General features: G+C 40.5%; 1 protein-coding gene, 3 non-coding genes and 1 pseudogene across 4 annotated transcripts; 3 read left to right on the forward strand and 2 right to left on the reverse strand.

Annotated features, from left to right (window-relative positions):
• The first annotated feature begins 9,562 nt into the window (after positions 1 to 9,562).
• Trnas-aga (transfer RNA serine (anticodon AGA)) lies at positions 9,563 to 9,644 on the forward strand. Its single transcript has one exon. It is a non-coding gene; the product is annotated as a tRNA-Ser (tRNA).
• A 2,182-nt stretch (positions 9,645 to 11,826) lies between these two features.
• On the forward strand, positions 11,827 to 11,908 carry Trnas-aga (transfer RNA serine (anticodon AGA)). Its single transcript has one exon. It is a non-coding gene; the product is annotated as a tRNA-Ser (tRNA).
• Positions 11,909 to 16,531: 4,623 nt separating this feature from the next.
• LOC120422781 (uncharacterized) lies at positions 16,532 to 21,794 on the reverse strand (annotated as a pseudogene).
• Positions 21,795 to 22,598: 804 nt separating this feature from the next.
• On the forward strand, positions 22,599 to 22,680 carry Trnas-cga (transfer RNA serine (anticodon CGA)). Its single transcript has one exon. It is a non-coding gene; the product is annotated as a tRNA-Ser (tRNA).
• A 7,383-nt stretch (positions 22,681 to 30,063) lies between these two features.
• Positions 30,064 to 41,061, reverse strand: LOC120422793 (transcription factor Atoh8). Its single transcript, XM_039586333.2, has 2 exons — positions 40,510 to 41,061; positions 30,064 to 31,930 (listed from the first exon to the last, which is right to left on the reverse strand). The coding sequence occupies exons 1-2, from the start codon at positions 40,574 to 40,576 to the stop codon at positions 30,957 to 30,959; spliced, it is 1,041 nt and encodes a 346-aa protein (XP_039442267.1). The 5' UTR covers positions 40,577 to 41,061; the 3' UTR covers positions 30,064 to 30,956.
• Between the last annotated feature and the right edge of the window lie 31,028 nt (positions 41,062 to 72,089).

Genomic DNA, 72,089 nt, shown 5'->3' on the forward strand with positions numbered 1-72,089 from the left:
ATTAGAACTTTATAGAATTTCTCAAAAACTGATCTTTCCCCCTTAGCTGTTTCACATACGAAAGAAAAAAATAACAAAAACGTAGCAGATTAACAAAAATTTTAGATTTTTCTCAGCGTTTCTTTTAAAAACCCCAAGAGATTCGCAAATTTTTTAATGGTTTCACATAAAGCGCAAAACAAAACAAAAACGCTTTCGATAACTTTTTCGGCTGGCGGACGACAAAAACGGTGCCCTGATAAATTATGTATTGGTTTCCGCTGATCGATATAGCGAGAGATCGTTATCGCGTATCGCTTGTTTGGACTGCTTTTTTGAGATTTATATTTTAAGGGGTTACATACATGTAGAAAATCACAAAATTTTATATTACAGAATATTTGATAAATTCACTCAAAAGATGATTATTAATCACTCCTGAAAGTTTCATGAAGATATTTCATGATTAAACTGAGTTAGAGACGATTTAAGCTCAAAATTTTGCCATGCGCAAAGCGGGCTGTCAAACTTTGTTGGCGTTTTTCTATAAACCCCGAGTTGATTTACGGGTGCCACGATAACTCGAGATGGGATGGACCAAATTGGTTGAAATTTGAAGTGAAGACTCTCAAGATGTATCCCATGTGCATGACGAAGCCCAATTTTTAAAATTTGCTTTTTAAAAAAATACAAAAATCAAAAACTAACGGTTAAAAACACAAAAATATTTTTATCTTTTTTTTTAAAAAAAACTTTTTAAAAATCGGGCTTCGTCATGCACACGGAATCGGTTTAACGAGTCTTCACCAAAATTTTGAGCCGATTTGGTCAAGACAGTGTTGAGATATCGTGGCACCCGTTTTTTGAAACTGCTAACTTGAAATTGCTATATCTCGGCAATCATGCAACCAAATATCTTCAAATTTGTTTAGAAAGTAGGTGAAAATGTATATTTTAATGCCATGAAAAAAGAATTTTTTAAAAGTTGAAATGTGTGCTCATACTAACATCTGATTGTTTTGCCGATATACATGTATGTAACCCCTTAAGCAGCCGATTTGAGCCGACTTGAATCGCGTATTTCGATTTGATTTGAACTGCAATCAGAGGAGGGCCAATCTTGGCGCTGACTGATCAGTGACGATTGACCACGATCGATGGATGGATGGCTGGGTCGACTTCTGGATTCTTTTGAAATTTTCCGCTTAACTTTTACTAACCGTGTTAAGGCATCGTGGGGTTTTCCAAGTCCCTGGTTGTAATGTTCATTTTTTTTTTTGAGATCAGGTTGGGTCAGTTTGTAGAAGATTTAAATTTGCATGTAAATTTTAATTGTATCTAAAACTTAGGTTAAAAAAATATCATTTTCAATACTTATATCTAACTACTACTCTGACAGTTTGTATTGCCCAAACATGTCCAGTCCATATCCGGTAGATTTTGTATGCTTAGTCTTTGAGTTGGAATGTGCTTGCAATACCAATAGATCAGAATTAGGGAAATAAATCAACCAGACCCCACTCAAACGAGGAAACTTTGTTCTGAATGCGCGATCAGCAGCACTTCAAGTTAGCCTAAGTTATGCTAATTCCCTTAATAATTGCGATTAGGACACCGTCCCCGAATACAGCTTAACCATGTTTTCAACGCGTTTCCCCACAGCCAGTATCGGCCCCATTATCGGCAGCTTAAAGTCTCCATCCATTTTCATCCAATAACAATTATATTCGGATTTGGCCGCCGCTCGTTGATTCATTGCTCCGTCTGTCTGTCGCAGGATTGGATTAGCCTTGATCAGCTGGAATGATCTTCGGCGGCGAACAACAGCGCAGGAATCAATTTTCGATTTGAATAACTCAAAAGAGTGTCGCCACCTTCCAACAGAAAAAAAAGCAGCCGCCTCATAAAGATGTTAATGTCCGTGTGCGTCCTCCTCTGTTTCGCAGAATTGAATTCCTCCCGCGTACAGGCAAAAACGTGCTCATCTGGCGCATAATTCCCGGCCGGTGACTAACGATCGCCTCAAATCCCCTGATCTACGACGCGTACAGCTGGTCATTTTGGAGACCGGACCCCACACGGATTGTCGCCGCGACCGCCCGGAAGGAGCACATTTATCACGGGATTTGAGCTCGTATCGATCGGTTAATAAGGTTTTGGGTTTTGGGCTGTTTTGGACGATTCGATCAACGTTTGGAACACGGTTTGGCTGACGGTGGCTGTCGAATCTGATGAATTCCAAAGTGGAAATCAATTTGCCAAGCGTAAATTGGTGTCGTTTCTGTTATCAATATTCAATAGCTTCTGAATTGATGATTTGGTGTTGAAATCGTCGATGGCTAATTTGATTCGCGTGTACGAGAGAAGCGCGCTGGCGTTTGAGGCGTGTGACTGCAAGGATCAAATTTTCTAGGAACTATGAGGTCCGGTAATATAACCTCGGTTCTGAAATTATCGCTATTTAACCATATTTTTTGTGGGAAAATGAGGAATATCTAAAACCAATTCAAAATCAATTTTCTTGCGTTGTTAATTTCGATTGATGTGATTTTGTTGCTCATACCAAAGCCGATGTTTATTTAGTACACAAATTTTAAACGAATGTCGCTGTATTTTTTCGATTTTAAATGGAATATTTTCATAATTTCTTATATTTATTGTTAATGAATAAGAACCACTCAGAACATTTGTAGAATATTTCGGCTGGTTTTGACTGATGTTTTAGAACTATAATTATAATATACAGAATCAGATGCCTCAACCTAATTTACTGAAAATAAGTACATTTCCCTCTATAAATATATTATCACTTGTAGCACCAACGGGGTAAAAACTTACGCGAAGCACCATGGGGGTCAAAAAAGTTGGAAATGCAACTTCACCGGCTTTTTCAACCCTTGGAAAAAAAAGTTGGAAATACCTCTTTCATTGTAACTTGAGGTTTGTCCATAAATTAACACTTCGACTGTCGACCTCTTGTTTATACTTTTTGAAAGCACCTTTTCAAGTTTTAATTGAATGGATTTTGCTGCAAGCATTCAGGCGCCCCCTCCCCCCTTCCCCCTAAAGTGATCACGTGGTTTATGGATGACCCCCATGAATCACTGAGATGATCCAAAATAGCTTTTTATTTGAAAATGGCAGTTATTTTTCAATCTGAAGGTTAAAAACAAGTTTGTGTTTTATTACAGTCTTTAAATGCTCTAGAATAACTTTCTCTAAGAATTCACCCTGAAATGCTTTGTTCACAAATCAGTTTGTAATGGCTTGTTTTGGTATTTTGAAACATTATCTCTTATCCGAAAATTGCTAAATAATATTGACGTAGACTACGTCTTTGTCGAAGGTACTGGGGTGCCATTTAAAAAAACCCGGGCCGAAGGCCCTGGATTACTGCGTCATCCGTCAAACGCTTATATCTTCCTTCCCTCTAATCGAATCGACACGATTTATGTTCCATTCGATTCGAAAATTATTCAGCAATTTGCTATAAAACTTTCATTGTTGGCAAAATAGTTTAACTATTGAAACAATTGAATGTTTTAAAATATTTTCAAAACGCAGAGATTTTGCAAGCAAAATGAGCGCTTCCCACTCACGGACGGGAAGGTCAAGTACCTATTTTGAGGGGAAAATCATCCGAGCAACGCGACCGAGTGTCGGTCGCGAAAAAGGAGGGGAAGTAGCGGGCCGAAATCATATATAAGAACGCGCGCCAGAGCCCATTCTATCATTCACGTCTCAGACGTCGGACCGGCAGCAACAGCAGAAAAGCTCAGCCCAGAGCAGCAGCAGCAGGAGAGAGACCAGAGCAGCAGCAGCAGGAGAGAGAGGGACCAGAACTGCAAAAGAAGCGCGCATCGCCTTCTCGTCGTCGTCAGCCAGTTGCCTCTCGATGGCCGGAACGTTTGGATCGTCCCACCCGGGACGAGGCAGCAACAAGATGAGGCGCGCGCCTGCTGCTTTCTCGCCGAAAAGTTGCCTCTCGTGGGTCAAGCCGTGGTTGTGAAACTTCCCAATTCTAGTTGTTAAACTTCCCAACTCTTCGGAGTTGCCTCACTCCCCGTCCCTCGTCCCACCCGGGACGAGGCATCAACAAGATGAGGCGCGCGCCTGCTGCCTTCCGCCGAAAAGCCTCTCGTGGGTCAAGCCGTGGTTGTGAAACAATCAGGACATCCAACTAGCTCGTCGCATTCGCGGCGAGCGCTTCTGAAAGAGTTACGTCGTATCCAATTCCAAACTGTTGAAAGAGTTGCCCTCATCCCTCGTCCCACCCGGGACGAGGCAGCGAGCTGCAATAATTTCAATTTAAATTTCAGGAACAAATTTTGGTCTTCGGGGGCGACATAATGCACAGCTTTCTGAGGCTCTCGTTTACCTTCAAAATCAATAATTATGTATTGATTCATGCCTAGAAATGCTAAAAGTTTATTAATCTTTTTAATCCTATTGAAAATTTCAAAGAATTTCATTTTTTCGAAAGTGTCGAAAGTTAAACAATTTGCTACCCGATTTGATTCTCACCAAACGCACACATCTAAACTTTACGTAGTCTACGCCATTCCGGTTATGTCTGTGACATAACTACTTTGACTTTTTTGGTACCTGAACAAAGTTTCTTCAATTGTCATATCTGACAACAAAACCTTCCATTTGTGGGCAATCAGTGGCTTGTATCTGTGGTCTTACTGAGCCCAAATGCCAAATATGAGCTTGATTGTATCTAACAGGAGCTGGCGTTTTGCATTTAAATTTAAAGGAATTAAACCAGTAAAAAGAGTTTTTTTGTTCAAAAATGTAAATTATTGAGGCACTATTGCCACTAAAGCGCTTATTTTCCACATTAATGGCGTGTAGGCCAGATCTTTGCGCATGTCTTTCAAAATTTTGCATTTTTTTAAGTGTCCCCAGCAAAAAGGCTTCGCACCAAAATTTGGAACATGCCAGTGATGTTAAAAAAACGTGTTATTGGTCTTAAATTGCTTTTAAAAAAAGTCTTTTTATGGGTTAAATCTCATTTTAAATTCAAATGCAAAGCGACGGCTCCTGTTTAGTCTAATAACGCTCAGATTCGCGATTTGGGCTCAGTACATTTACCGAAGCCCCTGAATGACCTAGAAAAAGTTAGTTTTGTAACGTCCGAATGTTTAATCTAGACCCGATTTTTCTAAGTCTTAATTATCTGAAGTTTCGTTAATCCGCAGATCGCATAAGAGATTTTTTGGTGTCATAATTGAGATAAACAAATTTACCTTATACGACTTGCGGATCTCGAGATATCACATTTGAAAAAATAAAGGTGATTCACAAAATTTACGAAAAATGCAAAGCTTTAAGATGGTGACAAAAATCCGACGATTTGGATTAAAATAGAAATATTTTGGTATTTTTGTTGGTATAAACAAACCCACTTTTTTACTATCATTCCTCAAAGTTGATTGATTGAATCTATATTCACCAATTTACTATGCAATCAGGTGCATCAGGATACTAAGTAAATAAAACACAACATATTAAAAACAAAAAAAGTTCAAGATGGTATGTCAGAGACATAACCGAAAGACATAGGACCAAACAATTTGAATGAGTTTTTGGATTGCTAGGGAAATCTGGAATAAGATTATTTTATTTTGTTTCATAGATTTGTCGGCAAAATTGTCATAAATGTTCCCCCAAGGTGAACCTTCCATGAGGGCACCGGCAACTCCAGGTTGTGGCCACTACGGTCGAAATGTCAATTTTCATGTTCAGTCCCCCCAGGCCCCGTGGGAACCTGCTTTGAGATCACTGGCCACTCCAGGTTGTGGCCACTACTGTCGAAATGGCCATTATTATGTTCAGCATCAAAAACCATGAATTTTGATACCCATATCGCCAAAACTCGTATGGTTCTGTAAAAGGCCCTCCGGGCCCGGGGGAACCTGCTTTGAGATCACCGGCCACTCCAGGTTGTGGCCACTTCTGTCGAAATGGCCATTATTATGTTCAGTATCAAAAACCATGAATTTTGATACCCATATCGCCACAACTCGTATGGTTCTATAAAAGTTCCCCCGGACCCCGGGGGAACCTGCTTTGAGATCACCGGCCACTCTAGGTTGTGCCCACTACTGTCGAAATGTCAATTTTCATGTACAGTATCAAAAACCATGAATTTCGATACCCATATTGCAACAACTCGTATGGTTCTGTAAATGTCCCCCCAGGCCCCGTGGGAACCTGCTTTGAGATCACCGGCCACTCCAGGTTGTGGCCACTACTGTCGAAATGGCCATTATTATGTTCAGTATCAAAAACCATGAATTTTGAAACCCAAATTGCCACAACTCGTATGGTTCTGTAAAAGGCCCTCCGGGCCCCGGGGGAACCTGCTTTGAGGGCACCGGCCACTCCAGGTTTTGGCCAACACTGTCGAAATGGCCATTAGCATGTTCAGTATCAAAAACCATGAATTTTGATACCTATACTGCCACAACACGTATGGTTCTGTAAAAGGCCCTCCGGGTTCCGGGGGAACCTGCTTCGAGGGCACCGGCCACCACTGTCGAAATGGCAATTTTTCATGAGAACCGCCGCATCATAGCGACTTCCACCGGTCCGCTTCGCTCGAATTTCCTCCTTCTGCTGCTGGTGGTTCTTCCTTCTGGTTGCTGGTCCTCTTCTTCTATTGGCTGCTGCTGCTGCTGCTCCTCGCCGGCCCGACGTGCACAGTTCGAGTGCTCGTTAAAATTGCTTTTCTATTTCTATTGGAAGCAAAAATCGTATTTTTGCTATTTCTAAAATCACTCATAAAATCCTTATTTTATTATGGATTTTGATCATCTTGACTTCATTCGACGCGTATCAACAAAAACTATAAGTTCTGATATGTTTTAGCATGATTGAAACATGAATTCTCTTATCTTCATACGTTTGAATCGTTTGTGCAAGAGGCTTACCATAGAAACAAGTCGAAACTTGAAGATTTTGAAAACGGATCCTATCCAGACTGCTTCAGTTAGTATGGAAGGTCATCCAAGAACTTCTTGGAGTAAAGACCGGTGGGTCTACCGCCGTAACAAGCAAGAGGTCAGTGATTTTTTACCACTGATCATACCCGCATAGCTTCAGTGAGTATGGTAGACTGAGCAACTCTTTACGAAATCGGGCGATTTCGACCATTTTTATTTTTTGTATTTTTTTATTTGACTTAAACTTTGTGGGGGCCTTCCCTATGACCAAATCAACTATTTTGTGTCATTGGTTCACCCATACAAGTCTCCATACAATTTTGGCTGCTGTCCATACAAAAATGGTATGTATATATTCAAACAGCTGTAACTTTGGAGTGAATTTTCTGATCAATTTGGTGTCTTCGGCAAAGTTGTAGGTATTGTTGAGGACTTTTGAGAAAAAAATAGGTACACGGGAAAAAAATTGCACATGTTTTAATCAACTTTTTTTTCACTAAAACTCAATTTCCCAAAAATTAATATTTTTTGATTTTCGAGAAATTTTGATATGTTTTAGGGGACAAAAATCCGCAACTTTTGAGCCATAGAGAAACATGGTCAAAAAATCTGCCGCCGGGTTATGATTTTTTGAAAAAAAAACAGTGATCTTTGAAAAAAGCAAGTTTGACATTATTTTTTAATGCAAAATTGAATTTGCAATCGAAAAGTCCTTTACATATTTTTTGATAAAGGGCTCCGTTTTCAAAATATAGCCACCGAAAGTTTGATTTTAGCGAAATATTTGCAGTTTTTCGATTTTTAAAAATAGTGACCATAAGCGGTCATTTCTAAAAATATTTTTTTTAAAAGTTCAGAAAATTTGCTATAAATTGTCTAAGAGACATTGAAGATTGGACCTCGGGTTTCTGAGATAGAGCCACCACCATTTTCTAATGACGATATCTCAGCAACTAATGGTCCGATTATCAATGTTAATACATGAAACATTCGTGAAATTTTCCGATCTTTTCGAAAAAAATATTTGAAATTTTTTAAATCAAGACTAACATTTTAAAAGGGCCAAACATTGAATATTACGCCCATTTAAAATGCTAGTCTTGATTTAAAAATTCGTGGGCAATGATCCGTGGGCAATACCGGTCGACATCTTGCTAGTTACGGTAGTAGACCCACAGATCTTAACTACAGGGAGTCCTAGGATGACCCTTGACATTTCAAAAGTAGTCTACCATACTCACTGAAGCTATGAGGTTATGATCAGTGGTAAAAAATCACTGACCTCTTGCTTGTTACGGCGGTAGACCCACCGATCTTAACTCCAAGGAGTTCTTGGAAGACCCAGAACATCTCAATAAGTTGTTACAACAATGCACTGTAGCCTTCCATACTAACTGAAGCATTCTGGATAGGATCCGTTTTCAAAATCTTCAAGTTTCGACTTGTTTCAATGGTAAGCCCCTTGCACAAACGATTCAAACGTATGAAGATAAGAGAATTCATGTTTCAATCATGCTAAAACATATCAGAACTTATAGATTTTGTTGATACGCGTCGAATGAAGTCAAGATGATCGAAATCCATAATAAAATAAGGATTTTAAGAGTGATTTTAGAAATAGCAAAAATACGATTTTTTGTACATTTTAACCCAAAATACTCAAACTTCAACAACTTGTAACTTTTGAAGCCCGGGGTTTAGAGAATTCGTCCAGAAGATTTTTTTCATGTCTCGGCGAGATCTTTCGAATAAAGTTTCTCCCGTTCGTGTACATCCTTGGACCAAATCCGCCCATTCCTTTAAAGGAATTAAACCCGTAAAAAGAGTTTTTTGTTCAAAAATGTAAATTAATGAGGCACTTTTGCCACTAAAGCACTTATTTTCCACATTAATGGCGCATAGACCAGATCTTTGCGCATGTCTGGGTGTTATATAATAGGCTTTCAAAATTTTCCATTTTTTTAAGTGTCCCCAGCAAAAAGGCATCGCACCAAAGATTTGGAACATGCCAGTGATGTTAAAAAAAAACGTTTAATTTGTCTTAAATTGCCTTTATAAAAAGTCTTTTTATGGGTTAAATCTCATTTTAAATTCAAATGCAAAGCGTCGGCTCCTGTTATGTCTAATAAAGCTCAGATTTGCGATTTGGGCTCAGTACACTTACCGAAGCCCCTGAATGACCTAGAAAAAGTTAGGTTTGTTACGTCCTTGACCCGATTATTCGAAGTCTTAATCATCTGAAGTTTCGTTTATTCGCAGATCACCTAAGAGATTTTCTGGTGTCATAATTGAGATAAACAAATTATACCTAGATCGACCTATACGACTTGCGGTTCTCGCGATATCCCATTTCGAAAAATAAAGGTGATTCACAAAAATTACGAAAAATGCAAAGCTTTAAGATGGTGCCAAAAAGCCGACGATTTGGATTAAAATAGATATATGTTGGGCATTCTTGTTGGAATAAACAAACCCACTTTTTTATTATCATTCCTCAAAGTTGATTGATTGAAACAATTCACCAATTTACCATGAAATCAGGTGCATCAGGATACTAAGTAAATAAAATGCAACAGATTAAAAACAAAAAAAACGAAAAATAATTTTCCATTTAGTTATCTTGTCACACAAGTGCAGTCGTGGCCGAGCGGTTAAGGCGTCTGACTAGAAATCAGATTCCCTCTGGGAGCGTAGGTTCGAATCCTACCGACTGCGGTTTTTCTTTTAATTGTTTTTATTTTTAATAAATCAATGTTTATACTGTTCTATCAGACCAAGTGCAATCTTCCAATAATTACCCATTCCAGCTGATTCACGACCTGGAGAACCCCCCAAAGCTAGAGAGCCTGGAGCTTATTAGAGAACGGCCATCTCAAAACAAAAGTACCAATTGAAGCACGAGAACTGTCAAACAGAGGTACCAATCGAGCAGAAGAAATTTTAAGTTGGCGTTCAATCGATGGGAAGTATTGTAATTTGGGTGATTTATATTTTATTCGAAAAAGTGCAAAACACAAATTGAAAACAAAACAATTTAAATTTTCTTTTTCAATTTTAATTTTGTTTTGATTAAATTTTAAACTCATTACACTCAAACCCCGATGGTTTGACACCAACTGCTTTTTAGTTTGACACCCCTTTTACACGAAGTTTACACACACTACCAATCGTTTGCTTTTATAGTGTGCGTGTGCGCCGTGTAAAAAGTTTTTAGTTTGACTTTGACCAACCAACGGGGTACAAACTAAAAAAGTGTCAAACGAAAAATTGACCAACGACCGGGGGTTGCAGCATCTCATTTTTGATTTACACCAACCATAAACTATGTTTAAACTCAGTTTGTTTTGGTTCAATTGACTGATCAAAAGAGAATCTGTAAAGAGTCACGCAGGTGCTTTGACAATTGCAGTGCTGCAAGCTATTTTGACTGATGTGCATGTAATGGTGCCAGTTTTAGTATTTTAAGATGTCCGTTCTCTAATAAGCTCCAGGCTCTCTACCCAAAGCTGGTTCCAAACAAAACCAATCACCATATTAATCAATGTTAGTTTTTTGCTAACGCCTCCATTGGGTGTTTGTGAACAATTTATGGCATAAATTACAAATTTCTCAGCGACAAATTAGATGTGAATAATTGCCGCCCATTGCGCAGCGAAACCGCTTTTGCGCCGTTTGACACTTTGAGGAAGGCAAACAGATGCGCTTCGGCCCCACCGACTGGCTGAACCTCGTGAGATGAACACAACTGTTGATATGTGCTTAGTGTAGTTTGCCGCAGCATCCAGAGTTTAGTAAACGGACTTGTAATGAGGGGTGCACTTGAATGCCTCGATAATAACAATCCGTAAATAATTGCACTTTGGTAGGACTTAGTTGAATAGTGTGGCAAAAAATTATGGATTCGTCGCAAAAAAAGTCATCACAAATTTTCTCCTGTACACTATAAAAGATTTACAAAAAATAGATAATTTATTATCTTCAGTTAAACTAACTTTAACCACCGACTGTCTGTGCTTCTACCTGAACCTCGCACAAAGTTGGACCAAACTAGTGGTGCACGCTGTGTGCAACATTTGCATTAGATAGGTGCTCGCTCATCATCCCGTGCCCGTTTGGCGTCTCGTTTTGCGCCAACAGGTGAGAACGGTAAACATGTCACCAACGACGACGGCGACCGACGCCAACGACGTCCGACCGTTGCATGCTGTTAGTTGGACAAAATGAGATATTTATTTACCCTGAGCCTTCCGTCACTGGCACCAGGGTGTGATGTTTTCATCAGTCATTGTTTTAATTTACGCCGCAACTGATCACATTCTCCCCTCTCTGGTGGCAAACATATGGTCTAATTGCTAGCAAATAGCACTTTGGTGCGCAGTCAACGTGACTGACCGGTGACCACCGTGCAAAAATCGGGCGGACAATCGAGGTCTGGTCATGGTCTGGTCCGGTTCTGGCTAGTTTTCAAGTGATCTCTGCTTGCCGCTTATATATCACACTTACTTACTCTGTGCTACACTTAAGCTGAGTCCCAACTGTTTTGTGTTTTGTGCCAAACGTTCTATTTTCGTCTTTGCCTGTTGTTACTGTTACGAATTGCAATCTATTTTTTGAAAATAAAAATGAGTTGAGCAACACATCTGCTCGTGCCCTTGTCATGTGAAGCTAATGGTGCAGTTAATCGGTATAATACGTTTAATTCAAACAGGTTATTTTTAACAATCACACATGTTCACGTGCTGCCATAATCGAAACTACGAGGTCATGGGAGCATGAGCAATTGCCTCGAAACCTTATCAAGATATGTTGTTGATTTTCATTTGCGATTTTAGAAAAGATGGGGTCATTGGTTTGGCTATAAATAACCTTATTGCCTTCATGTAATCAGTAAACAAGAGCAGTCGTGGCCGAGCGGTTAAGGCGTCTGACTAGAAATCAGATTCCCTCTGGGAGCGTAGGTTCGAATCCTACCGACTGCGGATACGTAAATCTTTTTTTGCAAATAGATGGTTTGCAAATTCAGTTTTTTTAGTTCGTTTTGGGGAACTAAACAACTCCCCACGGTTTTGAAACGATCGGTTTAGACCCCACATTACGGATCTGGCCTACAGACTAGAGATGTTGAAAATATTCGCATTAGTGGCCAAAGTGCCCCAAAAATCGATTTTTTAATCGTTTTATTTTGGGTACAATTAGTACAATTTAAAATTCAAATTCAAAGCGCCGGCTCCTAATATGTCCAATCAAGCTCATATTTGGGGTACTGAGCCCACGCCTACCCAAACAAGCCCCTGAATGCCCGCCAAAATAGTCATTTTTGTTACAGTCCAAGTAATTGCTATACAGCATTGTGACGTAAAGGCCCTAGGACTTCTTTACCCGCAGTGTGACGTTATCGCTTTCTGATTTATTTTAAATTTTGTTAGAGTTTGAAGATTCAAGAACTCATTAATTAGAAAAATATTTTACTTAAGGATGTTTTTTATATTGATATATTTTAAATGAATTTTGCAAAACTCAAAAGTAAAGCAACGTATAAGTTTATCAAATTCTTTAGTTATTATTACATTCCATAAAAAAAACATATTATTTAGATAACAGCTAAACTATTTTAAAATATGCCCAAAAAATAAAATAAAAACCAATATAAAAAAATGTTTCGTATGATTTAATTTTTTGTTGCTATCAAATTTTTAAAACATTTATTTTGTTTCTTAGGAGTAAAAACTAATGTTTCGAAAATTTGTGTGTAAATTGTGTTCGTTCATTATTCATCAGTAGGGTTAGTGAATTTTCACGATTTCGCGGACAGCGTGAAAATCGTGAAATTTGAAGATTTTTGTGAAATCCCGTGAAATTTATCAATTTTCTCAAATCAATTCATTAAAATAACAAAATAACAAATATTTCATTCATAAAGCTTTAAAGTAAATTTTATTAGATTTCAATTGAAAAGCGAATGAAGCGTAATAATTGTTAGCAAAACAAACATTACCATGAAATTGATACAACATTTACTGAGAAGTGAATTCTGCGAATACTTAAATGATGTTAACAAAAATCAGTCAAAGAAGGTCTTTCAACCAAAACTTGTTAAAATTGACTAAACAAGTATATTGTGATTTTTTTTAAAGATTGCACAGATTTTTTAAGTTGTATTGATTTATTTTTAGAAATCAATTAAAAGCAAACATTCATTTAAAAGTAACATTCAGTGAAAATAGTCGCCTTTCCCTTTTCTTCCGGTCAATGATATAACCGGAGGAGCAAAAAAAAAATAGATTGAAAAATTTAATTCCATCAGAGAAGAGGAAGAAAAATATTGAGAAAATAGATTGCTTTTTTCTTGATACTATAAACAATAGTTTATCAGTTTTTCTTTGAAAACTAACTTAATTTAACTTTTTTTTCATTCGCCATTATAACAATTTAACTATTATTTAATTTGAATTTTGAAAGATATAATTTTAAAAGATGTTGAAAGATTCAAGCTTGGTTTATTCAAGATTAAAAAAATGTTTTTTTTTCTTCAATGTCACATTTTAAGAACATTTCAGATTTTTTCTGGGCCTGTTTAATTTTCACGATATTTGATTATTTGGGTGGATGGTTTACGGGGATGGTAATTTTTTTTGTTTTCTGATTTTGAATAAAATTTTGAAGATTTCGTTACAGATTAAATTATTTTTGCCTATTGATTTTTAATTTAGATTTTTACTTTTACTGGGCAATATGTCGCAACAAGTCATTTTAATTGTAAAATTGTTTTGTTAAATTTGGTTTTGATATGAAATTCAATAAAATGTTAAATGTTAAATTAGTAGCAAATCAGTGAAAACTCTTTAGCTATAGTAGTCGAACATTAAAAAAGCAGGTCAATAAATGACAATACGCATGCCCTATTTTTTTTTTTCTTCAAAATATTTATAGAGCCCATCCATAAACCAAGTGGATTTTCTTTAATTGATCTAATTAATTTTTTGTGTCACGTGGAAATTTAGTTAAGGTTTTTTTAGTTAATTGAAAAATAATATGTTATAAAGCATGAAAAGTACTTTCTGTAGGTTTAACATGAAATTTTCATAGTTATTTTAATATTTTTCACGTTCCGCGAAATTTCCGTGAAATTTGGTGTTTTGAAATTAAGGTCCCCGTGAAATTTGCAATTTTTGAGCGTGAAAAATCACTAAGCCTATTCATCAGACTTCAAGTAAGCACGTTGCAAATATTTTTCAAAGTTTAGTCGTCTTCCCCCCCCCCCCCCCCCCCTCCTTCGAAATTGGTTTGAAAAATCAGGGGAAAAATTATTTTTTTTTTTCATAAATTTGGAAAATTTCAATGGAAATAGAAGTCTTATCAACTCAAAACAATCTAATACGCCTTTTTCTGCATTGATAATCATTAGGGTGAGGAAAACGCAATGATTTTGAAGGGTGAATCGATGATTCTGGAGACACCGGACGTCGATCCAATGCACACCTTGGGGACAGAATGGACAACCCTAATTCCTTCTGGAATGTGTTCATTGGACAATCCCCTACACACCTGTCTTTATTCCGAGTGATTCCATGTTGTCCCCAGACCTGTAGGAACGATTCATCGAAAAGCACAAAAATCCCATAGTAATTTCCACGTAAACTTGAAACTTGAAATGGACTGATATTTGGCATGAGAGTCCCTATGGGTATCCTCTACACGGGGAACCTCGGTTTGCCTGATTCTGAGAACTTTTGGTATTGGATGAAACACCCTAATAATCATATTTAGCTTATTTGGGCTTGTTAAAAAATATTTTGAACTTTTATGAAATTACAATGTTCCACACCGCAAAAACTTTTTTCTCTCACAAAAATACAATTTTCGTCAATACATACTTAGACATTTTTGAAACTTATTATTGCAAAACAAATGGACAGGTGTATAATGCATTTGAAACTTTTTGCATTCAAATGTTGAAACCGTGACCTGTAATTTAATATATATTTTAGTCAGAGTCGAGGGACATAAACTTCAAAAAAATATTCGCAACGGCCTAACTGAAAATGCAAAAAAAAATATTGAAATTTCAAGCCAAGGTTTTAACATTTCGATGAAAAAAGTGTTTTAAAATGAATTTTACACGCGTCCAGTTATTTTCCAATCCTCAGTTTCAAAATATCGAGTACTGACAGATTTTTTTTTCGTGAAAAAAAACTTTTTGGGACTGTACATTGGTATATCATAAAAATTCAAAATATTTTTAAAGGATTTTAAACATGCTTAATCTGTTTATAAACGCTGCTGATTAAACTTCTATTTTCATTGAAAATTTAAGTTTTTTGGAAAAAAATTTTTTTTGCGCCCTGCTTTTTCGGGCCAAATATTTTTTTCGAAGAGATTGGAAAATTTCACGAATGTTTCATGTTTTAACATTGAAAATCGGACCATTAGTTGCTGAGATAACGTCATGATTCGAATTCCCGGACGCTTCGAAACCCGGACACTTCAACTTGTTTTATCAATTATTTGGATATAAGTTCGCATTATGAATGTCAAAGCTGTGTTATTTAATGAATTCTAACATCAACTTTCAATTAAAGTTTGTTTGAGCGCTGTAGTTAATGCCAAAACAATAAAATAAAATAAAATTATAAGTTTACTAAAAATGCGAAACATTTCAACTGAAATATTTCATAGGCGTCCGAAGCACCGGGAAGGCAAAGCAGAAATTTATGGTTTCGGTTTCCTTAAATTCTAGCAAATTTTTATATAAGCTATCGATTGTTTTGATGTTAACAGCTTATTTGAGACCTAAAGAATGCAATTCACTAACATTTCAGTCCAAATTTTTGCGATTCATAAGCAAAATCGAGTGTCCGGAATTCGAAGCAAAAGTGTCCGGATTTTGAATCAGCTTTTCACAGTGTCCGGGATTCGAAGCACAACAAATCATTTTAATTTTCAAATTCTGATGAAAAATTGTTAGAAAAGACATATTTTGCATTCTTTCTCTTAAAACTGACTGTTTATACTAAATCCTGATGATATTTCTACATTTCCAACTTATTACATGACTTTTTGCCAGCTATAACAAAAATAATATGGTACTAAGTGTCCGGATTTCGAATCATGACGTTATCGACATTAGAAAATAGTGGGTTCACAGAGTAAGACAGAGTCACTACTGCCATTTGATTTTTGGTTCCACTTTGTGGTACATCGCAGGTAAATACATCGCACGCCTGCTACCAGCAAACCTTATGAAACCAAAAAATAAAATGACATTTCTTCAAACTGCTCGCTCTGTGTTACTCTGTGGTGGGTTGTTTTGGTGAGACTCAGAGAACTTAAATTTTCGTGTTTCTTTTTCTTAAAGCAACCCGAGGTCCAATCTTCAATGTCTCCTAGACAATTTTATAGCAAATTTTCTGAACTTTTCAAAAAAAATATACTTAGAAATGGTCACTCATGGTCACTATTTTAAAAAATCGAAAAATTGCAAATATTTCGCTAAAATCAAACTTTCGGTGGCTATATCTTGAAAATGGAGCCCTTTATGAAAAAATCTGTTAAGTAGTTTTCAATTGCAAATTCAATTTGTATTAAAAAATAATGCCAAATCCCGCATAAACGAGAACCTTAAAAAAACTTTGTGTTAAATGGTTTTCTCACCATTTCAGAGATCGTAACCACTATTTGAAAAATGGTAGGAAAACCTTAAAAATACCATATCGGAAATGGTACCCTACCATTTTTCATAAAGTTCGACCATCTGAATTGAGGGTGGTTAGCAACGGTAACCTTAAAAATCCCCGAACAACGTTTCGTCAAATTACCATTTGTGTAATGGTAAAAATAAAGTTAATTTTCGCGTAAAAGCGACCTTTTTCCACCGGTTTTTACTGTTTCAGAAATGGTTTTTGAATGGTATTTTAAGGTTTTTCTTAAAAATTTTAACCTTGCGTCTACTATTTTAGAAAGGGTTTGTAAATGGTTTTTTAGGGTTTATCTTGCTATTTTTACCTAGAGCTACTATTTTGGAAATAGTTTTCATATGGTTATTTAAAGTTTATCCTGTATTTTTTCCCAGTTTCACTATTTGAGAAATAGTTTTCAAATGGTAAATTAAAGTTTATCATACAAATTTACTATATTTTGAGAAATAGTTTTGAAATGGTTTTTAAAAGTTTTTCTTACATTTTTTACCTACCTATTTTTTACAGAATTGTTCACTTTTTGACGGATGGTTCACAACAATACTTTTTGAACTTTAGCGGCGATGTCGATTCTGTTTAGTTGTTCATACTGCCAAAATCGTCCAAACCTGAAAAAGTAAGAAGAAAAAAATCACAAAGTATCAAGTTGAATATAATATTCAAATATCATATGTACTTATCTGATTATTCAGATTGATTGATGCCAATCGTTTGTTCGCTTGGTCGCATCCTCGGCGGAACAATATTGTCTCCAGCACCAGCTGTTCCGTTTTTATCAAGTTCTCCACGGCACTGAAATGATAAACAAGAAAAATATAAACAAAGTATTTGGTAAATCAAATGATTTGTTTGAAAATTATACCTGTGCACAAAACGTAAACAACAACCAGCCGCACAAACGTTTCTCATCAGACTGTTTTTGCCTGCGCAGTGCGCTTGCCTGCGAAAGAGCAGGTAACGGAGCGTAGCGAGAGAAGAGAAAAGAGAGAGCGCGCAAGGCAAAGTTAATTATGCGTTGAATCCAAAATGTTGTTAACTACTAAATTGATTTAGAAGTACAAATATTGCCTAAAGAATTGGAATTAATAAACAACAATTTAAGACATGAGATTCTGCAATCTGCATTCAAAGGAAGGCGAGCCCTTGCGTTTGTGAAAATTGCGCTTCCTTTGATGGTTGGCGTAAATTATGCGAAACCAAGTATAACGGAGGTTCTGAAACTCAATTTCGTCGGGGTAAACGCCCTTTTTGTATAAAATATCACACTACACCTCCACACCACCGATTCCGTTGATGCTAGAGAATGGAACCGTAATTCCGCTGGTCAATCTAACCGATCTGATACAGTGCAGTCAGCAGCTCGAAGAAGGGTTGCCTTTGCGAAGATCGTCTTTCGATGGTAGAGAGCGGTCCAAACTAATTTACTAACTTCCGCTCATTACACTCGGAACATTCATAGCTGGGTAAGCTGAGAGTCGAAATTCCAACCAATCAGTCTAAAAACACCGTTTTGTTCAAGCCATAATGTTTAGGAAATCTTTAAACATTGTGGAGCAAATCTGTCGAAGACAATTGAAAAACTTCCAGCGCCCACTCCATTCTGTTTCGGCCCCAAAGCGCTCCAAATTTTCCTGAGGATCCGCCATCCTCATTTCGTGCAAGCTCCACAGCAGCCTAAAAGCCCAGCGCTGCCATAGTGATACAATCACTTGCGAAAACACCGCTGTTCGGTCCGATCGTCCAGTCTCCAACGTTGTGCTTACTTGCAGGGACGTCCGGGACAAGAAAACGAACGAATCTACGACGGCGGACGAGGACACCACTGGGAGGACGGTACAATAAAATAAAACACGGCGACTTTCTTGGTCCCCAAGAGACGACCAGCCTCAACGGGTGTCAAAACGCAACAGATCTGTATTCACAATAATTACAATCAAAACGTAAACAAATCCAGTCCAGAGTTGTCCACGACCCAACACCACTGTAATTTATATTTAGCATTTACCGCCGGATCCTGCGACTTGATCTCGCCGGCTTCATTTTATCCACCTCGTTCTCTTCACTTCGGCGACAGGAAGTCCTTCTGGAACATTCATCATCTTTACCTTTGTAGTCTTCCACTTGGATGATTTCGTACCGATCGAGGCAGAAAAAGTCCTCATGTCGGTGAACTGCAGCAAAACACGTCGCGAAACGTCTAGATTGAACATCAGTCCACCTTGGTACTCGTCAACGGCGCTCACACAATCCAGTCAGATTTCCAGCCGGTTCTGCGGAATGACATTTGTACATGAACCGGATAGTGACCGTGTGTACGTCATTGGCGGCGGTCAACTCGTCCAACAATCGCTGCGCACCGCCATAATCCTTCTTGTTGACATTGTCAATCTCCTGCTCCTTCAAGTCCATTATGTTCAACCAAAGCAAAGAAATCTTCATCTGCAGACTCTTGTCCGGGTTCTTTTCCAAGTACTCATCCACCAACGATCGCGACGTGTTGGAAACGACCGCTCGCGAGAGTTCCAAAATACCGTTGATCAAATCCACACAGAATCGGAACCGCTCCTCGACGTCACCCACCAACCGCTCAAAGATGGCCACAATCGTCTTCACGTTGCCCTCGCCAAGTTTGACAACATTTCCGCCAGCACCTTCTTCAAGTTCTTCCGACCGACCTCGTCACCCAGATCGTACGACGCCACAATCTCTAGCAGCACCTGTATCATCGACTGGAAGTACATCTTCTGTAACTTGTCCGTCGTCATCGACGGATCGTACGCCAGCTGCCGGATGTAGTTGCACAGCGTCGGCGTGTCCGCAAAGCTGCAACAGAGCAACGTTATTATAACAATTTAGATAAATTCCCTGAAAAACTCACGTCTTGATGTAGTTGCAAAACGCTGTCAGATCCACCATGTACGCGTCCAGCTCGTACGACTCGGTGTGCTGGAGGATCTTGAGCAGCGCCTGCCAGCAGATTGCCGTCTCGATGGTGAGGTTCTTCAGCGGGATCGTTTTGTCCTCCTCGCGCAGCCCGAGCATCGTGGTGGCGTCATTGATGCCGTATTTACTGCGAGAAAATTGCTTACTTAAACAAAACCTACCTTTTACAAATGTTTTGAGATACTCACGTAAAGATCTCCCCCAGCACAAGCTTGGCCGTCTTCGCGAATCGTTCCATCTCCTTCTCGTCCGCGTCGATTTTGAGCACCTTCACGAACGCCACAGTTGCAACCCAGCGACGTTTTGACCGCTTGGCGGAAAATCGGCGACACGTCCGACTCTATTAGAAAACAACATCTCAATCTGAACCAGCAAATTCTCTAACGCCGATTCCTTCTTCTCGTAGAACTGCCGGACAACACAAAGCAACGTCGAAAGGATCGCAAAGACGTACCGATCACGCACAACAGCTGAAGCAACGAATTCGTTGAGATGTCCTAAGAATTGACCAAATCAGCCAGAAATCGAAGCGCGTACCGGGTCGCCTCCTCCTCCGTCCTCCAGATTCTCCTCTTCGCGCTCGTCAGCCCCACAAACATCGAGTAGATCGAACACTTTTCCGGCTCCTTTATCGGAAAAAACCGCAAAATCTTGTTCCGGAAGTTGCCCAAATCCGACTACAGCACTGCTATTTTTGCCCACCCTCAAGATCAACGCTTCCATCTCCTGGTTCTCGAGCACCCGGCGACGTTTACGGGATTGTTCTGGAACGAAATCAACAAAAACAAAAACTTTGTATCTGGCACCACACTCACCGAAAACTCTCGCCGTAACGAGGGTCAACTTACCTCGCGTGGCGACGATTCATGGCTCCTTTTCGAGAGAGGCACTTCCCGGACGCGAAACAACCAAATGCACGACGGAACGAACCGGATTCAAACGAAAATACGCGCACCAGCAAAAGAAATCTTTCCGCAACTCGACGGATTTGTTTTGTTTTGATCGCCTGCTGCGATTTGACCGTCTTCAAAGTAATCAATTTTGGGTAGTGTACACACAAATAGCGCACGGCACTTATCTAGATAAGATGGGTGAGAATGAAACCCAGTCAAGAATATGCTGATTCTGATTCTGCCAGAATCCTGCTAGAATTCTAATACAATATCCAGCTCTTTTAAATTTTGCCAAAATTCTTCTAGAACACCGTGACTGAGCAGAAGAAGGAATATTAAAATGACATCTAGAAGTTCTAGAACTGTCAAGGATGGAAGGGAAGAAAAAGATAAGGGAAAAGAAAAGTGGATTAAATTTTTGTTTACCGCATTTAAGTTTACGCGCTGCGTAAGTTTGTTTTTTTTTTAAATCCGCTCAACCTGAACGTTTGATCAAAGTGTCGTCGTGTTTGTTTTGCCCGGTTTGTCCGGCATTTGCCTTCCCAGCAGTGATAAATTCACCAGTCCCGGCCTGGCTGTTATTGCCACCGATCCCGCACTCGCAGTGTCACCCATCAGCTTGCCATCATCGACATGTAGGTCCAGTCCGATGGCTTACCCGACGTGCGGTGCAATTATCGACTCCAACAAATGCTGCAGATGCGGATCTTAATCCGTAAGGATCTGGGCCTGAGCTGCTTGGTGGATTCGAAACGGGCGACCCATCGCACATTTCCATAGCGTTTAACAGTAGTTCTACGACCTTAATGAAGATTACAAATTTTGCCAAACCTGATAATTTTCTTAAATTTCGGTTTGGATGGAAATGCTTTTGCAAATCTGGAGCAACATTTGAAAGGGGCGGTACGACATTGCTCTTACGGATTGTTGTAAATCATTTGAACTTTAACATAACTTTATGTTTTAAGGTAACCATTTCAGCAAACTTCCGCAAATAGTTTTTAAAGTTATGAAGAAATTTTTGAATCATTACAAACTTTTTAATAACCTTAATAATTATGGTGACCATTTGACAAATAGTCATCAAGGTCCGCAATTTGAACCATTTGAACTTTAAAATTACCTTATGATTTAGGGTAACCATTTGAGAAAACATCCGCAAATAGTTATTTAAAGTTATCAAGAAAATTGTTGACCATTATGAACATTAAAATAACTCTATTACGTATGGTAACCATTCAACAAATAGTTGTCGAGGTCCGCCAAATAACATTATTACAAATGGTGACTATATCTCGTAAGGTTATTTTAAGTTCCTCATCACAATCGATATAGTTTTCGTTTATCCGGGATTTGTTTTTGCATGAAACTTCGATTTTTTCCAAAAATCACTTTTTTTTCAAAAAATCATAACTCGGTGGCAGATTTTTTGACCATGTTTCTCTATGGCTCAAAAGTTGCGGATTTTTGTCCCCTAAAACATGCCAAAACATCTCGAAAATCAAAAAATATGTATTTTGGGAAATTGAGTTTTAGTGAAAAAATAGTTGGTTAAATAATCTGCTATTTTTTTCCGTGTACCTATTTTTTCTCAATTGTCCTCAACAATACCTACAACTTTGTCGAAGACACCAAATGGATCAGAAAATTCACTCAAAAGTTACAGCTGTTTGAATATTTACATACCATTTTTGTATGAACAGCAGCCAAAATTGTATGGAGACTTGTATGGGTGAACTAATTTGGTGAATTTGGTCATAGGGAAGGCCCCCACAAAGTTTGAGCCAAATCAAAAACTACAAATAAAATCCATTTCCGGTTTTGGTAGAGAATTGCTCATGTGCCCTATTTCAAACAATTTTGGGGTAAACGATCCAAAAAGTGGGTACCCCAGGCTGGTACCATAACAATAACGCTGCGTTTGTATTGGTTTGATAGTTCGTGGAAACCCGTGGTCTTGCCTCTGGTACTTACCTGCTGCTTATTAATACATTGATTGCTCAGCTTGAAAAAAATGTATTTTAAACCAGTTTTTAAACCACAATTAAATCGATTGTTCTACATCACACGCTTTCAATGTGTAATGAAAAAACATCAAATATACGATGTCAGTGAAAAAATACTATCAAAATTGTCGTGCAGTCGTGGCCGAGTGGTTAAGGCGTCTGACTCGAAATCAGATTCCCTCTGGGAGCGTAGGTTCGAATCCTACCGGCTGCGATATTATTTTTGATTGTTTTTGTAGAGTGTATGGGGAAATAATGTGTGTATTATAATATAAATTAGTTTTCATAAAAATTGTGTCTGTGGTAAATCATCCTATTATGTACAGTCTACTCAAGGTCGCCCAGTTGGCGCCAAGAAAAATAAAACGAAATCATAAGGGATTATTAATGCACCAAAAGAAGTAGCTGCTCCGAACAGGGCAGGTTTCAACAACAAAGCCATTATCATAATGATAATCAGCTTCACAGATGTGTCATCACCGTCCAACCCGGCCTGGATCACGCTCCATCACTCGTCCAAGTCGAATGGCTTCGCCCCGGGCAAGGTCCCTCGGTTTGGCATGTCATTAATTAATATATATTATACGATATCGAACCGTTTCGATTGGACAAGACAGAAGCATTTTTATTCATTTGGCTGGTTTTAATTTTTTTATTTAAATAATTAGTCCATCGGATTTAGTGTGTTCACGACGCCACCGCCAACGCCAACTTCGATCCCGTGCAGACGCTGACAAAAACAAGTTCGAGTGTCTGAGTCGAGGTAAATGACTTTATTCCAAGAAAATTGTCCATGCCATTTTGGCAGGCGACATATTTTGCACTGGTGGCCAATGTAAAATGACAAATGTTGATGCTTGTCCGAAGAAAATGTGCTGGTCGAACAAGCAAACCATTTCAATAACCAATCGAATTTATATAATTTAGAAAAAAAAAAGTTCCGGTGTTGACAGACAATTTTGGCAAATAAAATAAACGTCTAGGCAAACTAGTTGGACCATCCAAATATCGCAAGATCAAGGAATTTGGTAAATTAATCTTGAAATCCGAGTCCGGGATGAGCCAAGTGTCATCGAGATCATCTTTCAAGCCCGCGTGTGTGCACCCTCAAATTCGTCCATAAATTAGAGACGACATCTCGACCGTTGCATTGACCTGTCGCCAATTTCGGTCGAGTTATTCAGCAGCAGGGTGGCGCGCGTGGTTCTGGCAAATTATTCCATGAGCAATGCGAATTAGTGCACTGCTGTGACGTTAGCCATTTGTCTTTTTTGGCGGGACAATTTGTAAAAGTTAAAGCTCGTGACGATCGTAATGATTAGCACGTGCCGCATGCACTTGTGTGGTCTGTTACGCAAGCCAACATTATTTTTTCTTTTTGTTTGCATAGGTATATATTTGCAACTTTAAATTATTTTACTGGGAAACTTAATAAATGCCAGACCTCTTTATTAGTTTTCTAAAGTTTTCAAAACAAACATATTTAAGATGTATTTTTGTTGAAGGCGTTTCAATTTATTTGTTTCTCTGTTAAGAAAACGGTTTGATGAACTTTTAAAAGTTGACCAATTCAAAAAATTTGATAAACTAATCTCGAAATTTACCTATTTTAAGCTTGTTTCGTGTCAACTGACTCAGAGGTGCTTTGTAAGTACGACATAGTACGGTGTGTCGGATTGGAGGTTTAACTTTTTTTTCGGAGACACACTTTTCTAGTCTGTCGAAAAATTCTCAGCTCAAACGGTCAGCGGTGAACCGCAGCTGTTTGGTTTGCAACGTTGATTGACAAGTGTCGGCTGGCTGGCGCAGTTAAAAATATTTGCTGAGTAAACAAGCGACGGGGTGTTTTTGTTCGTAAACTACACCTCTGATGAGCTGTTGGTTTGTTATTAGCTCTTAAATAGTGCTACCATTCGTCATGGGGTTGCAATACGAGATGTGATTAATTTGAAATGCAGTTGTTCATGAATCAACATGAAATTTGTAAGATTGACCAAGATTGGTAACAAAATATGTTGTTTTGATACATTTTAACATAGAGAAAATTTTCATGATGTTGGCAGGTTTTATCCTATTGCCATCCAATTGCCATTTAATGTGCTAATCTGCCAACATTAACTGTTCGATAGAGTTACATGCCTTTCCCCTACACCAGTAAAATTAACTGACAACCTTCACCGTCTTCCCTACGTCACTTGGCGGAGGAACAGGTGTTCATAGATAACACCTAATTCCCCATATCAGAAGAGAGACCAAAGCCGCAGCATATCATTGCTATTCCAGTGCAAACAAACTTGGCTTACACAGCGCCAGAGCTGATGGTCACCGTCCACAGGTAAGTACACAAGCACTCGCATCCGTAGAACTCAATGTAAACACTCGTGTGGCGTTTTCTGTGTCCCATCTGGGCCCACTTGTGATGATGATGATGAGCGGCGGCTTGTTGTCGTTATCACAAACGTGCAAGCGCCCATTGACTCAAGCCCGATACTGCACCGACACTCAATCGAAAAGGGCTTATCGCAAAGGTTGATCGATATCGGTTACACCTGCTCAGGTGGCGAAATGGAATGGTGGAAGATAGTTTTTTGGTGGTTAAAAACATGTAAGAAACAAGGCGAAAAAAATGCAAGTTTAAATGTTTAGGTTAAATTGTTCCATTGATCGATGCCTCTGTGCTCTCTTGTACTTAGCTTGCTGGTTTTCCTATCTAGTTAGCATAAGAGAGCATAGACGCATCGTGATTGTAACATATTGATTAATGATTCATGGAGTTTTGATCCGTTTGACAAGTCGGTTTCAGTCACGGAATTCCAGGGGGATGCTAAAAACCGTCATTTTGGGGGTTGAGATTGATATTGCTCGGAAACTGCGCACAATAAAAACAAAAATATTTGTTTAGTTTATATTTTATTATTTTTATAATATAAATTTTTATTTACTATAGTAAGAGTCAAATTAACGTTTTATGTGATAAAAGTATGTAGATGTCGCTCCCCGGTGGAATTCCGACAGGATTCTACAAAGCTGTATTTTCAGTATTCTGAAAGGAATGTTAGTAACATTCTAGCAGAACAATTTTCATATATTAAAAGTCTTCAATTCGTGCAATCGCTGCAGATAGAAGAAATAGAGGTTACAAATTCCGGATTTGAAGATCACTCATCAATTTGATTATTTTAGTCACTCTCAATCCCCTGTTACATATTTTCACGTTGTTTATTTTAATAACAATTTGAAACGAAACTTTATTTAAAGCTCCATTGGTTTTTTTTAAGACGTACATTGACATCACGCCATGGCTGAAGGAGTTTTTAATTGCAAATCAATGTGACTAAAAAAATTCTTCATGGAAAGGGCGCTTGCGGGGTCCTTTTCAATCATCCGTGACCTAATAGTAGTTTATGCAACAAGTTGCAAAAAGAGGATTTTTTCAGCACGTACAGTCGTACAAATACGAAGAGTGCTGAAAAAATCAAGTTTTGCAACGAGTTCCATACAACATTTTTTGCAATTCCAAAAAACACACACTGAGTGAAATTTTATGTCAAATTTTCATGTCATGTCATTCAAAATGTTGAAAAGTGTTACTTTTCGAAACAAGTGCTGAAAAGTTCAACTTTTCAGCACCCATTTGAGTGCCGAAAAGTAGAACTTTCCAGCATTTTTTGAAAAGTGTTGCTATTCGATTCTGTTATTTTTGGTACAGAAATGTAGGCTATTTCGTCGTTCAAGAATGACAGGAAAAGTAAATAGTTTCACGACGGAATTGCAAAAAAAAAATTACCTGGGATTTTTTGGTTTATTTCAATTTTAAAATTTTCTGTACATTTAAAACAGGCCTGCCCAACGTCCGGCCCGTGAAGCCATTTCATCCGGCCCGCGACGGCTTTTCAAAACAGATCCATGACTGGCCCTTAAGGCTGTTCATGAAATATTGAATACATAAGTTCAGTGTCCAAATTAAAAAAATAGGTTTGAGATCACAAATTAGTTATAAACATGAAGTTTAATTTTTGCTTCAGAAATAAAATGTTGCTTATTCTGTATTTTGAAAACTTTTTTTCAAATTCAAACATTCCGCATGTTTAAATTTAATTCTTATCATTTGTATATTGATACTTTCAGAATCAAGACAACAAATGTTAAAATGTGAAATATCTATATAAAAAAAACTTGGATTGTCGTCTAAAAATGTACAGAAAGACACTTAAAATTTTAATCAGTTTTTAATAATTTTACTTGAGAAAATAGATTAAAATTGTGTATTTTTTAAGATAAATGAGTGTGCAAGCAATTATGTTTGTACTCAAAAAAAATTTTTAGTGGTATAATTTCGTTTGAAAAAAGGTTAAAATAGCATTAACACCACAAACATTTAAAAAAACCCAAATCATGAAAGCAACAATACATTTACACTTAATAAACTGAAAAATTAAAAAAATAATGAATCAAAAAGTATTCAATATATATTTCTCTACACTGTTTAAATTTTTGTGTTTTATGAGTAACTTTATAATATTTTGTAAAATATTTGAGTAAAAGTTCACAACAACGCAAAAGCGTTTTTTATATAAAGAAGCTTTGAAAACAAATTTTGTGTCAATAAATTTTATCATGCCTCGTTGATTGATATTTTTTGTATTTTTGTGTAAGGGAAATTATATTTTCAGAAACTTGCAACGACCAATTCAATTTGAATGATTATAAAAAGTTAATGATATCTGGGCTATTAATTTATTTTTAAACAAATAAAAATAATTCAACACCAATTTCTGAAAGTTATTTTGTATTTTTAAAATCAAAATCAAAATAAATTAATCATAATTGCAACACTATTTATCATTTTGCTTACTAAAAAATAATAATGAAAATAATTGCATGAGAAAAAATTGTTTACTTTTTCAACTACAGTGGACTCTCTGGCTGTCGATCTTCTCGGTATCAACATTGCTCCAGCTGTCAATAAATTTTCAGTCCCATCAAATAGATTGTTTTTATTTTTCGTTCTATAATTTGATAACTTCAGCGCTCGACTGTCCCTTCAATATCGACAACAAGAGAATCCACTGTATTATCAAACATTACTTCCGGCCCGACACAGATTCAGAAAAATTAAATCTGGCCCGCAGATCTAAAAGGTTGGGCACCCCTGATTTAAAAGGAGGTGCGTGATTCTCGAATCTTCACCTAAAACTAAGCTTTTTGTATTATTGTGCGCCTCCATCAAAACATATGAAAAACCATAAAATTAGATAAAAAACAAAAATCCACAGGTATTTTTTTCTAGGTCACGGATATTTTGCTGCAACCTTCCATCGGATGAGGAAGTAAAATGTCGGTCCCGGCCTTGGTTGTTAGGCCGTTAAGTCATTCCAGGTGTAGGAGTTGTCTCCATTCCATAAGCACAAACAACACACCAAACCAAGCCTACTCCGGTGGAATCACTGGCGGCGGTTGGACTCGCAATCCGAAGGTCGTCAGTTCAAACACTGGGGTGGAAGGTTCCTTGGAGTAGAAAGAGGTTTGGGTGCTCTCCCCATTCAAGCCTTCGGACTCCTAGGTTCGAGCAGAAACTTGCAATAGAGACCACAAAAGACCCGGGGTCGTTAATGCGGATGGTTTGGTTTTTTGACAAAGAACTTTGTCCTAAGGTTTCTATACGTGGTGTCAATCCAAAATTTTCGCGAAGCGAAAACGTTACGTGACGAATTCCCCTCTCGGCAAATTTCCCCTCTTTTTGGTGCACGCTGGTTGGATGAACGAGCGTTTCCCAATCAGTCGATCGAGAGACGTGAGATTGATGTATCTAAAATCTCCCCCACTCCACCTCATAATTTTCGGATCGTCGACGAGCCAACAAAACTCGGCTCGGTCGGTCCCGAAAATTCATTCTATTGCTGGACGACGACGAGGACACATCAGAAGCAGATGGCCTGGTGGCCCGGTAGCAGACGGCCTGGAGGTCCGGGAACAGATGGCTTGGAGGCAAGGACCAGCTAAGACATGCCGGTCGCGTGAGTCGATCATTGGAACTGGCCACCACCTGGAGTGGCCGGAGGCCCCACGGATGTTCCGATGGGGGGACATTTTCCGGACCGTAAGAGTTGTGGCAATATGGGTATCAAACTTTATGGTTTTTGATACCGGACATGAAATTTGACATTTTGGCAGTAGTGGCCACAATCCGGAGTGGCCGGAGGCCCCGCGGATGTTCCGATGGGGGGACATTTGCCGGACCGTAAGAGTTGGGGCAATATGGGTATCAAACTTTAGGGATTTTGATACTGGACATGAAATTTGACATTTTGGCAATAGTGGCCACCACCTGGAGTGTCCGGAGGCCCCGCGGATGTTCCGATGGGTGGACATTTGCCGGACCGTAAGAGTTGGGGCAATATGGGTATCAAACTTTATGGTTTTTGATACCGGACATTAAATTTGACATTTTGGCAGTAATGGCCACAATCCGGAGTGGCCGGAGACCCCGCGGATGTTCCGATGGGGGGACATTTGCCGAACCGTAAGAGTTGGGGGAATATGGGTATCAAACTTTAAGGATTTTGATACTGGACATGAAATTTGACATTTCGGCAGTAGTGGCCACAATCCGGAGTGGCCGGAGGCCCCGCGGATGTTCCGATGGGGGGACATTTGCTGGACCGTAAGAGTTGGTGTAATATGGGTATCAAACCTAATGGTTTTTGATACCGGACATGAAATTTGACATTTTGGCAGTAGTGGCCACAATCCGAAGTGGCCGGAGGCCCCGGGGATGTTCCAATGAGGGGACATTTGCCGGACCGTAAGAGTTGGGGCAATATGGGTATCAAACTTAATGATTTTTGATACTGGACATAAAAAGTTGCATTTGGCCATTATCTGAAATTAAGCAGTTAAAATATGCTAATGCTAAGCAGTTAAAATATATTGCTTATTAGGCAGGAAGTAATAAATAGACTACTGCGATGCACATTTTTTCGTGCCACTGTGAAAATCTGTTTCTGGAAATTTAGAATAACTATCTCGTAATCATTAAGAGCCCTGTAAAGGGTAGTTTTTAATGTCTGCTGTTCAAATTTCCTTTACTGCCGCCGATTGCTTGCAACAGCCTTGCAAAAACATTCCCGCATCTTGGTAACTTTCGAGTGGTGAAGGATAGTAAATTTATTTCATTTCGATATCTATTTCAGCTCCACTTGCAATTTCCGTCCCCTTAGTTCGATAGGACGGTTATTATAAGGGGGGAATTTGGACCGGACATTCTAATCGAAAATTTCAACAATCATCTTGCAAAGTTCTTTGTCATACTGGTCATGTGTAACATAACCACCTGCACCTTTTTTTTTTGGAACAATGTACCATGAGCAAATAAACAAAAGAGACCAACATTTACTTCAAGCTCCCTGTTATCCCAACGAAATGAGCAAGATTCGAAAACAAACCATTGCTTTACCAACATTGGATCATACATTTCACCATAAGAATCGGAGGAAGTTTGAAAGCAAATGTTAAATGTAGCCTAATTGATTAGGCTGCTGAAACTAGTGGATGAAAAAGGATTGTGATATTTTTTTACAAAATTTCTGATTGCATGTTTTTAAATTTTACTCGAAAATAGTTTCGGGTTTATTTTGTATCTTATTTCCACAAAAATGTTTTGGGGTATTTGTTGTAGGACATTTAAAATTGTTTACAAAACAATCACAAATTTTATTTGCTTATAAATACGTATGGCCTAGTAATTGTTGTTGATGCGCTAACTTTAAAACCTATCTAGTGAAGATCAGCAAACTGTTTGTAACAAAACAAAACATAAAAAAACACTATTTATTCCAATTGAAGTGACTATTTTAGGACAAAGTGTATGTGTGTTAAGTGCTTGCAGGCTAAAATGCGTTGTTAATTTGTGGGTGTGTGCGTTACACTTGCATATGGCACTTGCTATTGTTCTCACGGAATCTACGAATATGAAAATCACAACTCCCGTTCGTTTATTGTTACCTTTTTTTGGTGAGTTTATTGTCTCATTCTCATTTTGTTTCGTTCGAAAGCAGAAGAAAAAAAAACCTTATGGCAACGAATCAGACCTGAACGTTTCCTGCTCCTCTATTTGTACTCTTTACATCTTTGCGTCTCCTCTCAGTTAAAACACTATTATATTTTGTTTTTCCTCGTTTTTTTTGCGGAAAATCGACTTGAACTTTGCGCGAGTTGGTAGCAAAAATAAATAATAAACCTGTTCCCTATCGACTAAAACAATCGTCACGCGCTTGAAATCACACTCTCACACTCACTTCCAGATCTGTAGTTTTATTTCCAATAACTGCCCGCAGTCGCGCTGTGACTAAGCGAAACCGTACCGGAAGTTGCTCAAATTCTATTTGACAGCTCCCTCCTTTCTCCCTCTCTCAATTGCTAAGCGTTTTGATTTTATTGTGTGTCCGCAGCACCACATGTGTGTTGACTCTCGCGGGAGTCCGCGCCCGTTTACTCGTCCTTCTTCTTCTTGATCTTGCCCTCGGTTTGGATGGTTTTCGTCACCATCTCGACGCACTCGCCGATGGACGGGGCGGACGCGTCCTCGCTGTAGTCCTCGCCCGCCATTCGGCTCAGCGTGAGAATGTATGAGCAGGCGATCCGCAGAATCGACAGCTTCGAGAGCTTCTGCGAGTCCGAGTAGGCGGGTACGGCCGACCGGAGCTTCTCGTACGCGGCGGAGATCGTGTGGACGCGCGTTCGCTCCCGGGCGTTGGCCTCGATTCGGCGCTCGCGGGTCATGTTCTTGTAGTTGCGGGGCTGAGAAGAGTGCTGTTGGTGCTTGGAGGATCGAGAAGGTTCTCCGATGACGGGGTGGGGTGGCACGAACACGGATTCACTGTCGGAGGTGGTCAACCGGTCCAGACTACTGCTCTGGGCGCGGTCTTTCTTGGAGGACTGGGATTTTTTGGAAACCAAGGCGAGCGGTTGCTGCTGATACGATTGGGGGGAGGGAATTGGCGACGGTTGCTGCAGCTGATCCAGCGGTTTAATACTGATGGCTCGGTGGAGGGTCGTGACGCCGGGATGTCTCACCGTGAGGTCGGCGGGACTGGGGAAGTGAGCTGGCAGTGGGAGATGCCCACTGGATGGCGCCCACGGTCGGAATGGGTTTCCACCGGCATGGTGCTGATCCAGAAGTTCCTTCTCCTGCTTGAGTTGCTCCTCGAACCGGATGCGCTTCTTGATCGGTCCCAGTAGATCCGAGTCGGAAATCACCCTCAACGGTTCCGTGCTCTTTCGTTTATTCTTGACGATCGCCTGCGGAAGCTTCACCTCCACCGAATCCTCCGAGCTGTTCTCCGGCGTGATTAGACCGTCCCGCGAGCTTTGATCCAGACTCTTGAGATCATCCTCGTGTTCAGAGCTGCCCGAGTTGAAGCCCGAATCACGCTCCAGCGACGCCGCAGCGGACATGGCTGCACCTGGAAGGAAGAGAAGAGAGAGAAAAATTATACGTTAGATCGGTTTTTGTTACAAGGTCGTACGAGAAAAAAAGTCGGCCACTTCCAGATGGGGGGGACCATAAAAACGAGCGCGCAACAAACTAAGAATGAGAAAAACCGGCTGACAGGTGCTGCCAGATGTGGTTATTTCCCCCTAGAGGGAAGCGACGCGACGCGGGAAGAGAAAGAGGGGCGAAAGTCGTAATTGCGTACAACCGACACCGACCAACCGAGGGGAGGTGTAATTTACGAGTTTAACGAGTGTCCGTGGGTTCTTCCATGTTATTCTTCGACGCGAGGAAGAGAGCGGTCTGATCGGTCCGGAAATTACGATTTAATATTATTTACATATTCACGCCATCGCACGAGCGCTCGCACGCCTGGAACTGGAGGAATTTCCCGGTAATGCCGGTAATTAGAGAGAGGTGCCAAGATGCTGCTTCCCGTGTCATAAGTTAATTTTATACTTTTGTTTACACCCCGAGAGCGCTTCCCGACGTGTCAGCGACCCAGAATCTGGAACCACATCGTGGTCGTAGCTAATTTATGCAAATGCGAGTCAACCAGCGAGAATGAGGACTTGGTTCTTGATTCTGTTTGAGCGCCGATTTTGGCGCGAGTGGCGTCTGCAGACGTCTGGAATTTTGACGCCCACTCCCCGTTCGGTTCGGAGTTGACGAACTTTCGAGACGTTATATTTAGTGGATTCCTCTGCACCTGGAGAATGCACTCCAGATGGCACCCATTTGAGCGAAACCTTTATTGTTTTTGCCGTGATTGTCTAGTGGTTAGGACGTTGTTTTTGTAAAATCAATTTGAAAGCACGTGTTTCCAACTTCAGTCATTTTGACATCTAGCGTCAGAGTTGTTTCCAAAGGGGCGTTACGGGTTAAACGTGTGTTACAATAGAGTTGGTTACCACTTTTACTGCGCAATAAACAGGTTACCGTTCCAGATGTTTCACCTCGCGGTGCAGAGCGGTAATCTGCTATAACACATCGATGTAATAAATTAACTTGTAAATGCTAATTATTACATAAATTGTGCCACTAGATGGCGCACTCCGTTAATTGACTTTGTTATCGAATTTGACGCTTGGTCAGGAATTCCTCGAATGGCATTAACCTTCCAGAGATAAGACTGTTTTCAGGATCCAACGACGATGACAGGCCAAAATATGATGAGACGGCCCATAAAGATCGGCATAATATTCAAATTTCTGTTCCGTCGTAGCGCTGGATTCCAGGCCCCGACGACACTTCCAAGAGGGTTCACAGCTTCTGCTTTATGGCCGAAGCGCCTCGCCCTGCTGTTTTTGAATGCCTTTTCTCCTCTCCTCATCTTCTTCGACTTTGTCGCTCTGCGTGTTATTGTTATTGTTTTATATAATGCTAAATGACGGCGCCAGATTGTGCTAAAACCGTCTCGCCGGTCTCTTGTCACATACACACACGCACACACACATGCAAACGATGACGATACAGAACTGCTGCGCACACACATTCTAGTCCCATCCAAGCAGTCTGGGCTGAAGCCGACACTCTTCTTTCTCCGCGCTGGCCGCGAAAGCGGTCCGCCGGAGGAAAGACCTTTTTATTGTTATTATTCGCACGATGCGCGGCCTCCCCCCTCTTCGTTCTTGTCTCGGTCTCGTATTTCGGTACATTTGAAAGTTTAAAAAGGCATAAATAATACGGGGTGAGGACCGACGAGCGTCTGGTTGCATCGTGTTTCACGCGGCTCAGATTCCAACCTTTAAGTTGTGTTGTCCTACGGGAAACGATCCCACACAACCTCTCGTCTTTTTATTCTGCATGCATTTAAGATGATAATCGCAATTTCGCACACATGTTTCGTTCGGGCCACATCTGAAAACCATAAGGAACGACCCTTTTGGGATCTAGTTGGCGGTGACGGCGGCGCCGCCCGAACGAAACAAGTGCGAGAGCCTCCTGACCGTGACTAAACGAGGGCGTAATTAAACGACAGCATCTGACGTTTGCGCGAGCGATTCAATCAGCCCACGCCGCACATAGTAGACCAGGCCCGGCTGACAAGTGCCGGTGCTAGTTAATCACCCCTCGTCGTACCTCTTCTCGTCGACGTGACGGCTGCTGTTTGTTTACATGCGCGCGCGCGGTGCCAGTTGTCAGAGATTAGTGAGGGACTTTTTCCACCGCGCGCTATCGAAACCAGCTGCTACCGCTTCTTGCCGTTGTTGTTGTGGTGTGTTTGAGTTGCTTTCTGCACTTTTGCGGCGCTGACATACCGATACCGAGAGGGGGTTGGTGAGTTGTTTCTCATTAGTAGCTGCCTCTTTTATTAGCGTTTGCCAGATGGTTTTCACATCGTTCTCGCGCGGACCAAGTGGTGGGCGCAGACCATTGGCGCGATAGATTGGCAGCGCTAGCGATGGTGATTGGAGTCGACGGGCTGGGCATTACAAAGTATTTAGGGCTGAGTCAGGCCGGAATTCGGAAGCAAATAGACGACAATTGAGCGCTGAATTCCGAAGAATTGCAGCGATTCATGAATGTTTCTAACTGGACGACTCTATTAACGATTTTCGGAAGCAGATTGACAACAGTCAATGCTGACGCTTACTTTGACAGCTCTGATAAGTTTACCATCCAAGTCAACTACTCTGAACAAGTCAAAGTTCAGTGCCAGAAAATTAACAACCAATGCGAGGAATTCTACGACAATTGTCAGCGTAAACAACAATTAATGCATCTTCTTTCGTGCACCCAACTGAAGCCTCGACCGTAAGTCCCCGCACTCGGAACTTGCATACAATTAGCATAAATCAGATGTCAAGTTCGCGAAAGCGCAAACAATTACAACCGATCGTCGTCGCCATTTAGCAGGTGCTTCCAACTCCGATCGATGCACAAACACTTCCTGATCGATAACGCACCACGATAACGCGCGTTACGTGACAGGTCACCCAGCCATCACAATTCTAAAGGGCTGAGCAATTATCACTGGGCATTGCATCAGCACACACGGTCGTGGAAGTGCGCAGCTGGAAGGTGTGTGACACTAATTTATTCGCATACCCGTAAGTTATTAAGCGGAGAATGCAAATATATTAGGATTGGTGGCGGCAGCGCGGTTGTAATGAGGAAATCGACCTGTCAAAATCGCGCGTCGCGTGTGACGGTGGCGCCATCGCGCGCCGTAACGCCTGCAGGAAGCGCCGCCCTCTCTATTGTTTGTTGATGTTAGCAAGGCGCCAAACCAAGGCGCGTATTATGCAAACAAACTGCGTCTTCTTCAAAAGGGAAAAAGGGAAAATTTGTGGCAACAAATGCAATTTGTTGGGAGGCAGCGTTTATTTGTACGGTCCTGTCACGACGACGGTGCAGCATTCTTCCAGCGAGCAAGCACAGCTGGAGAACTGCGGCACAGTGCGGAGTTCGTTCGTCCGACGACGTTGGTTCTGCTTGCTCTGGACGGATTAATATAATATGTGTGTGTGTTTGGCGCCATCTGTCCGATTATATCCCATATATAACGATGCAAAGGGAGGGTCCGGCGCACATGCCGGCTTTGTTGGCTCCTTCCCCGTCGTCGTCGACACATTCAAGACACATTACAATCGATTGCTGTTGGAGCGGTCCTCACCCACCAAATCATCGGGCGAAGGAAAACGATGTGCTGCAAAAGTGTTATCTCGCATCTCTTCACCGTATCCTTCTCTACACGGGTTGGGACTCCGTTCTTTATTCACCGAGCGCACAACCACGTCCCGTACCTGCTCCGACCTCTCCAGCCGGCGATATCGTGTCTGATTTCGGACCTCTCCCATTCCCGTTTCCGAAAGCGGAGCTCGTTATTAATTTTCGAAGGTCTCGAAAATCGAAAAATGTGAGAAAAAGGACCAGTTTCGATAACCACAAAAAAACAACAACCTCGCGTGAGTCACTTAACATGGTGCCCGCTGCGGACACCCGAGATCCCGAAGGCTTATCGAAATCAGGCCCTCGGAGTCCGGTTCCACGAAATCTTGCAGTTTTTTGCTTTTGCCTTTGCTCTGTGTCGTTTCGCTTTCGCGCCGCGGCAACTCGACAAAAGGATGTCGCGACAAGATTGCAACAACCTCCGCGCGGGCCCCGAAATTAACATAAACTTCCAGAAACAGCAACTGGTTTCCCGGACGGACTGCGTGCTGGACTGGACCATGGACATAGATGGCGCGCAGCAGCCGGCGAAAAGGGACGAGACAAAATTAAAAATTTCACGAGATTCTGATAAAAATAACCGACGAGGACCGGCCACTCCGTGGCCCACAGGTTGTCCACATTTTTTGCGTACAATTTAATTAAAGTGTAATTTCTTAATTTGGCTTTCGCGTCCCCTCCGACAATGTTGCTCTCGGACGCCTCCACTTTGCAACACGTGAGCAGCGCCGGGGGGTTCCCCACTTGCATTTTCTGGCGCGTCAAATAGATCGCTCTCACACACTCGAGCGAGTTGCTATTTTTTATCGCTTGTTTACACGGCCACTAATCTGGCTCTTTGCGTTCTCCTTCTACCCACCCCTCGGTTTCGCTGTCGTCGCCGTCTTTCAATCCTCCCTCACGCGACGTTCGTCGCTGAGTGTGACGGTTATTTTTAGCCTCTACGCTCACCGCAATGACGATCCGGAGGTATTTTAAGAACCGGTGACCGAAAAAACATCAAACGGCTCAGAATCTCTTTGAAAAGCAAATTTTGATGATAGAATTCGAAGGAAAGTTGCGCATTCCAACTTTAACGGGTACTTGACCGTCAATTTGACAGCTGTCAAAAGCGTTAAACGAGTGGAGCGGGCTGAAACATCAACCCGGTTATTTCTGCACCATCTGCAAAACGATTCTAAAATTACCCTCGACTAATCGATTCCCAAGCCCCGGCTGTGACGATACTTGATAAGATATTGCACGTTGCCTCTCGCAACACACACATTTTATCCAGATGGCTGTCCCTCAAACTCCTTTCCCAAAGACCAACTTTTCAGAAGAATCGCACAAAACAACAACAACAATCTCGCCCGTTGCAACGCGTTAGAGACGACAAACTTGTTCGCGTTCTGAAGCGAAAAGGCTGTTTACCCATATGGCAATATTTGCCTCCCCTCTCCCTTCTTCTTGTTTAGTCTTTCGACGACAGTTGTTGATGTTTGTCGAGTGTTTATCTATTCCCTCGGCGCGATAGTGCAGCGGGCTCAGATGGCACTCCTTCGTGCGAAGAATGCGGTTCGTTGCCAAAGGGTCAACCGACTCAAAGCCGCCTACTTTGACAGGTTCACTTTCCGATCCGTTCCACCCCCCCCCACTTGGACGCCTTCAAATCGCCAAATTCTTACCCGACGTCGCCCCTCGCCCCCTTCGGACCGGATGACTGATGGCGATCACCGTGCCGGCGACTGTCGCGGCCCGCGCCTGTCTCCCGGTGACCAAGTCGTAGATGATTAATTTCCCTCAATCGCCGAGGCCCCCGTCCCCGTCACACTGGCGTCAGCCGAATAAATCAAACTTTTATCTAAATCTCTCTACGCGCCGTCGTCGTCCGAACTACCGTCGGCGACGGCGCTCTATGTGTGATCCGAGATGGCTTCTGGCCACTTCTTGACGGCTGCCCCCCATCTCAGGGGTTCTTGCTCAGTGGCCATGTGGTATGCTAATGCGATTTGTCATCGCGATTGCGCCCCATCAAGCACCGAAACGGCGAAAATTGAGCGGTTTGGGCGAGTTGGGGGGTGCGCCGAACGGAGTTCGGGGCGAGGGTAAACTTTTTGTTTGGTAAAATAACAGCTTAAAATATTTAGCGGACAAGATTTATATCATCGTCTGGGTGCTCAAGGTGCGAGAAGGCGTAGGCGCGCGGGAATGCCATCGATCTGACGTGTGTGATTTTCCGAGAAATTCTAGCGCTCCGCCACCATCTGGCCGCGTCCCGTCACCTGTCTCGAGGGGCCGCAAGGGGTGAACCCCAAACGAGAATTAGCTTCTCGAGGAGATTGTTTATTTGCGTCTGGCTGATCCCGAGCCGCCACAAGTGACAGATTTGTTTTGATAGTTCCGTTCCAAGATGGCGGCGGCGGCGAGGAGGAGCCGGGTGGGTACCTGAGGATTAATAATTTATTTGTCGGGTTGCGTCTCGGGGCGCGCCCGATGGATTACTCTTGTTCAACCCCGAGGGGACCCCTCGGTGAACCCCTTGGCGTCCGTCCCTAAAAACTCTCTCAGGGGGAATTTGACGGCAGCATGTGGGATTTATATTCGGTCGTGCCTCGTTTTCTCCTGCTCGCTTTTTATAACGAAATAAAAGAAGACACAGGTGCGTTTTAGTGAGCGATTTATCTTCTCGACATGTACTCTGCTCGTCGTCCACTCTTTTTTTCGGTGTTCCGCGTCCCGCTTTTCCCTCCGTGCATTCCGGCAAGGGTTGCGGACGGCGAGAAATAATCGAGAATGGTTGTGTCAGTTTGTTTAAATGGATTATTGAAATTTAGGGAGCGTTCTTTTATTACGTAACGCGAAAAATCGGACTTTTAGACCCCCTCCCCCCCCCTCGTAACAAAATTTCCATACAAATTTTAAAAATTTTGTATGGAGCGTAACACGGCCTCCGACCCCCCCTCCCCCCCTACTGCGTTACGTAATAAAAGAACACTCCCTTAGAGCTTGCGCTTGTGGCAACAAAGTTTGTCCTCCTCTTGCTCCTGCTCTTTGCGCGGTGGACCAGATGGCTCATTTGACGATGGTGTGTCATGGGAATTACCCGGACGATGCCACAATATGATGCCTTTTTAACGAGGAACGTTAAATTTGTGAGTTTTGCTCCAACCCTGCATTTGACAGATGCGCTATTTGGAGTGACGCGCAATGCAAACACTGCTGAGGGTAACGAACTGTCAAACGCAGGGTTACTCACATTTGAGTAGTTCATAGCATTTGCAGATTTTTCAATCCTGATTCGTGAGAACCGTCTACCTGGTCATTTCGCAGAACTTCAAAGGACTCGGAGGAACCACGCCAATTCCGCGCAGATGAAAGAGCGCAACCAAACAAAAACATCCAGTCAACGAGAGGGTCATAAACCACCACCCGTTCCAGAGATCTCCCGCAACAGGACCAGATTTCCTGCGGCACAACAAACTTTCTCACCACCAGCAAAGCAATCCGGAGGAGGAGGAGAACCGGCGATCCCACACGTCGCGTCCCGCCACGGTTCTAAGCGCGCGAAAGGAAAAGGAAAACAAACGCTTCATTTTATATTCCTATAAAATCGGGTTGGCCAGGGCTATAATTATACCATCGTTCACGAGTCGAGTCGTTCCAGCGGCGCGGCGCGTCCATTCCGGGAAAAGGTAAAAACTTGCCGAAACAGACACACGCGGTGCGCTTGCAGATCCCGTCGCAGCATCTTCCGAGAACCTTAGAAGTTTTGTGTGCAACAACCGTGTGGAGCCGAGGCGCATCCGGTCCCGATATTTTTAGCTCGTCAAAATTTTAATGACATCGGAATCCGGCGCGTTGGGGGGGGGGGGATCACCGGAGGGGCGAGGAGTCTAATTTAATGAGTAAACAGCGCGTCCGCAAGAGTGTCGAACATCTGTCTAAACATGGTCCAGACCGCCCTCTTTCAGTGTCTGGTGGCGACTGCTGGAACTAATTACGGTTTGATTATACAGGTTCAAGAGAGAGGCAAGAACAACAGGATGACGGCGCTTCCGTTAGCTCGCCAACGCCACCGTCCAAAAGCGTGCTAATTAATTCGAAGAAGTCCAAATCCGACGGAAGATGCACCGCAGAGACACGCTATTTTTGGAACCTGCCGCGAACGAATCGAGCCAGAGGAAATGCACAACACGTGCATTCCCTTCTTAAGAGAGAGACTACGACGCAGCGCCGACCATCCACGAATCCTTTCGATTGAGTGATTTATGTGACTGGCGGGACAGCCCGGCCAACGCACGACGCCGGGAACACAAAAGCGCAGCTTTGCGCGGCCAATTAAATCCACGCAAAGGCGCCACCACAAATAAATGACATAATTACAGAGCCGCTGACTCAGACGAGAAGTGCGGAGAGGGCGGTACCGCTGCAATTACTTGATTTGATTAGTTGCGGCCGTCTCGCCACGCACAGATGCTGCGCGCTCGCGCGCTCTCCCAGATTGACTCATGGGACGGTGAAGCACGCACAACGGCTGTGGACGTCAGGAGCCGAACGGCGGGCCTGTCTATTAGTCATGTTGACGGCAACGTGCGGACAAGGAAAGTGTCACGCCTTTCGGTGACGGCGGATGGCGCCGCCAAAGTCACCAACTCCAATTATGCAATTAGTCAGACGCCATGGGAGAGGTGTTGAACGGAATGTGGTCCACGCGGTGAGCAGATGTCTAGAGCACAAGATCAGTGTAGAATTCTGATCTAGAATCTGGTAGCCCCAACCCTTTTATATCTTTCACTGCAGCCTGTGTTAAATACTTTCTGTCAACTGACAGATCACTGTGGACTACTGCGATTGCCGCAGCACGGTTATCCCAAATTACATAATGATGCCTACCTTTCATCAGAATCGCCGATATCTCGACCGCACTCAGCTTCGGGTACATCTTGGCGATGGCATTCATGGCACACTGAGTTCAAATCCTTGCTTCTCACTTTCGTATTCCAAATAAAAACGGCTCGGTATTTACTCTTCCAATTTCACTAGAGCCGACTCTTTAGCATCCTTCAGCACACTGCTTATCGGCTTATCTCCACTGGCAATTCTCACTCACTATTTATTGCTATCAACACTCTCTGATTCACCAGGATTCTCTGAACAGCCCAGCTGTTTCAAATCCAGTTTTGTTCTGCTCTTCAGTTTTTCCTCGACTTCTTTCCGGTACCCAAACACCGGAAGTCGCGCGCACTGGCAATCCAATATTTGACTCTTTACTTCCGGTGACGACACCACCACAAACACTTTTTCCTCGTTTCTCCTGAATACAAATATATCCGTCAAACAACAATCCTTGCGTCGGAAACACTACCGGGGTCGGAACCGTCTCAGGCACGTCTCATCTTGCGCACGTCCAGCCAGTGACTGATGCTGAAGTTCTCGGGTTCTGGCGACGACGTTCGACCGGCTGGCACGGATCCTCGGCATCGCACATCTGTTTTCCTTCTGAACTCTTCGGAGAGAGCGAGTCTGCTGTTCCTGCTCTCCGATTGGTTCGCCCATTCGGGAGAGTGAGAGTGAGCCCGCGAGAGAGAGAGAGCGAACGCACGCCGGGAGTGCACTTGCACTGCGTCGCGATGCACTTGTTTATTTGTGTGCCGTCTCTGTTGCACTCATCCAGGTGTCAGGTGTACGCAACGCGGCGCTAAAGAAAGAGCGAGCGGGATGGACGATTGCGCGTTCGGGTGTTCTCGGTGAGAGAAGAGAGTTTGGTCTCTGCTGGGGAGAGCGAGCGAATGAGAATGAGAGTAAAAGTGGTTTTGGCGGTCCGGTTGGTGTGATTGATGTGGGTTCGGGTCGACCGGCTGTGTTTTCAGTGCTTCCGCGACAACCGATGGCGATGGGGATTGATGGGTGGCGGGTTGCATGCCTTGTGACTATCAACTTTATGACTTTTTCTTAAAGATTTTTGCTGACTAATTTATCTATGAATTGATAAAAGTGATAAAAATTTGATTGAAAGCATCTTCTGTTGAACTGTTAAATACTCTTTTATAATTCATAAAAATTAAGATCAAAATCTTCTATCCTTATAGAATTAAAAAAATATTTAATGTTTTTGACTTCTTCACCGTTCTGACGAAAGCCTATAAAATCACTCGAAAATTAACTTCTGTATTTGACCTCCTAGACCCACCTTCACGTATACTATCAACTTAGAATCAAATTCTGAGCAAATTTCTGTTCGTGTGTATTGTATGTCCTGTTTTGAACAACAATTTTGTCGATTTGGAAAACATTTGCAATTAAATCGAAAAAAATGTTGACGATTTTGGAAACATTTCAGTGTTTACAAATTCGACAACATAGAGTTACCGGATTTGCTTACATGATTTCTATCCATGTAAGAATAGTACTTCAAAAGTTATGCAAAAAAACGATTTTGGCTTAAGTCCGGAAGTTATAGAAAGGGTGGTTTTTGTATCAAAACGGGTATTGTTAAATATTTTGAAAAAGGTATTTGAAAGACCTTTACAATAAGCCCAATAGATTGATGATCTGATAACCTCTTTTAAATGTTGAGTGTTAACTATAAACTATTTTGGATCCGGACTTATGATATATTGATGTAAATGATGTCCGGATCAATCATGCAAACCGTTGTTTGGTTGGGTAATCAAAAAGCCTTTTATTGTTGAATGGAAAGTGATTTTCCTAATTAAAGAACGAATAACACTTAAGATACTTTAAATGATTGATCTTTACAAAAACAGTTTTTTTTATTCCTGAATATTATTTAAATACATTCTTATTGTGTTTATAATGGTAACTTCGCTGTAGAAATTTATTTGTGGTAAATATTCCGGTAAAACGTGATTGGCTTTTTAAATCTACCTTAAATGTTATAAAATATAATAAATTAATCGCGTGGCTGGGAATTAAAATACACTAAATTAATTAAATTACATCAGAAAGGTAATTTTACTAATTTTATGATGGTAAATTGTGCATTTTTTCTGACATAAAAGATATACTCATTCCCAGATGTAATATTTTTTTATGGTGCAGAGTACCTACTCTGTTCCAGAGCAAATTTTAACCAAATTTGCGGCCGTGAGTAGTTATTTAAGGCTGGTTTAGCTGTAAATGTCTGCAGAGAGCTTCCGAAAGCATAAAAATAAAAGTCATTCTAGGGAAAATATACCCATTTTCTTCGTCACCCTAAGCATGTTGGCCTCTTCTCATCACTTTTGCAGTTTTTCGCATTTCAAACAACATTTTCAGTTACATAACCGATGGAAAGTTGCTTGATCACATTTATTCGAGCTACACAGCAAAAATCCGATGGTAAAATCGCATGCAAAAACGTGCACATCACCTTCGTCAAAATAAACACTTAATATTACACACCGCACGTACAATTTTTACAAAAAACAAAAAAAAAGTTGCCACCGACGGGATTCAAACCTAGCACCAACAGTAAGGACTGGCGCCTTAGCCCACTCGGCCACCAGACCGATGGGAAGCTGTAAGGATAAACGCATATATGAGCTTGACATTTCGGTCAAGTAGATTTCCCATACTGATGGGCTACATATTTCAGAGTGTAAAATCACATAAAATAATGCAATATTTATTTTACACCCAGGCCTTTTACACGCAGCTTGATTACTACTTAGCTGTGTATTTACACTCAAACCCCGATGGTTTGACACCAACTGTTGTCAAACGAACGGGGTCACGTTTTAGTTTGACACCCCTTTTACACTGAGTTCACACACACTACCAAACGTTTGTTTTGATAGTATGCGTGAGCGCCGTGTAAAAAGTGACAGTTCGTCACTTTTTAGTTTGACTTTGACCAACCAACGGGGTACAAACTAAAAAAGTGTCAAACGAAAAAGTGACCAACCACCGGGGGTTGAGTGTATTACTTTGGAAAAGTCACTTTGTGAAAGCTGTAATTCATTAAATAAGTTTTGATAGACCGATAATAGAAATGGGCCGAGAAAGGGTATATTTCCCAAACCAGGTTTATTCCTTAAAGTTGGCATGCACGTCTATGATGTTAACAAAAATCGTAAAAATGACTAATATGCTAAAAAATACGATAATTTAAATTGTGACTTCCTTATATAAAATCCTGATTCAATTAAATAAATTAATTAAATCAATTTTACTTTTTTAATTAGGATTGTATTTCGCTACTATAATTTACGTCCAGTTGAGCTCACTTTCTGAATTGAGGCTTAGTACACCTAAAAAAACAGTCTTGGACTGCTCAAAATCAAATTCAAACCACTCTGATCTGTTTACAGCTAAAATTAGTTGCAAACAGGCTTCTACGGCCATAAGAAAAAGAACCGAATTTTACTTCAAAATGAGATAAATTTCACTAAAAATTTCCAGTTCTGCAACGTTTCTCCAAATTTGACCACAGCTGGCCCGACTCCTGCATCGCCTTCCGTCGTCCCAGATGACTTGTGCTGACCATTTGTTCTCTGATAAACCCTCCCGTTCAAGTTTCGTTCCTCTCGCCGGGCCAGGCTCAACCTACTGAACCAGGCGGAAAAATGCAACATCAACAAATTGAGCACATTGTTGCCATAAGCTTCATTCAACCGCCCAAGGATCCTTTTTTTTTCTTTGCTTTCTTTCCTTTGACTTTGAGAGAGTTGTGGAGGGGGTTTGTGGTCCATATGTTTCAAATTGCATATCAACAGCGCATTTTGTGTATATTTTGTATACAAAAGTCTGAAAAAAGAAAGACTACAGTAATGCCAAGAAGGAAACAGAAACACATTCATTCGTTTAGCACGTCTCGGTTTTCAGCAGCTTTTTTGGCACTAAACTCAAAGCAGACGCAAATGGGCAAATACTCGTTCATTTGTTGTTCCCCGGTCGATATTCTACAGCTGGGACCATATGTGTTTGATGTTCGCTAGTTGGAATAACAGTGGACTCAAAAATCAACTAATTTAGAGCGTAATTGTGACAGGACTAAAACATTTGCTTAATAGGTTCCCGTTTAGCATTCTTGTTGCACTGCAGTTTAAACAGCCACTGTTTAACCTGTTTGAAGTTTGACAAAGGAGTTCGGCAACAACTGTGAAACTTGTTTGCTATTTAAATGTAGTTCAATTAAATAAATTGTTAACCTATTTTCCGTTTTTTATAAATAAAAAATTGATAAAAATGGCTACACTGTTACATAGAACCCAAATTTAGCAATCATATTTGCTCAATATGACAATCGTCCACGTTTTCATCATAAAAGTTTGTTTGTTTCGGGCCAGAATGGTTGCAACTCAACCAAAAAGTTTATTTTTCTTGCTTTTTTTTTTTTTTGGCGTACATCTTCCTCGATATGGGAAGAAAGGCGCTGCACATGTGGTGGCCGGGACTCCGAAAGGCGAATGGCAAAGTCAAATAGTCACGGCAAATGATGGCACGCCGAGGACCAGATCCGGAACCTGGCCTGGGATCTGCCGAAAGTCGGCAAGCACCGCATGGTGTTCGTTCGTTCGTTTCTCGGATGCGGTTTTTCAAACGCCAAGTGTGAACCAGCTGTCATTGATAGTTTAACTTTGTCGAGTTTGGAGAGTGTTTGGAAAAGTGCCCTCTCGGCTCTTTATCTGTTTTTGTTTTATTTTGTCGGGATAAACATGCGTTTCGAAATGCAAAGAGAAGTTGATTATCATGTAGGAAACTTTCCGGGAAAAGTTGTTTGGTCTAATTGATGTTCAAGTGAATTTAATACTTTTTTTTAATTTTGATTGGTTTAAACATATTCTGAAGAAGTGTAACATTGATAAGCTGAAGTTTATTTTTTTTTTGCAAAATGTAAAATACGAATTTAATGCTTACTTACTTTACTTTTACTGCTCAGACAACCCCCGGGTCATGAGCTGTCTCCAGATGCGCTGCCACTGAACTCGGTCTTGGGCTGCTACTCTCCAATTCCAACTCGGAACTCCCACACTTCGAAGATCTTCCTCCACTTGGTCTAACCACCTTGCACGTTGCGCCCCCCTCCGCCGCGTTCCAGACGGCTCCGAATTGAACACCAACTTCACCGGATTGATAGTCTGGTTCGGTTGGCGCGCATCCAGCGCGTCCGGCATTCTCGCGACGTGTCCGGCCCACCTGATCCGGCCAGCCTTGGCGACTTTCCGAATGTTTGGCTTGCCGTAGAGTTGCGCCAGCTCGTGGTTCATCCTTCTCCTCCATACCGTGTTCTCACGCACGCCGCCAAAGATCGTCCTAAGCACTCGCCGTTCGAAAACTTCAAGTGCTTGCAGGTCCTCCTCGAGCATCGTCCACGTCTCGTGCCCGTAGAGAACGACCGGTCTTATCAGCGTTTCGTACATGGTGCACTTTGTACGCCGGGAAAGATGACCAGACCGTAGGGTCTTGTGGAGTCCATAGTAGGCACGACTACCGGTGATGATGCGCCTCCGAATTTCTCTGCTGCAGTTGTTGTCAGACGTTACCAACGAACCGAGGTACACAAACTCCTCCACGACCTCGAACTCGTCGCCGTCGATCGTCACGCTCGGTCCTATGCGAGCCCTAAGGGACTCGGTTCCTCCTGCCAGCAGATATTTCGTCTTCGCCACATTCACCTTCAATCCAACCTTTTCTGCTTCCCGCTTCAATTCGGTGTACCGCCTGGCCACCTCCTCGAACGTCCTGCCGACAATGTCCATGTCGTCGGCATAGCAGATGAATTGGCTGGATCGGTTGATAATCGTGCCCCGCATGTTGAAGCCCGCCCGCCTCATAACACCTTCAAGCCCAATGTTGAAACAGAGGCCGGAGATACCGTCGCCTTGTCGCAGTCCCTTGCGCGATTCGATCGGGTCGGATATAGCACCCGAAATCTTCACGCTGCACCGTGCACCATCCATCGTTGATTTCACCAGTCTGATCAGCTTCCCGGGAAAGCCGTTCTCGTACATGATCTTCCATAGCTCTTCGCGATCGACCGAGTCGTACGCGGCTTTGAAATCGATGAACAGGTGGTGCGTCGGGATCTGGTACTCGCGACATTTTTGGAGGATTTGGCGTAGCAAAAAGATTTGGTCCGTCGTCGATTTCCCCTCCACAAAACCGGCTTGGTACGGCCCAACGAAATCCTTTGCTCGCTCCGACAGACGACAGAAGATGATCTGAGACAGCACTTTGTAGGCCGCGTTGAGAATAGTGATGGCTCGATAGTTCTCACATTCCAACTTGTCCCCCTTCTTGTAGATCGGGCATATTACTCCCTCTTTCCACTCCTCCGGTAGCTGTTCTGTGTCCCACACCTTGACTATCAGCCGGTGTAGACAGGCCGCCAGCTTGTCCGGGCCCATCTTGATGAGTTCAGCACCGATACCATCCTTACCCGCTGCTTTGTTGTTCTTCAGCTTCTTGATGGCATCCTTAACCTCCCTCATCGTGGGTGCTGGCTCGTCCTCGCCGTCCACCATACCGCTGACGTCGTTTCCCCCGTCGTCCTGGTACTCCGCCTCTGGGCCGTTCAGGTGCTCGTCGAAGTGCTGCTTCCACCTTTCGATCACCTCACGCTCGTCGTTCAAGATTCCTCCGTCTTTATCCCGGCACATTTCGGCTCGCGGCATGAAGCCAGTCCGGGATTGACTGAGTTTCTTGTAGAACTTACGCGTTTCGTTGGAGCGATACAGCTGCTCCATATCCTGGAACTCCAACTCTTCCAGGCGGCGCTTCTTATCCCGGAAGAGATGGGTTTGCTGTCTTCGCAACTGTTTGTACGACTCTTTGTTCCCACGGGTGTTGTGCAGCCGCCACTTGTCCCGCGCTGCTTTCTTCTCGTCCCAAATCGCCTGACATTCCTCGTCGAACCAGCCGTTCCGTCGAACTCGGTCCACGTACCCGATGGCGCTCGATGCCGCTGCGTTGATGGCTGCTTCCATATGGCTCCAGCAGGCCTCCAGAGGGGCTTCAGCAAGCTCACCCTCGTCAGGCAACGCAGCTTCGAGTTCCCGCGCGTACTGGGTAGCGACTTCATGGTCCTTGAGTCGCTCCAGGTTATACCGCTGCGGGCGACGGTACCGGATCTTGTTGACCTCGGACAGGCGTTGGCGCAGCTTTGCTACCACCAGGTAGTGGTCCGAGTCGATGTCCGCGCCACGGTAGGTTCTGACGTCGATTATGTCCGAGAAGTGCCGACCATCGATGAGAACATGGTCGATTTGAGTCTCCGTGTCGTTTGGTGATCTCCAGGTGTACTTGTATAGGGAGGTGTGCTGGAAGAAGGTACTACGTATGGCCATGTTTCGGGAGGTAGCGAAGTCGATGAGTCGTAGGCCGTTCTCGTTCGTCTGCTGGTGGGCGCTGAACCTCCCAATAACCGGTCTAAACTCCTCCTCCTGGCCAACTTGAGCGTTCAAGTCGCCGATGACAATCTTGACGTCGTGTTTTGGACACTTCCTGTACTCGCGGTCAAGAAGCTCGTAGAAAGCGTCCTTGTCATCGGCGTCGCTTCCCATGTGCGGGCTGTGCACGTTGATGATGCTCAGGTTGAAGAATCGGCCCTTGATTCTCAACCGGCACATTCTGTCGTTGACTGGCCACCAACCAATCACGCGCTTCGCCATTTCGCCCAGCACGATAAAAGCTGTCTCCAGCTCGTGTGTATCGCCGCCGCTCCAATACATAGTATACCCACCGAATTCTCGGTGGTCCTTCCCCGTCCAGCACACCTCCTGCAGCGCCACGACTTCGAGACCGCGGACCCGCAATTCGTTGTGAAGAATGCGGTCGCTCCCATCGAAGTTGAGAGACCTGCAGTTCCACGTCCCGAGTTTCCAATCCCTGGATCCCCGAAAATCGGGTCGGCGATTGGATCGGCTCGCATCTGGAGCTCTCTGCACTTGGGTTTTACGGCGGGTGCGTGTAGCCATCACCAACCCCCTGTCTCGCCGGAGGACCGTCGTACCAGGACTGTTTAGAGTCCCACCCTGGCACTGAGACTTTTAATCAGCCGCCCCTAACCTGGGGAACAGACGCTGTTTCGAGCCGCCCCTAACCTGGGGAACAGACGCTCGAGGGGGGGGGGGGGGGTCCAAACTCTATCTGCTGTAAGCCGCCCCTAACATGGAGAACAGACGCTTACCTCGACGATGGAGCAGGACACCAGTTACCTTGAGCCGCCCCTAACCTGGGGAACAGACGCTCGAAGGGGGGAGGGGGGGGGGGTGGATCCAACACCCGCTGTTGTCAGCCGCCCCTGACCTGGGATACAGACGCTTACAACGCACAAGTACTCGAACGCCACCCGATTTGAGCCGCCCCTTACCTGGGGAACAGACGCTCTTGCGGGAGGAGGGGGAGGGGGGGGGCTTTGTGTGTGGTGGGGGCAGTAAAACACTTCACTTTGCTCTAATTAATTTTCTTTAAAAATTCTTAAAACTTTTCACTGCTTTTAAAAACTTTTTTCCCACACTCCGCGCTTTCCGTGTCGCAAAGTTGTATTTGCTTCTTCCACACTACACTATCAGCCGCACACAAAAGACAGCGTGGTCGAGGGACGACGACGACGACGACTGTTCAAAGGGGCCCGGCTAGGTGTATTGTTTTTTTTCCTGCTGCTGCTGCTGCTTTGACCCGTGGCCGAACGAAATTTCGCGCACTAAATTCACCGAAATTAACGACCGGCGGGTTCGGATTTCACCGGTAGCGGATTCACTGCGCGTTCCTGCGACGAATCCGGTCACTTTACGCCGCGAATCACCACTTTACCGCGAGTTTTGGGCGAATACCGGCGGAACGGTCCGGAGAACGACTTTACTCCTGTATACACGCACACATGAATTTAATGCTAACGGAATGGTAACGAGTTTGGTAGAGAGGTGATCATAAGGCAGTTTAAACAAATTTGTATTATTTAACTTTTTTTTATAAAAACATAAAAGAATATGATTATGTAGGGTACGTTATCCATTAGTGGACCCCTTTCCTATAATGGACCCTCTGAAGGGTTTTTAATGGAAAATTCAATAAAATCACAATTTCAAGCATGTTGTTGTCTACAAATCTTTTATTTGGCATGTTCATCGGCTCATCCTTTCCGTTTTTCCTCCATGGCAATTTTGACATATGTGTGTATATGCTCATCCAACCTGGTTTGCAGCAATCTCTTAGTTTGTCCAATGTAGCTCATATCACAGTGGCCGCAGGATACCTCGTAGATGCCGGGTTTGCCTAAAGTCGGTATGGGGTCTTTCGTTGAACCTAAGATGGATTCCAACTGGCTGTTTCTACTGCTGAACACTAAATCGATGCCAAATTTAGCCAGTTTTTGTCGTAATGGGCGTGTTATCCTGTAGTCGAATTCTACTGCTGCTCTTCGCAGTGGATTTGTCCCCCATTTCAAGTCAGCAGTAACCGAACACATCATCGAGGAAAAACATAACATCACAGCTAGCGACGCGGTCATCTTAAGACACATCACTAACCCATCGAAGCTGGCTGTCGCTGAAAGTTTGGAAATCTTCAAGGCAGGCAACAAACGTTTACTCAACAAGGATTCAGGTAACGGCTCAACGTGGCTGTTTAAGCTGTTACCTATACAGGCACAAAAGAAGAACGAGGAGGTAGTACCTACAGTAACTACAAATATGGATACACCAGCGATGAACCTTCAGTCGAGAACAGAACACTGATGAAGTCTGCAAGTAGTAGACGAAATACGTATCTGTCAAGATATTAAAATATATAGCGGAATTAAAAGGAACAACTCGTCTCTTTGTATTCACAGTAATGCATTCTGCTAAAACGCTCAACCAAACCACAAAAAAAAATGCTCTAAAGCCTATGCAAAATTTTTTAAAGGTTTTTTTTAAGGGACGAGGGGCTGGGGGCACAAAAAATAATATAAAAATTGAAATAACAAGCCATAGTCTAAACATTTAAATGAAAAATGTGTTTTAAAATGCATTTCACACTAGTTCAGTTGTTATGCTATCATTTGTTTTAAGAAAATGTAAGATTTGACAAAAACAAAATATATATATAAATAAATATTAAAATGTTAATATATTATATATCACTTCAAAAAATTGCTCTTGTTCTAGAATGAAAAAAAAACACAAAAATACAATCCGATTCGAATGCATCTTCTGTAATAAAGAAAGTTTAGCCAATCCAAAATCGCTCCAGTTTTAAACCACTTTGCAACATTCATAAAAATTTATATTTCAGTTTCGACCTTTTCACATAATAAAAATTTTATTGATATTTTGTTTTCAGAATACATTACTTCTTTAACTCATCTAATCGAGAAAAACTGCAACATTCCGAAATGTCAACTGTCCAGCTTAGCAGATTGAATAAATGCCATGCAAAAGAGCTTCAGTTTTCTTGGCCATCATCAAATTCCATCGCATCAAAAAATCCATCCAAATGACTTGGAATAGCAACAGATGAGCCGTTGCACTGCTTCAATTCGTCAGTCCTAAAACAGCAAAACAGAACCTATAAAACCATACTTAACGTCACATCTGATGTTCCTGTGCACCTGTCCAATGCCAACGAGCGACATTTGCTCTATCGAACGTACCGAACAAACTAAGTAGGGTAACCCAAACCCACCCCAACTTAATGCCAGGCCAGACTAAGCCAAGCCGCCAAGTGCGCGCTCACGAAATTGATGGCCAGTTTCGGATCGGTTGAGAAATAACGGAAAATCCCGCGCTAAACATACCGAAAGACGTTGCAACGATGCACCTGTTTCAACCTTTTGGGGTGGCCACCGGTGGTCCGGTTGAAGAACTCCTCTCCACGACGAAGGGTGTAATGGTGCGTGGGAACGTAAAGGGGTTTGAAATGCAAGGAGGGAGAAACGGTCACTAAATATGCGCCACTATTAAATTGGCTCGTTGGCCAAGAGTGAGGGATGACAAGTTTTCACGGAAATTTCATTAAGTCTTTTAAATTTCTTCGTTTCACCCAAAAGTTTCGAACTGAGCATCGCCAGTGAATAGCGATCCTGCCCTTAATTGCAAACGAGTATAAATAGGACCGAAAACCGCCGCGTGATGATGAGGTGAGAAAAAGTCTTGCTCAATGGATCATAAAATGTTGGCATCGTTTCATTAGGCACGACCAGCTGCTGTTGTTTGCGCTTGCTGTAGGTTAATGATTGAGGTGAAATTCATCGAAACAAATTTCGTGAATCACTTAGTGCAGGTGAAATTGGCCGATTGTCGAATGCGCACGAAGTGCAATTTCTCATTCTCATTTGATACTATTTATGATTTGGTTTGGTTTGTGTATTCTTGACATTTAAAATTTATTCTGAGTGAGAAATTTTGCCTAAAGTCGTTTCGCCGGATGGAACGTTTGCTGAAGGTCGTTTCACCGAATGGACATTTCACCGAAGTTGAATTATTTTCATGAGTTTTTACATTCAAACATTAGCTGCTTCCGCTAATAAATTGAGTTGTTCTTGGGGTTAAAAAAATTTCATTGAATTCTGCCGAATATGAATTATTATTATTTTTAAAACTAAGTGACATTTATTTAATCCTGTGAGATTTTTGCATTCTTACTAACCTTAGCAGGTATGTGTTAACCATTTTTTTTTTAAATAGGGGAAATATACCCATTTCAAGCCTAATAAGCGGTCGTGTTTGAATGATGCTGGATAATCTGGAGTGTTCCCTGAAATTTACTAAAACCAAGTACACCAACGAGGAGAGCAACTTGTTGTGAACATTGCTGTTTATATTTACTTTTACTAAAAGTTAATATATTCCTTTAACAAGCATCTAAGAAAAATATTTCCCAAATGTATTCTAATCAGACGAGAATGCCACGCCCATTTTTCTATTTTCAGCTCAGTTTTTTTTTCGTTTTTTTTTTTTTTTTTTCTTTCAGCACTCTTTTGAGTCTGCTTAGTACTGCCAATTGTGATGGAATTTTAAGCGAACACACACGAAAAGTAGCATTTATAGAGAAAGTTTCCTGGCATCACTGGCTCACTCCAACAGGCGCTGCTGTTGGTGGCCACCCTTTGTTCTTTATTTGTCTTCGCTTCACGCCCGGTTTTTTCAGCCTTCGATTGGAATGGGTCGTCAAAATTGAAACGTCAAAAGACTTGGCGCGTTTGTTTTTGTGATGGTGCTTGATTATTATTTAAATGTTTCGGTATTATTTTTCAAGTGAGTAACTTACTAATGTGCAAAAGAACATGTTCCCGGTATTTGGAAGCAATTTCATATCTTGAGTGCTTTGAAAACGTTAGCGAAAGTGAAAAGATATTGTGGCGACTTTCGTTAAGCAGTTAAGCTCTCATCTAGCGTGTGGAAGTGTGTGCCAACAAAATGATGAGAAATGGTCTCGCAAAATAGAAATTGCGATCAAAAGTGCAATAAATTTGAATTTTTGGCCAGCAAGTGGCATACATCTTCGTGCTTACTTCAGGCGGTGCTGTTGCTGATAAGTTTATAGCCTTAATAGTATTTTTGGAGCTTTAATCGAGCCTCAAACTCTCAATATGATGAAGATAGGTATATTTTCCCTAATTTCTATAAGTTTTAGCATTTTTTTTCAACGTAAGCAGTTCATAACAAAACAGAGCAATCCTCTACCAAAACCGGAAATGGATTTTTTTCAGACTAGCATTTTAAATGGGCGTAATATTCAATGTTTGGCCCTTTTAAAATGTTAGTCTTGATTTAAAAATGTCACGAATGTTTCATGTATTAACATTGATAATCGGACCATTAGTTGCTGAGATATCGTCATAAGAAAATGGCGGGTTATTTTGGTGAGACTTAGAAAACTTCATTTTTCGTGTTTCTTTTTCTTAAAGCGGCTCTATCTCAGCAACCCGAGGTCCAATCTTCAATGTCTCTTAGACAATTTTATAGCAAATTTTCTGAACTTCTCAAAAAAACTATTTTTTAGAATTGGTCACTTATGGTCACTATTTTTAAAAATTGAAAAACTGCAAATATTTCGCTAAAATTAAACTTTCGGAGGCTATATCTTGAAAACGGAGCCCTTTATCAAAAAATCTGTAAAGTACTTTTCGATTGCAAATTCAATTTTGCATTAAAAAATAATGTAAACTTGTTTTTGTATAAAACTTCGATTTTTTTTCCAAAAATCACTATTTTTTCAAAAATTCATAACTTGGCGGCTGATTTTTTGCCCATGTTTCTCTATGGCTCAAAAGTTGCGGATTTTTGTCCCCTAAAACATATCAAAAAATCTCGAAAATCAAAAAGTACGTATTTTGAGAAATTGAGTTTTAGTGAAAAAAAAAGTTGATTAAAAAATCTGCAAATAGCTTATTTGGTCATAGGGAAGGCGCCCACAAAGTTTAAGTCAAATCAAAAAATACAAAAAAAATAAAAATAGTCGAAATCGGTCGATTTCGTAGAGAGTTGCTCACCATAAAAAAAAATGATTTTTACGGTTTTTGCATTCTTTAGAACATGGTAGTTTCTTCATTTTTTAAAGTGTAATTTTCATTTACTTCGAAAAGTTGTTATTTCTTTCAAATATGTCCAGTTCCTAGGAATAAAAGCAAAAATTATACATTGGGCTTTTGCTATTTTTCAAACATTCGCAGTTTCTTAATTAATGACCACGCCGTTCTTTGCGAAATAATTGGATTTCAAAATAAAACTGCAGAGTTTATACATTCATATTAAAAAAAAGGAATTTGAATTTTCTGACCACAGATCCGAAAAAAAATCTTCAAACCAAAAAATATATTTATTTTAATGTATTAAAATTTTTGACAGTTGCGCAACCGTTTTTTTCTGAATAAAATTGAAACGTGACTGCAAATATTTTGATATCATTTAAATTGTAAAACATGTTAAAAAGGCCTAAGATTGAGTAGCGTTCGAAATGTTTCTCAAAATGACCGTATGAATAATGGAGTAGCAAGGTAAAGAAAAGTAACTAAGAATTCCCTTTTTAAAGGTTTTAATATCTCGTGTAAGTTTGCAATAAGCCGTGTTAACCGTCATCGCACTATGGGGTATTTCCATATAAGCGAGCGGCCAAAAATATTTTTTTGCTTTTTTGTGACTTTTTTGTGTTGTTTGTACTTAGTATAATGAAAAAAAAAATGAATTTTGATATTTTTCCAAAAAAAAAGTTTGATTTTCGATTTTTTCATATATTTGAGGCCACATGCATTAAAGTGGTGAATTTTAATATTCTTGCTCTGTCTATTTGATGCACGGAATGGCGGTTTATGCTATGTTAAAGTTTCTGATTTACGTTCCATCTCCCTCCCCTTTTTCTTGAGTTAAAATCCACCTCTCTTTAAAGACCCCCCCCCCCTCCCCCTCCAACTAAAATTTAATTTTTGCGGTGTTTTAGAATTTTAGACGGTTTATTTTATGGAACATTGTATGGATTCTCGTCCACGTTTTTGGTTGATCCACTTGCAAAATTCACGTTTTCCACGATAAATTCTTCTAAATCAAAATCACTACGTGACCGATTGTCGTTAGATTACTTAAAATATGTACTTCTTCTATGGGCTTTTGTATACCTCGTTTTGAAGCTACAGAACAGCATGCGTAGTTTTTCCTCTGTGGTTTTTCCCTGAGTTGATCATGTGATGGTTCTGCAATGTTGTAATTCTTACAAATATACTCGAAAGCAGTTCTCACGTTTTCAGAATAGTGCTTCGTTATATCGTACAGGGACACTACGGTATTATTATCCATACTTTCAAAACAACACAACAACGAACTGATATAAATATACGACGAATCGTTTCTGTAAAATACTTAGAATAGGAATTTCTAATTTTATTCAACGTACCTAAGTACCAACAAAGTCATGAATATAAAATCAATTTAAAAACATACACAGCAGGTACGTCATTTCTGCCTCCGCAGGTAAATAATGTGATTTTAACCAAGCGTATACGCGAAACCATTAATTTTCTTGCATGAATCAAAATGTTCAAAATGGCATAACTCAAAAAGTGCACATAAGTGCACTTTGAAATTTGGAGACAAGTTAGGACATGGTTCAAATTTTAAGCTGCAAAATTTTCATATCGCACAAATGCACACAAAAAAAGTACCCCATTAACAAAGTTGAAAAAAACTAAATTTTGAATAAAAATCCATCTTTTTTGATTTTTATTATTTTTTTTAGCCTGTAAAAGTGTGTTTTGTGAAATTTTATTGAATAGTTGAATCAATTACCTTTCTGAATATATATAATGATGCAGGAAAAAATACATAAACAGCTACACAGTACAACTATGAAAAATAATTATTTTTTTGTCAAAAAAACATGTTTTTTCTTACCATTTTCGCCTTTGAAGGTCTGCAATTCAGTGAATTTTGAACCTACAACTTTCAAACTCCGGATTTTTCTTAGTTAGAATGTTTATTTTCGAAAAAAAATACAAAAAAAATAATTAGAGTATGTCGGTTTTTCGATTTATGGCCGCCTGAAACCCCATAGTGCATCGCTGCCTCCGAAATTTTTTTTTTTCTCTAAAGTAAATGGAATATTCACTGTTTTTCAGTAATGAGCATTTAAAGGATGTGCAGATAAACAATCTGAAGCATTTCTCAAATGAATAATTCGTAAATTAACTAAAACCGATCGGAAATGGCTTTATTTACAAATGGCACTTAAGACCTATTACAACAGAACTCGAGATATATTCCTAACTTTATACAAACAAAAATGCCAGGAAAAATAAGTTTCGTTCACTACGAACTTCAAAATTGCTTATGATATGATTGTTCCATAAATCGTACACACACAGGAAAGAAATGTTGCAAAAAATGCCTTCCGGCATTTGGTAAGAGAATATAGCATTTCAGTGAAAATATTCGTAAGCACGCTAAACATTTCCCTGTATTAATTTGGCAGCTTTCTGCTGCTTTTCGACTTGTTCGTTACAAGTTGTTACTACGTATTCGTACAGTTTTTCAGCAGATAATGATGTTTTTGTTTTGTCCCTTTGTAATTTTTACGTGTTCCTTTTAAAATCACAAAGTCAAAAATACTAGTTGTTGCTAACATTTGCAATTTAGCACGTCCTTGGATTTCCCAGTTAGGGTATAAAATTGAATTCGACACAACTTTTTATAATTTGTCTTCTATTTTTCTCGGTTAAATAACTCCAGTGCAAGATTACTGCTACATCCATTACCACCGGGCTGCTCCGTAAACACTCACATGAATCATTTCGTGGTCTGATTAATTCATCATCTAAAAACTCACACTCCATCCAGGGGCTCATTAAAATACCTAACCCTATTCCGGCGGAATCCATCCATCTGTGAGATTCACATGTGTGCGACGACGACGGCGTCTACATCGTCTCGAAGGATCCGGATGCAATGTTTTTTTTTTCTGGACCTGGGGAGAAAAAACAACCAAGATCTTTCGTCTCCGGTGGTGGGTTTAACTTTTTTGTTTACATCTAATTTCCGACCTCGAATTTGGCCCTTTTTGCCGCATGCTTGTTTTTATCTGGAAGTTAGGGAAGGCTGGCTGGTGTTTGTACTTACTGCGTAACGTGGAGTCGATAAGCTTGAAATGTGGTTGTTTTATAGGGTACCTGATCAATAACGGCGCCTGCCTTGTTCTATTGTAGAACGAAAGGTGCGGAACGAAAGCAATTTGATACAAGATTAGGTCATCTTACTCTAAACATACCAATCCCAATTCCAAACCCACCCAAAAGAACGGATCGCTTACTAACATTTGCGTACCAAATTGGATAAGTATAATGACTCTGTTTTTCGCCACTCCCGGCTGGTTTGAACGCTAAAACACATGTGTGTGGTTTGAAGGCAGCCCGTCAAGAGTCATGAATGGGGTTGGCGGCAACGAGCATCGTCTGGGGTCTCATCCCAGTCCCACAGACCAGATCGCACTCAACAGAAGTCAGAATGTAAACATATTTTTCCCCGGCTGCAACCAAACTCTCTTTCTCGCGCGAAGGATTTGTTGGAAGAGATGTTATTTTTTCACTTCACTTTTCCGCTACTTTACTGGCTAATGAATGAGTGTGGCAAGAATAAATGAATGGAAAAAGCGCGCTGCTGAATGGAAGTGGAGATTTGTGGTTCGGTATGTGGCTTGTACTACGCGCTCTGCTTTCCGACACAAATCTTCCAGTTTTGCGACTTTTCTCCGGACGGCGGCGCAAACATATGGTCCCAGCCTGAATGATTTCTGTGAAGTTTTTTTCGGGAAAAGGTTTGTGTTTTTTTGTTGCCCCGACGATTGATGCTTAGAACGCTCTTAAATCATTGCCTTTCGAGCGCATTCAAGCAGGAAGCCAGCAAAAGCCAGACTCGCAAACGGATTTCGCGGAACCATTTCATTAGCAGAGATCACCAGCCACTCAGTGAGAAACAGTGCCCAATGCCAGCGAGACGATTGATGATGGGCTGCTTCTGGTTTGGGCTGCTTCAACAGAACAGGCAGACCTTCACGCCCTAATTTTATGCTAAACAGCAGGAAGTTCCAGATTGTGAGCAACATATGCTAATTGAATGGCGGGTTGTTTGCGGAACTCTTGAATAAAAGAAGGAACACACATTTGAATGGAATGGAGTGGAGCGTTTTGACACAGATTTGCAACAAATGTGCAATCGTACAGAAGAAGGAAGTTGGGTTTTCAAGTTTTAGAAATGAGTAGAATACTTATTATGGCAACATTTCTCTACACAGAGCGAATTTACTAACGCCAAATCTTGCTTATCCTCATATCAACGTTGCGGTGCTACCTTGCCACACGTCGTTTTTTGACGTTCCGAGAAAAACGCGTTTTAATGTTTGACCTTGAATAAACAAAAACTAGAGCACGTTGTCCCAGAGTTTGGTTGAATTTGGTTGCCGGAGTCCCGTGTTATAATTACAATAGATTGCAGTAGTCGGAGAAGTACGAGTGTCAAACGCGTTCTGACCTGAAATCCCTTTGGTCAGTTGTCACACTTACAGCCATTTTCAGGGTGTGCCAAGGTAGCACGACTGGATTGAAACATCTTTCAAATTAAGAGTGACAATAATGCACACAGTTTTTTTGGTTTGTTTTGAATATCTCAGGATTGAAATCGCATTTCGGGGATCTGGAAAGGTCAAAAGGTGAGGCTTTGAAAGCTGTACAAAATGGCGTTGTTACTTAATTTGACCACAAAAATAATCGATGTGCGACAAGATAGCAAGATATAGAGCAATTCCAGCTCAAATCAGGATTTTTTTCTGGTACTTTTGTACCCGACCCTCTCCGATTTCAATGAAACTTTGTAGACATGTTATCCTAGGCCTATACAAGCCATTTTTGTGTATATGGAGCCAATAGTACTCGAAAATAACATTTGAGAAGGGCGTAAGGTATTTAAAAGTGTTTTATTTAGTAAATTAAAAATTACTGTATCTCGAAGCCGTTGCGTCGTATCAAAAAGTGGTCAAAGACAAACTTGTAGGAAATTGGACGGGCTTTCTGAAAAAAATACACTGAAACAAAAATACACGCCATATCTATGGGATTTTTTGATTTTTAAGTTTAAAACTTGGATTTAAAGGTCACGATTTTTTTTCGTTCAAAATTTTTGACGAAATAGCCTAAAATATAAACAAAAGACTGATGAAATATGGAGGATGGCATGTCTCTCCTAAAAAAATACAATAATCATTTACTAAAACTGTTTTTTTGAAAAGTGGTCTAAACGTCAAAATTTTTGAAAACCGGTAGTGGGAATCGATTCTCCAGACAATTTTACATAAAAGTCTCCATTTTGACCATTGTCCTATGTCCAATCCTTGGGAAGGTACAGCGGTTTTAAAAATGAAAATGTTGAAAAAACGTTTTTTTTTTTTGGTTTTTGGCAATTTCTATATGACAGACTTGGTTTTTCAGTCTCGTAAATATTTTTACCGGAAAGCTCGTCCAATTTTCCATAAGTTTGCCTTTGACAGCATTTCAATTGAATGTAAGGGCTTACAGATATAAGCTTAATTACATTGCTTACAACTGAAAATAAAATATTTTTTTCAGTGTGGTAGAAAACAGGATAGTAAATTTGATTACGTAAATATAAAAACGACATAAATCAAAAAGCTGTCAAAGGCAAACTGATGGGAAATTTTACGAGACTGAAAAACCAAGTCTGTCTTATAGAAATTGCCAAAAACCACCAAAAAACCCATTTTTTTCAACATTTTTATTTTTAAAACCGCTGTATCTTCCCAAGGATTGTACATAGGACAATGGTCAATATGAAGACTTTTATGTAAAATTGTCTGGAGAATCGATTCATACTACCGGTTTTCAAAAATTTTGACGTTTAGACCACTTTTCAAAAAAACAGTTTTAGTAAATGATTTTTGTATTTTTTTAAGGAGAGGCATACCATCCTGCATATTTCGTCAGTCTTTTGTTTATCTTTTAGACTATTTCCTCAAAAATTTTGAACGAAAAAAAATCGTGACATCACCTTTAAATCCAAATTTTAGACATAAAAATCAAAAAATCCCATAGATGTGGCGTGTATTTTTGTTTCAGTGTATTTTTTTCAGAAAGCCCGTCCAATTTCCTACAAGTTTGTCTTTGACCACTTTTTGATACGACGCAACGGCTTCGAGATAGAGTAATTTTTAATTTACTAAATAAAACACTTTTAAATACCTTACGCCCTTCTCAAATGTTATTTTCGAGTACTATTGGCTCCATATACACAAAAATGGCTTATATAGGCCTAGGATAACATGTCTACAAAGTTTCATTGAAATCGGAGAAGGTCGGGTACAAAAGTACCCGAAAAAATCCTGACTTGAGCTGGAATTGCTCTATATTCAATTTGAAAAATAACTGTCATATGCTAAGTATGGGTCTCGTGGCGCAGGGGTAGCGGCTTCGGCTGCCGATCCCGATGATGCTATGAGACGCGGGTTCGATTCCCGCCTTATCCACTGAGCTTCTATCGGATGGTGAAGTAAAACGTCGGTCCCGGTTTCTCCTGTCTCGTCAGAGGCGCTGGAGCAGAAATCCCACGTTAGAGAAAGGCCATGCCCCGGGGGGCGTAGTGCCAATAGTTTCGTTTTTTTGCTAAGTGCAGTCATGATTTTTGTTTCGCTTGATTGATTTAAGGGGTTACATACATGTAAATTGGCCATAATGTGTGAAATTGGTTTAAACACAGCCGTACACTTTTTTAACCTGTTTTTGTAGGGAATTCCATACAACTTTGTCGAAACATTCCGAGGTAATTCCGTTTTTTTTTGTAGCAAAATGTGTTTTCTCTTATACTATCTATACAGCTCATCGCATTGTTAATAACTCATCAGGATCAGGAACTAGCCAAAAACACTATTTTCTCAGTCTGCAGAAAGATTAGCTGGAATCCCTTTGCTTTTTGTGAAGCCCATCCAATTTGACCTCACTAGTAAAAAAAACTACTGTTCTGGTAAAAAAATCTAATCGATTTTGTTTCTTGTAGGTTTGGACTTTTTAGAAAAAAATAGGCACGTGAAAAAAACCCTATTTTTAGAATTTAACTTTTTATGACTTAAAGTGTTACAACAAATCAACATATCAACATACTATCCAACAACATTCTGATTCCGAATCTTGGAATATTTTAACTCTTTTGACATCTTTTAAAAAAAAACGCATTTTCCACTGTAGGAAACTCGAACCGCTCCGTTCCGATTGTCGTTAACCTGATTTCATGCGTTCATCTGAATATGCAGCGGCAATTTTCGAAAAACCTTCTTCAGATACGCAGCAGCAGTTTTTTTTTATTTCTCAAGTGCCATGATGGCACTGCCATCACCCCAACTCTTCATTCCGAACGAAATAAAACAAAATATTAAGTAAATTGACGCGCACCTGAGCTAAAAATACCGAGTCATCGTTCAACGAAAGTGTAGTCCTACGCAGCCGAAAAAGATGCTGGGAAGAAAAATTTGGAGAGAAGCAAAAAAAACAGCCAGCTCATCTCCTCAGGTGTTAACGCAAGTGTGCGACCGACGACTGAGAAAAGCGACAAAAGAACAATCTCATTTTTCTTCACCTTGGGACCCTCTTCTCCTCACACAGTAAGACAAGGTTTGGCGCCGAATCGCCCGTAGGAGGGCGTTGAAGTTCTTTTCTCATCACCTTCGCAATACAACACAAGCAGCAAGCAAAGAGTGTCCGAAAACAGTTTCTGGGATGATTTCTGGATTATTTATCTGCTTCAATATTAGGACTAACTGCGTACCACCAGCATCACCACCACCATTTGGGCACGGTTGACCAGCGAACGTTTTGATCTAGCTAGAAGTTATCGCATCTTCTTGAGTTGGGTTGAGATTTCTTTGATTCCTTTGCCTATTTTGGTCAGTCTGGCTGATGAAGAACCATTAATTGAAGACAGTCCGGCGGTTTCTTCAAATATTTAGGGATAACCACAATGCGCGCTCGGAATAGTCCACAAAGTGATGCTTCTGTGAGAACGTGGTACACGGTAATGATGGCTTAAAAGGTGCCATTAATGTAGCATCGAGGGGTCGGTCGATGGTTTTTTTTTCAATTGGAGTTCGAAACAAATTTTACTATATTTTCTCAGTTTGTTTTGTATTTTTCAAAGTTTATGGCCCTCTTCCCCCCCCCCCCCCCCTCATTTAAAAATTGGTTCGAAAAATCAGGGGAAATTATTTTTCATAAAACTGGAAAATTTCAATGGAAATAGAAGTCTCTCAATCTAAAACGCCTTTTTCTGCATTGATAATCATATTTAACTTATTTGAGCTTGTTCAAAAATATTTTGAACTTTTATGAAATTACAATGTTCAGCACCGCAAAAACCTTTTTTCGCACAACAAATTTTCGTCAATACATAAAATTTTTGAAAACTTACGATTGCAAAACAACTGGCCAGGTGTATAATACTTTAAATAGTAGTTTATGCAACAAGTTGCAAAAAGAGGATTTTTTCAGCACGAGTCGTACATTTTCACCGAGTTGGATAAATACGAAGAGTGCTGAAAAAAATCAAGTTTTGCAACGAGTTCCATACAACATTTTTTGCAATTCCAAAAAACACACACTGAGTGAAATTTTATGTCAAATTTTCATGTATTTTGTCAATAAATCGTTTAAATCAAAAAATGTTGAAAAGTGTTACTTTTCGAAACAAGTGCAGAAAAGTGCAACTTTTCAGCACCTATTTGAGTGCTGAAAAGTAGAACTTTTCAGCATTTATTTTGAAAAGTGTTGCTATTCGATTCTGTTATTTTTGGTGCAGAAAAGTAGGCTATTTCGTCGTTCAACAATGACAGGAAAAGTAAGTAGTTTCACGACGGAATTGCAAAAAAAACATTTTCATTCATGTGTTGAAAGTTGAAACCGTGGCCTGTAATTTCAATGTTGTAACTTTTTTTTCCACTCGAATCTTATTTTTTCTTGAATCAAGGTCAGAGTCGAGGGACATAAAGTTCAAAAAATATATGCAACGGCCTAACTGTGTGTGGAATTTCCATGAGTTATTGTTTTTGATGGCAAAAATGCCATATTTTAAGCCCCAAGTGCCTCAAGTTGGCACAAATGTCATTTGGCAGTGCTGCCATATTTTTGGGTTTCCCTGATTTTTTTGAAATATGGATAGCAAAAGAAATGTCAAATTCAAATTTGTAATCTTTTTTTTTCAGAAATTGTGCACGTTTTAAGTTAAATCCACTACATTGTTGTTTTAAAATACTTGGCAATTTCTGAACAAAGAAGTCACCAAGCTTGAGCAACCTTGAAATATATTTGTTTATATCTAGAACAGTAAGTTTCTAGGGAAATTCTCTGCCAACTCACACAGCAGTTGCCCCTACCCCCATCGATTGGCGTAAAACTTTAACTTAAAGTGTAACTTTCAGCCGAAAAGCGTTTTTTTATCGGAAAAAATACAAAATTTGTTTCAAAAATGATTCCATTTTCCGTTCCATGCCTCGGTTTTGCACTGCCCCGGTTTTGATTCGTTCAGCTGCTTCGGTTAAGCACAGTCCAGTGCTTAACTGAAGCACAGAGCTTATGGGATTTTGGTTATATGGGAGACATTAGCATTAATCGTTTGAAAAATCATGCAAACATTAAACAATTATAGTGCTTCGGAATCAGGATGAATTTAAATTCTTACAATATGGGTATCAAACGATAGGAATTTTTTTCATACATATCGAATGTAATAACAACATTTTTTGAAAATACTCAAAATTTTCACAAAACTACCTATTTTCGTAACAATACTCAAAATTTCAGTTTTTATAATATGGGTATCAAATGATCGGGATTTTTTCATTCATTTCGAATGTAATAACAATTTCTTTGGCAATACTCAAAATTTTCACAAAACTACGTATTTTCGAAAAAATACTCAAAATTTCAGTTTATACAATATGGGTATCAAACGATTGGGATTTTTTCATTCATTTCAAATATAATAACAATATTTTTTTGGAAAAAATCCAAATTTTCACAAAACTACGTATTTTTTGAAAACTATTCAAAATTAAAGTCTTTTACAATATGGATATCAAACAATCGGATTATTTCATACATCTCGAAAGTTATTTAAAAAAAATACTCCAAATTTTCACAAAACAACGTATTTTCGCAAAACTACTGAAAATTTCAGTTTTACACAATATGGGTATCAAATTATTGGGATTTTTTCATACATTTCGAATGTTATAAAAAAAATTAAAAATCTCCAAATTTTCTCAAAACATGCGTTTGGAGTATTTTTTTGAAAATACGTATTTTTGTGAAAATTTTGAGTTTAAAAAAAATGTTATTACATTCGAAATGTATGAAAAAATCCCGATCGTCTGATACCCATATTGTAAAAACTGAAATTTTTAGTATTTTTTTCAAAAATGCGTAGTTTTGTAAAAAATTTGGATACTTTCAAAATATGTTGTTATTACAATCGAAATGTATGAGAAAATCCTGATCGTTTGAAACCCATATTGTAACATTCGAAATGTATAAAAAATCCCGATCGTTTGATACCCATGTTGTAAAAACTGATATTTTGAGTGTTTTTTTTTCCAAGATACGTACTTTTGTGAAAATTTTGAAATTTTCAAAAAAATGATTTGACATATGAAATGTATGAAAAAAAAACTGATTATTTGATACCCATATTGCCACAACAATATATTTTTGGTTTATTTAGAGAAAAAAAAATGCATTTTCAAAATACAGAAAAAATACGTATTTTTGTGAAAATTTTCATGATATTATAATTTAATGGATAGCTGACATCATCCTGATTCCGAAATACTATAATTTTTCGATGTTTGCATGATTTTTCGTACGATTTTAGCCAATGTCTCCCATATAACCAAAATCCCATAAGATCTGTGCCTCGATTTTGCATTCCCCATATGCGGTGCTAAACCGAGGCATGTCTGTAACTGTAAAAAAATGAATGCAAATTCAATGTACTTTTCAAAACTCTAATAACCCAGAAGGGCAATTTTTTAACCTATAACATATTTAAAATTTCTTTAAAATTTCTTGTTTTTTTTTTCTTGCATTGCAGGGTATTTTTTAGAGTGTAACAATGTTTTAAAAAGATGCAGAACAGACAATTGCGAATTTTTTGATATATGAACATAAGGGGTTTGCTTGTAACCATCACAAGTTATCGCGATTTGACAAAAAAAAGTTTTGAAGAGATGCTCGTCGTTGAGCCTGGCCGTTCAAGGTCACCGTGACAGCACGAGCCACGAAACAAAAAGAACCGGAAACAGTAATATCAAAATCTTAGGCAGTATCATTGCTAAACAGCTATCCTAATAATTATTTTTGTAAAAAGAAATCATTGGCTTTTGGCCAAATTCTCGTGATAAATTTGGCCTTTAAATTTGTATTTCCTTAATATTTTATAAATAGGGAAAATACAGGTGTGTGGTGTGTGACTAACGAGAGTTCAACAACTTAAATCAAGTCAATGAATTACATTTCCAAGATAATCCAGTTGTAGAACCCCTCGTCCAAGATCTTGATCTTGATCCTAAACATCACTGTCCTCGGTGTTACCCCGCGGTTCAACTAATCACCGATTCGACCAGTCCATCCTCGGACAACAAACGACGATGATGTTGTTTATTACACGTTAAATCATATTAAACTTTCATTATAGGTGTTAATAAATTGTTCCCGCCATCATCGTCGTCGTCGTCGGTCGCGGTGATCACGCTGCTGGGAAGCGTCAAAAACTCCTCCGACCAAGAAAAACATCAAAAAACGACTCAACGACGAACGTGATGATGAAGGAGGTGGAACGGGATGATTGGGGAAGCCAAATTAGAGCTGAGATTGAGTTGCTTGTGTAGTATCTGGCCAAGTTACGGCTTTGATCGGGATGGGTGCGACCTCTCAGTCTCTTCAGTTCATGGCCCACCGATTGAAAACGACGATGATCGTCATTATTTACCATTAATTTGAGCGGCGACATACTCAGAACCATTTGCACCCTGGACCTTGAACTCTGGGGAATCTAAACGATTCTATAGATGATGGTAACGTAAATTGAGGATCTAGACGTTAAACCATGGTATTGAAAAGTAGTCCATCTTGACAAAAAAAATCATGATCACGACGATATAACTCGCACGTGCACTTTGAGCAAAATTTAGTTAAGAATGCCATTTTGGGCAGCTATCAATGCCTCACCTTTTGATCCCAAAAAATCGATTTCAATCCTGAGATATCCAATAAAAACCAAAAAAAAACTTCGTGCATTGTTATCACTCTTCATGCACGAAGAGACCGGCTGGGGCAAATCCAAGAAAATCTTGGTTAATTTAACTAAAAGTATGGGTTAATTTTTTACACCGCTTTTTTTCAACAATCGATTGTTGATTTTGTTAACCCGAAATTGCTGACCACCAGTAACTAAAAAAATAGTTGGAATTGCCATTTTTGTTGGTTAAATGGCCGAAAAAAATTCTAGCAGTCGACAGCTAGAATATTTTTTTTTTCAGAAAATTAACTAAAAAATTCTTGCTTTTATCTGAAATATAGTGGAATATTCTGTTAAAAACTGGCTCAATACGTAAAAAAAACATTCAACAGATCTGTGAGTAAAATAACAATCAAAGTGGAACGAAAACCCAGAAAAGTATGACCGAACTTGCAAGCTATTTGAATTTCAGGCATTTAATCACGCAAATAACATTCCAAAAGGGTGTAGCTCCAAATCATCACTGTTTACACGAAATTTGATTTCAGATTCGGATTCAGCGGCCAAAATTACTATAAGAAAGCATACCCTGACCTTTGCGACACATGCTTGCAACATCGTGTAATTAGTAGGCCTTGCTTCTGCTTGGCACTTTTTTTCTCACTAAAACTCAAATATCTCGGCTCTGGAGTGTCGAAATTGCATTTTCTCAGAGGGAAAAATGTTCGCCTGCATGTATTGGTTTTACTGGAAAAAATAGGCTACCCTAAATTAAATGAGCATTTCTGAAAAAAGTTTCGAAAAAATGCGATTATTTCGACGTAAATCCGCCTGGGAGAGTCCAAAAACTTAGGTTTTGGTCCAATATTGATAGTGCATCTTAATCTATGGACAAAAACCTATCGTTTAAAGATAATACTCACCAGATCGAATACGTTTTTGTATTGATTCCAAGCGATTTTAGAAAATTTGTTTAAAAAAAGTAACTTTTTTAAGTAAATTGGCTAGGGGGTGCGAGAAAGTATTTTATAATTTTTTCTTGTCTAAGAAAACATTGTTCCTAACATCATAATCTATCATTTAAGAAGTGAGCACCTGAAATTCCTCGACATGACCTCAAAATGGGACAGGCTACTGACCAACTACCGTAAACATTTCGTCACTTGTGTGCTATCTTGTGACACTTCCTATCTTTTTACAGCAGACGTGTCTCAAGATAGCACACAAGCGACGATTTGTAATTCTAACTCAGGACTCCGTCAATCAAATTAAATCCAAATTAAAGACAATGTACATATTAACCAGTCAAACACAACGTGCTTGTTATTGTTCACATTGCGTGCTCTAATTTTTGTTTATTCAAGGTCAAAAATTAAAACCCGTTTTTTTCAGGGAACGTCAAAAAGCGACGTTCGACAAGATAGCACGACAACGTCAAGTTGCTTAGAATAAATCTCTGCCATTCGAAATCGTTTTGAACCCGAACAAAACGTCTACCGTACTCGAACACTTGAACATTTCAAAATGGTTCCTCCGCAGCAATCATCAAAAGCCCTTTTGCTGCAATCCCATTCTCCACGGAACCAGTGACCCCTCTGCACGGAATCCCATTCATAGCACCTGGGGGTTTCCTTTCCACCGAAACACAACAAGAATGAACGTGCAAACCATCGACGAGTGAGGACGAGGAGGCGTTCCCGGGGTATGTTTTACAAGTGCCCACCAATATCCAAACCCACCCACCTTCCCATCCAGGTCCATATTGTTTTGCCAAGTTATGATTTAAGGACTCTTTCGAGTGGGATTGGTTCTGCTTGGTCTTTTGCCGGCTTTCATCACCTCTCGAGATTCGTGTCGGGGGGTACAAACCCGGTCAATGATTTACGACCCCCATTTGCTGGCACTTGAAACCGGGGTCCGAGAGAATTGCTGCAACAACCTGTGCCATCGCTCTCATCACCAGAGTGCTACCCGTCGTCGTACGAGAAAGGTAACGCCAAAAAAGGTCCTTTGCTAATCCTCGTAAATCCGCTTTTTGCCGGGTCTTTCTCTCTCTGTTACCGCGCAGGGTCTTACTTTTATGAGCCCTCTCGAGTTTCATTGTTTCCTCAAGTGGATATTATGATAGCATTGGATTTGAACCTATTCTTCGGGGCCTCAAAATTTCAAGTGCCTGATGTGCCACACAGTGGAAAGGGTCGCCACAGCCAATTCACCTGTTTTGTCCCTTGCAACCGTAACACATTTGAACAACTTTAGCAAACGTGCGCCAGGTAGAGGGAACTTGTCAGAAGGACTCTAATTATAGGTCCTTTTTTTTGCTGAGTTGCAAGTTGCGCGCTCTCGTTTGTCCTTTCCATCATCTTTTTCGCGCTCTTTTGACTAATGTCCAAGCCATTTGGCAAGATGAATGCCTCGAAGCGGTCCGAATTACACCTAGGCACTGTTCAGCAAATTCCGTATCCTTTTGCCTTTTTGCCAAGGGGAGGCAAAAAATGCACCTTCTGCGGCATGTGCTTCTCTGGCGGTGCCATCTGTGACTGTGCGGAGATCCTAGGACCACCTTTGCTCTGCCTTTTCCATCAGGCTCAGGGGCTATCTTGCCTTTCATCTAACAGTTCTAATCGGTCTGAGGGGAGCCGGAACACCGCAATTGCGTCTTTCGGGTTTAATTAAACGCAACAAATTGCGAACCATCTCCCAGTCCAGCTCAGCAGCGTTGCTCGTTTGCATTTTGGCATTTTGGATGGAGAGCAGTTTTAGTGGTTGAGCACATGTGGCACAAGTTGTGGGACGCTTTGCTTGGGAATGCAAAAAAAAACACAAAGGTGTTTTGGATGTTTCTATTAAATTATCTTCATAAATGAATAATGTGATATTATTCGGATTCGGTGGTGTAGTGGCTAGCGTGGTAGTCCCTCACCCCAGTAAGGCCTAGGTTCAATCCCAGACGGACCTAGTGGCATTTTTCGAGACGAGATTTGCCTAACCACACCTTTTATCGGATGGAGAAGTAAAACGTCGGTCCATTTGCGTAAAAGAGGTTTTGGGTGACTCACCACACATAAACTTCGGACGCCTAGAAATGAGCAGAAACTTGCAACAGAGACCACAAAAGATCCGAGGGTCGTTAAAGTGGATTGCTTAGCTTTTTTCGAGGCTTTTTTGCTATTATAATAGCAAAAAAGCCTAAAATTTCTTTCGGAATCGAGATTAACATCCTGTAAGGTAAAGATAGTTTTCTTATATTTAATGTTGACGAAAAATATGATCTGTCTTGCAAAAAAAAATCACCGATCGATCTATACATTTGGGAAATTCTCTACAAACTCACACGAAATCGGGAAAAGTTGCCCCAACCCCCCTTCGATTTGCGTGAAACATTGGTTACTTTGGTTACTTTTATCTTTGATCACGAATCCGAGGTCCATTTTTGATATCTCTTGACGGAGGGGTTGTACGACCCCTTTCATTTATGAGCATGCGAAAAAAGAGGTGTTTTTCAATTATTTGCAGTCTGAAACGGTGATGATATAGAAATTTGGTGTCAAAGGGACTTTTATGTGAAATTAGACGCCCGATTTAATGGCGTATTCAGAATTCCGAAAAAAAAACTTTTTTTTTCATCGAAAAAACACTAAAAAAGTTTTAAAAATTCTACCATTTTTCGTTACTTGACTGTAAATTTTTTTGGAACATGTCATTTTAAGGGAAATTTAATTTAATTTAATACTTTTCGAATTTACATTGACCCATTTTTCATTTAGAACCATTTTTTTCATTTTAAAATTTCGTGTTTTTTTCTAACGTTGCAGGTATATTTTTTAGTGTGTAATAATGTTCTACAAAGTTGTAGAGCAGACAGTTAAAAAAAATTATATAAAAAAAAATTATAAAAAAAAAATATATATATATATATATATATATAAATATAAGGGATTTGCTTATGAACATTACGAGTTATCGCGATTTTACGGGAAAAAGTTTTGAAAAAGTTGGTCGTTGTCGATCATGGCCGTTCATCGTCACCCGCTACTGTCATCGACGACGAAATAAAGAGAAACGCAAAATGTAACTTTTTCAAAACTTTTTTTCGTAAAATCACGATAACACTTGATGTTTATAAACAAACCCATTATTTTTATATATCAACATTTTTGTAATTGTCTGCGCTACAACTTTGTAGAACATTTTCACACTCTTAAAAATAACCCTGCAAAGTTAGAAAAAACACGAAATCTTAAAATGATTTTTTTTGTTCTACATGAAAAAATGACCCTTCCGGGTCAATGTAGATTTGAAAAGTTGTTTTTCTCGATGAAAAATAAGTTTTTTTTGAAATTCTGAGTACGCCATCAAATCGGGCGTCTAATTTTACTTAAAAGTCTTTTTGGCACCAAATTTATACCTCATCACCGTTTCAGGCTGCAAATTATCGAAAAACACCTCTTTTTTCGCATGCTCAAAACTGAAAGGGGTCGTACCGCCCCTACGTCACGAGATATCAAAAAACGGACCTCGGATTCGTGATCAGGGACAAAAGTTACCCCGTAGGACAAAGTTTCACGCAAATCGAAGGGGGGTCGGTGCAACTGTTGTGTGAGTTGGCGGAGCATTACCCATTTGATAGTCGAATCTAAATTTAAAAATAAGTCGGTAACCGTGCCTTGAGTCAAATCAAAAACTGTTTTGAAAATGTCTCAACATGATTTTCAACACAGGAAACTACTTTCTCAGCTATTTCAATTGAGTCTATTTCCATTGAAATTGTGTCCCCTGATTGTTCAAGCCAATAGTAAAGAGAGGAAGGGGTTCCATAACATTCAAAAAATATTTGCAACGGCTTAAACATCATAACAAAATTAAAGTTTTTTGGGAAAATAAAAAACAAAATTGATACCGCTCATAATCCGTTATGACAGTCCCGAAACCCCAAACAGTATTCCTGGAAACATTTTAGACGACCGATTCGATGAAATAAATGATTGATTCGAATCAATATGTAACACAGGTAGCATCCCATCATCGCCGGCGACTATCAACGCCAAATTGGATTCATTCATTAGAGGCAGCGATGTTTTCACATTATCGTCGCATAAACCGGGCGGCTCCCAAAAATTATCCGTCTGGAACCCGGCGGACCCATATTTTGCCATCCTTTTTTAATATGACTTAAATTAGGGGGGATTGGGAAAAATTAGGAAAATTTACAGCGAAATCAGAAAATTATATACCCACGCGATGCAACGCTTTGGCCTTTGATGACTATGACGATGACGACGAAGAGAACGACGAGAAGGCCAACCTGAAAAAAAAGCTTCAACGGAGATTCTGCTGGCCGTACGCCCCCAAGCGAACCACGCCGTGGCCGTGGCAGAACTTGCCAGCGCCTGGATGCAATTCCCACAGACGTGCGCGGCCGCACACTTCTTATTCTTGTTGGGGTGGTTGTTGAAATGCAATTAATACCCGGACTAATCTGTTTCGGGGCACCACCGCCGCCGCACTGATTTGGGGGCTGCCACTTGGTCACGATACTCGAAGAAGCGGCCCTTTTTCAGCCTCTGATGGCCAGTTAGTGGAACCAAGCTGCATTTTGTCAATAATTTTGAATCATTTTTACGGCAACGAATCTTGGTCAATGCTACCGCAGAGAACCATTCTGGTGCTGTAAGAATCTTTCGGAAGAACCGTCACGAGTTCCCGGAGGGTCTATGCTTCATCGGCTAAGAGATGATGACTTCTCACACTGAAACTGCTGACTCCTTGCTGGTCAGG

The sequence above is a fragment of the Culex pipiens genome, chromosome 2 (assembly GCF_016801865.2).
Source record: "Culex pipiens pallens isolate TS chromosome 2, TS_CPP_V2, whole genome shotgun sequence".
Lineage (NCBI taxonomy): Eukaryota > Metazoa > Arthropoda > Insecta > Diptera > Culicidae > Culex > Culex pipiens.

Bases quoted from the DNA above. Each gene is read 5' to 3' on its own strand.
- LOC120422793 (XM_039586333.2), bottom strand. From the start codon at position 40,576: ATGAATGCCATCGCCAAGATGTACCCGAAGCTGAGTGCGGTCGAGATA. The intron at 31,931-40,509 runs GTAGGCATCATT...TCTTCCTTCCAG, and splicing joins ATCGGCGATTCTGATGAAAG to GTGCAGCCATGTCCGCTGCG.